This window comes from Tetrao urogallus, assembly GCF_951394365.1.
Source record: "Tetrao urogallus genome assembly, chromosome: 13".
In the NCBI taxonomy this organism is placed as follows: Eukaryota; Metazoa; Chordata; class Aves; order Galliformes; family Phasianidae; genus Tetrao; species Tetrao urogallus.
This window is the reverse complement of record NC_136826.1, coordinates 5,485,756-5,557,844: the sequence shown is the minus strand read 5'-3', so window position 1 is coordinate 5,557,844 and position 72,089 is coordinate 5,485,756. Positions and strand designations below refer to the sequence as shown.

General features: G+C 41.1%; 3 protein-coding genes across 3 annotated transcripts; 2 read left to right on the top strand and 1 right to left on the bottom strand.

Annotated features, from left to right (window-relative positions):
• Nucleotides 1-20,008: 20,008 nt before the first annotated feature.
• On the top strand, nucleotides 20,009-32,307 carry ACSL4 (acyl-CoA synthetase long chain family member 4; the record flags this gene model as incomplete). The annotated part of the gene is made up of 14 exons (XM_079541917.1): nucleotides 20,009-20,359; nucleotides 20,647-20,824; nucleotides 22,084-22,193; nucleotides 22,286-22,424; nucleotides 23,041-23,191; nucleotides 24,341-24,464; nucleotides 25,267-25,338; nucleotides 27,289-27,428; nucleotides 28,341-28,513; nucleotides 28,689-28,763; nucleotides 28,994-29,185; nucleotides 29,738-29,852; nucleotides 30,491-30,648; nucleotides 32,150-32,307. 14 exons carry the CDS (start codon nucleotides 20,009-20,011, stop codon nucleotides 32,305-32,307), a joined length of 2,136 nt encoding a protein of 711 aa, XP_079398043.1.
• A 4,797-nt stretch (nucleotides 32,308-37,104) lies between these two features.
• On the top strand, nucleotides 37,105-37,410 carry KCNE5 (potassium voltage-gated channel subfamily E regulatory subunit 5; the record flags this gene model as incomplete). The annotated part of the gene is made up of 1 exon (XM_079541816.1): nucleotides 37,105-37,410. The coding sequence occupies one exon, from the start codon at nucleotides 37,105-37,107 to the stop codon at nucleotides 37,408-37,410; it is 306 nt and encodes a 101-aa protein (XP_079397942.1).
• Nucleotides 37,411-44,359: 6,949 nt separating this feature from the next.
• NXT2 (nuclear transport factor 2 like export factor 2) lies at nucleotides 44,360-49,695 on the bottom strand (the record flags this gene model as incomplete). The annotated part of the gene is made up of 4 exons (XM_079542105.1): nucleotides 44,360-44,538; nucleotides 45,424-45,568; nucleotides 46,482-46,568; nucleotides 49,681-49,695. The coding sequence occupies 4 exons, from the start codon at nucleotides 49,693-49,695 to the stop codon at nucleotides 44,360-44,362; spliced, it is 426 nt and encodes a 141-aa protein (XP_079398231.1).
• Nucleotides 49,696-72,089: the final 22,394 nt, after the last annotated feature.

Genomic DNA, 72,089 nt, shown 5'->3' with positions numbered 1-72,089 from the left:
TGTTTGATGGTGTGGGAGCATCGGCTAAAGGACGGCGAGGGGGCGGCTGAGGGGTTCTGTGCTCTCACTGCTGAGCCCGGCCCGTAGGGTTTGCTCTGTAGGGTGGGGGTGTGCAGGAGCCTGGTGCGAGTTAGGAATTGTGTGAGGAACCTGACGGCTGCAAGCGGTGATCATCAGGCTGAAGATATTATCTCGTTATTACTTTGCTTTCTTTTTCCCTTTGGACTGTTGCAGCATAAAAAATGCAAGTGTGGCATGCTTTGTCAATTAATATTAAAGGCAAATTTGTATTTATAGCCTTGCCAATTCCCAGTGCGGAAGTTGACACACAAAGCTGCAAAGAGCAATAAGAAACACATGATTCTATGATATTTTAGGTTCTGTGCTTGAGATGTTAGGATTTGCCATCTCTCACTGACTGCAGTAATTATATGTGTGCGTTATTTTTCTGAGCTGACGTGTGAAAAATCCTAATTTCTAAACAAGCAGATCCCCACGCCGATATTTCCTCACAAACAAAAACCATCAGTAAGAGTTCCCTAGTTTTGGAAAAATATGACTTTTCTTTTCTTTCTGGTTTATCATCTGAAATTTGCCTTTAATACACCGCTACAAAAGCCTTAATTATTCCCACATCAAAGTTATTCTACTAACTATGCGTTTTTAACATCCTTCTCACTTCTTTGTATTTGACAGTTTCCCTTCACTGTGGTCTTCAACTATGCCATTATTTACATGTAAAATGGATGAGACAGGTTTCCTGCCCCCAGCCCCGGGGTGAATGCTGTGGTGAGGTTCCCGTGGCTGGGCACTGATGGTTTGCATCTCATGGAACCTTCCCTTCCGTTATCAGTAACGCTGTACGCAGGGAGCACTGTGTGAGCGAATGGCAGCGTTGCCCAGTGTCTGAGCAACCCAACACTGATCAGTTCTCAGTGTAATAAATTACCAGTGGTCCCCTTTCTAACAAGAAGGTTATGCTTCAGCCCTTTTGTATAACCCTGGAACTGAGGCCAATCATTAGATACAAATATGTTCCGAGTGATGTCAGGATACACACCTGGTAAAACAGATGCACCCTGCTGCACTACTTTGAATGAAGCTGATATGCAGGTGAAATATTTAAACAGTAGTATAAGCCGAATAAACACATGCAGTCTATTGAAGTTAATCATTAATACAAAGGTAGTTATTGTGACCAAACTGTACTCAGCTTGAACAGTAACTGAGTGCTTGTTGGTCTGAAAAATGTTTTTAATAAGAAATTATTTAAGCTAGAAAGACTTGGAGTTAATTATTAAGGGAAATATGCAATAAGTGTGTGCTCACTGTGCTTCAGGACATGGATGCCTTCAGGAGAAACGGAAGTTTTTGTCTCCCTAAATTTTGTTCCATCTGTTCATGTATTGGGTTGTTACTTAGATGGTACAATGTCCAGAGAACACCCTTTTAAAGGAAGACACACCATTGAATTTCCCTGTATCCTACAGCAGCTAAGGAATGACAACTGAGGCTGTCTTTGTTTCAGTTGCATCGCACCTCCTCTCCCTGCAACAGCCACTCTGTCACCTTTCCTTCTGGAAGGTCCTGGGGAAATGGGCAGGTCCTAAGGGGAAATTTAAAAGGGAGTGTTTCATAGCATCGTTAAGTTGGAAGGGACCTCAAACGGTCATCTGGTCCAACTCCCCTGAACAGAGACATCTGCAGATGTCTCTTTCTCTTGCTTTACTGCAGGCAGGAATTATTAATGCTTTGTTATTGTTTTTCCTTGTTTTTCCATTTGAGGGGAAAAGGAAGCTAGGGTTGTCCGTTGTCCGTAATTCACTGGCAGCAATAGCTGCATATTTCCTCAAAATCTTGAACTCTGTAGGCATGCATGTAAAAATGAAAGCTGAGCACAGCACTAATTACTTCTGTGGCCACTTGCTCACAGGCTAACTTGTGTCACACTGAAACTGATACATTTGAAGTGGCGTGACAGGTTTCTCCCTTTTGCTTCCTCAGAGCCATGCGGTCTGCATGAAGCCTGGGGAGCTGGAGCCCTTTCTCATAGGTTGCTTTCTGCATTCTGGGGGCTGACTCCCAGGTGGCTCTCAGACAGCCAGGACCTGCTGGAGCTGCGAGGAGCTTTCACAGGTTTTATGTGAAGCCAGACTAAAAGACACTTACAGAATAAGGCTTGCATTGTAAAGAGAAAAGCTGACTGGTTGCCAGGATTGCTTAGGAGATGTGGTTTCAGTTTTCTTTTTCACAATAGGTACTTAATGTGATCTGCATTGACCTGCTCAGCCAAGATCAACAAAAGTAATGGACAGAACCTAAATAAGCTACAGCAGATGTTCTTTCCCTTCTTCTTAGAGCTATCAGTTTCTACCTAATACTTCATTGCAATATTGATGGCAAGATATGGCTTTAATCATATGCCAGATGAGCATAAGGTGATTTATCTGGCCATGGGTGTGATGAAGAGGTTAGGAATGGGTGGGGGTGGCAATTCCTTGTGCTGTTGTTATTGCCCTACATAGGAAACCCTTCCACTCTGCAGGCTGCTGTGCTGCTTTGGACATTTGCTGCCATAGCTCTTAGCAGCTCTGGAGCCAAGACTGAAGTTGGTGCTGGCTTGAACCTGAGCTTCTGCAAAGGTTAAATTTGGTGAGGAATGCGTGAGAGAAGCGTGTTGGTACAATTTGCCAGGGTGTCATTTTACGTGCTAAGGTGACACTAAATGGTAGAAACCTCTGAGGGACAATGAGCCATTTTTAAGCATGGAAACTGGATTGCACAGTTGTTCTTTGGAAATAGAGGAGCTGTGTAAGGAAATGTGGTTGTGGGCATGGAGTTAAGGGGGAAAATGTTTTCAGGTAGCCAACATGTTGCCTGAATGCTGATTTACTTAGTGGACTATTCTTAAAGTTTGTGTGTGTGAGTTGCTTATGATGGGAGTGAGGGTGGACCTATCAATGCTGTGGCATCACAAAATCAGCATGTGTTACATTTGCTTTGCTTGTCAATTACTGGCTCTGTAAGGTGAAGGACATAAGAAACTCTTCCCTCCTTGCTTCAGACAGAGCTGAGGACTTGGACTTTGTGTTGAAATCAAGAAGTACTTTTCACCCCAGTGAAGTGTTTTGCAAGGAATTTTAGTACTGATGATAGATTTTAGTGCAATTAATATCAAATCATTGGATGTTGTGCAGCTGGGAGACCACTGGGCTTCCAAGGGGATATTTTTTTTATCTCCAAGGTGGTGGTACAGTGATCCACCAATGATTCACAGAATCACAGAATTGTAGGGGTTGGAAGGGACCTCCAGAGATCATCGAGTCCAACCCCCTGCCAAAGCAGGTTCCCTACAGCAGGTCACACAGGTAGGCATCCAGGCAGGTCTTGAACATCTCCAGAGAAGGAGACTCCACCACCTCCCTGGCAGCCTTACGGACTTCAGAGTGTCCAAGCCCAAACCCTTGATATTTGAGACTCTTAACACCTAAATACCAGCATGAGGGGGGATACTAGTGAACTGCCATGTCTTTCACTGTATTGAAAGAAATGTGATTATTGATTCCCTTCACTATGTTACTGTTTCATCACTTGAGCATCTTTTTCTAAAAGCACACTTGTAATCTGTCTGTTAGGCTGTAGCTTTACATTTCTTTACTTCTTATTATAAATTCATTTGCCTGTCAAAACCAGCTGTTAAGCATTAAAAACCAGAGCACGATACCTGCGTGTGCACCTGTTGTACTGTGTGTGATGCTCTAGTTTGTCTCATGGATTTTGCTCATTGATTTTGTCAGTGTGTGAGGAAAATGCCCTTACTTCCATTCACCGCTGATCAGGAATGCTTTTTAGCATAGATGTAGTACAGCAGTTAAATTATTAATGCATGTAGCAATGGAAAAATAATCTAGCCTGTGAAATTAGAAGCAAGTTGACATGACAAGGACAAGCTTAAAATAGAACATTACATTCTGATACTTGTGCTCTTAACACCTTTACTAAGGAAAGACTTCCAAGTTAATATTCTAATCGTTACGATGTTCTTTTTTAGCACTACTTCTTATAGGAAAGATAGCAATTGAATTCTACACTTCACAAGAATGCCTGTGTTCAGCAGATTTCTTCAACATGTATTCAGATTTATAACAAATAGCTGCTCATGACATTTTCAGACTTAGGCATTGTGTTTTGCTTCCAGAAGGAGCATGGACGACACATTAAAAAATAAGTTGTTAATGTCCAGCTAATGGTTGTATTTTACAGAATTTCTTCTTAGACATGTACCACAGGCATGATTTATTATTATGAGATACCTTCTGATACTGTGCAACCCATTTTCAAGAGAAAACAGTATTAATACAGCATTCTCTGTCCTTGTTCCACTTAGCCAGGTACCTTACCTAACTGTTCAGCATTCTAAATTTAAGTCTTCTTAATATATGTCTTTGATTCTAGGAGAAACAACAGTAGACTCACATAGAATGAAACAACGTTTTTCTTTTTTCTTTTTAAACCACTGTTGTGGTTTAAATATATATATATATATATATATATATATATATATATATATATATATATATATATATTTACATATATATATATATATATATATATTTACATATATATATATGTGTGTGTATATATATAATTATATATATAATAAGATGTATTCTGAACTGCAACTTAACTGAGTGTTTTTCTGTGTCTCTAACCAGTTTCAACTGCCCTTACTGGAATTAGATGTCTGGTTTACAAAACTGTTTTTCTGTGCTTTGTTGTGCAGCTTTAGATAAGTAATTTGAGTAGTAGTAGTCTCTTTAAATAGGATTCCTACCTGTATGTTCTTCCCTGGCAGTCCATAAGCACACCACGTGTGAGCAGTGAGGCTAGTTAGTGCAGCAGCAGGCCTGTACCTGGGGGCTGTGCCTGCAGGTGCTGCCATCTTCACAAAGCCTGTGGGACAGAATAAAACTCCATTAGCAACTGCAATAGCTTGTACTTGATAATAACTAGCATTGTAAATATGATAGGCAGTTTACTGTTATTCCGTTCTGCATTTTAAGAAGAATTCAAGACCTTCCAGTTACTTTTGGAAAGGTGGTTGGAAGTCGATCACCTTACCCAGGTAAGCTGGAGAAGTGATTGGTCAGTGAGCAGCATTTCTCCAAGGGAGACTATGAAATTCTTGAATTTGTTCTCAGAAGGCTGCTCAGGAACATTGTTGTGTTCAAGAGAACAGTTTTTCACCAATGAAATGCTGCTCACACCTGACAGCTGAGTGAAGCTGTTAATCCTGAACTCTGTGTGTGGCAGGGCACACTGTTCTCGTGCTGGTTGTACAGGTCTACCTGGAGTAGCTCTAGGCATATCTTGCTGTTCTTGAGGATCTTAACGGAGAATGAATGGCATGCCAAAATCTGAGGCAGGCACTTGAATTCTTAAAATAACAAGATACTTCAGTATAATGTGATTCTCCTGAACTACTTCCAGTGCTGGGGATAGATAATCTTAGGCATAGCAGCCTATGTGAAGAGGAGCCAAAGAAGCTACAGATCCTGTTAATCACTCCTTTAATGCTATTTTTCTGTTGAGCTAATTATTTACATTCTGATCAGAACAGAGCATCCTGGGGAACAAGTGATTTCTCAGTGATATCCCCTGTGGCACTGCTTCATTCACAGGCTCTTTGCTGCGCTTGTCAGCAGGGCTGTATTATTATACACCTTCTGCTCAGCTCCTGTGTCAGAAATGGAGAGCAGCACATCAAGTAATTGCATGAGTGCCCTGCCTGCTGACTGCCCCTTAAGCCTTCCTAAAGGCCTTGTTTGCACAGATTCTGCTCATGGAAGTAGAATATTAGCACAGAGAAGATCTGAATACATTGCAAGTATGAAATTAGGTATGCAGTTTCACAAAGAGAATTTCTTTGTTCAGTGCTGGTTGTTGTAATAAGCCGCTTTCTTTTCTATTTCCCAATTCAGTCTCTTGGAAAAGAATGTAGGAGAAACTGCAGGAAACAAATAAATGGTTTCTGCAGAGCACACGTGTGCCCTGAGGCACTTCTTTTGTGGCTGTCAGAAAATCTTTATGTATCACAGGAAGAACAACGCTGACACCTGTGTTTGGTTTTCTCTAGAAGTCTGCTCGGGCAAGCACATTTTTCTTACCCTCATTACGCCTCATTAGCACAAAAATTTTTACAGATAGAAACAGAATATTGATACACCCAATAGCTTTTCCTGTGATTATATTCCAGCTTGTCCTTTTCTTGTTGCGGAGCCCCAAACCTCTGCTGTGGACAGTGTTCTGTTGTGCAGGGCATTGTGTGCCTGCTCAGACCCATATCAGGCAATAGCATCAAGAGGGCATGCCTGTTGATTCCTGTCCTAGATGTTTTCTTACTTTAGCTACCATTGGAGTATATGACTTATGCTGCTTGGTTCAGCATAGCGTGATGAGCTTGAAACTAAAATCAGTCTCTTGTTGATCTTTTAAAGTGAAAGCTTATGAATGTGGGCATTCTTTCTGTAGCTTAAATTCTCAGTTCAGTAGTCAGCAGCTAATTCTGTACCAGACAACAACCAGGCTGGTTATCACACTGCAGCACCTTTTCTCTAACACAGTACTTCCATGAACACAGTAAGCCTGCAGGGGCTGTAGCTGGCGCTCCTGCCTCCTGCTGTGAGGGGCAGACAGAAAAAGTGGGTGAGAGCTGCTTGTTTCAGCAGTAGGTGTTCTATGCTTGTTTAACTTGCTTACAAAGCTACAGTGCAAAGGTGCAACTAATTCTGTGTCATCTGAACTAAACTGAGGTTGCCACTTCCTCCTTTGTACTCACGTCTGTCTGGCTGCATGAGGATCTGCTTCAGGTAACTGACCTGACTTTAGAGTCACACATGTGCCTGGCTGCTAAATGTGCTGCCCAAGGGAACGACCCCAGTGAGATCACACTAGATTTGGATTGAGCTGGCTGCCATGAACCCAAGCATGAAGACTCTGTCAGAGAACCAGCAATTCATTGCTCTGTTTTCACTTCTCTGTTAGAATCTCCATTATGCTGAAGTCATATTTTTGTGAATCCAGTTATGTAATTTGCCTCAACTGTGTATATATCAAAATACTCTGATCCCTTTTCTGTTCTTAGCATGACACTTTTTACATTCTGAAAACTTAACATGCTCAAGGAATCACAATATTACATAGGTCGAGTGTAGTTTACAATGTTTTCCACAGCTTTGAATGTTACATTAAAAGAGAGCTAAGCCAAATCTGCAGCTAGGGGTAATGTCAAATGGCAGCCAAGTGATGGAACAGTATGGGGGGAGTAAAAAGGAAAAAGAAGCAAGAGAGTCTGTCTGGTGCAAAAGACCACAGGCACCACCAGACATAGAAGCAGGAAATGAGGAGGGAGCAGTTTGTCTGTCCCTCGTAGCCCAGTGGTTATTTGGTACATTACTTTACATAAAGGCAGCTGCATGTACAACTGATTCCTGCTGTGTACTTGCACAGTGTGGTTCCCTATTGCATGTAGGATAGCTGTGTTTTTGTGCCGTTGTTAGCTAGATATGTGTTTAATTTTCATGGAATGGAATGGATGGAAATGGATTCTTTGTTTATTCCATAGGCATGCAAATAGTTTTGCATTTCTATGAGCTCTGCTATGTTTAAACAACGTGGTCAGAAGCACTTTGGTTATGAGTTGTATCTGTGTGGGGAACAAGAGGATGGTGAGGCTAAAGTTGCTGTTTGTAATAACAGCAGGATGGAAAGTGGGAGTTGGAATGGATACAAGATTATGCCTTGGAACACCACAAAGAGCATCCAGCTCGTATGAGTGCATTACTTGAATCCTAGGGCTGTCAGTACTCAGTCTGTTTGTGGATTAAACATTATCCTTGCTCTTCCAGTTGGTAACAGAGAAGCTGTATAGGCCTCTCAGTATTTCACTGAAGCTTGGTCTTTAGATCGTAGTTTTCTTACAAGCCTTCAAATAACAATAATTCATAGTTTCATAAAACTGAGCAGGAAAAACCAACGTACTAAACAGCCTGGGAATTTTAGTCTAACATAAATTAAGACTAAAAACTTGTTCTAGGAAGCAGCTGGTCTTGTTATGTGCATGCTCAAAAGTGCTTTGATGAATTATGACCACGTACACAGAAGGTTATCTGATACACAGAAACAAATGCAACATTATTTGCAGATCACGCTAAGCAATAAAAAAGACAATCAGATGGTGAGCAGTCTCAGTCTGTCTCCCCCCATTTGTCACTGTAAAAATATAGCAGTTACTCAGGTGTAGCCTACGTTCACTATAAAAATATATATATATCCTATTGTTTGAAGTTCAATTCTCATTTAACATGAACCGTAACTTCTGGAACATATGCATGGAAATGAGACCCACACAGCTTGTGTGTGCGCCGTGCTACTTTATATTTTAGGAGCACTCTTCGTTGTTTTAACATTTGTTTTGCTACATCTCTGAACTGGGATCGGTGCCCAGATATAAAGGGTGGCTGGGAAAGAGGGGGTGATTTTATTCTCTGAAAGCCCACAGTGGATAAGGGCTCTGTTGGCTGTTTCTCTGAGTGAATTCTTCTGGGAGACTATTCCTCGGGCAGATAAAACAGTTTAATAGATTTGTTACCTATTATCTCCTAGTTTCAGCTAAAAAGCTGATAAATGTTCCAGTAACATGGATAGCATTATCCAGATTTACCTTTAATAAGCTCATGAAAGGTAAACTTGGATCCTGGGCTACCAAAACTTTAACGCTGAGGCTATTAAAGGCAGTACAGTGTCACGATACTTTCAGTCAAAAGTAAATTTTGAAGTTTTTGTCAGGCCCAGTGCATGGCAGCGAGCTGCACTTCAAATAGCAGATGGCCCTCAGTACGTGTAACTTAGGTGAAAATGTAGCACTTCAGAATGATATCGTAATGAGTTCTCCGTGGCATCCTGTGATGTAAAGTACAAGATCGGTCTGTTCCATGTTTTCAAATAGCAGGTACTATTTTGCAATTGTATAAATGAGTGCCAACAAACAGCTGACAAGGCTTGCATTACCAACGCAGAAAAAATCTTGGCTCAAACACTCTGTTTAGATACATCCATAACCTCAGAGATGCCCAGAATTTTCACTGTTTCATACTTTTCTTTTTCAGATTTTCATGAATTTATCTGCCTGCTCATCTAGAAACATTGAACTGCAGTTGCATTAAAGGTAAAGACTGAATTGTTTTTTGTGTGCCAGTGAGCAGACTGATGGTAACAGGGGAACAGGCACTTAACTAACCAAAATCCTGAAACGCTGAGCTTTGTCCAAGTACTGATAAACTCAGAGCAGAGACTCTATTTTTGATGGAGAAAATTCTAACACAGTATTTCTTTCTGAGTATTTCTGCATTTGTTAGCACATAAAACTCTGGGGTTTTTTTGCTAGCAGTAAATTGCTTCTGTGATACACTGTGTCGTATTAAGGATTTTTCTCTCACTTTTTCAGAAGAAAAACATTCCTAAAAATAAGCTGAAAGAATTGTCAGTAGTGTCAGTTTCCTCCCCTTGCTTCTTCAAAAATTAAGCCTAAGACTGTATTACTGTCCCTTTAGCTTAGGGCTGTACAAATAGTTTCATACTTAGTTGCTGTTGTTACTCCTGTCCGATTCATTTTTAAAGCGATCCAGTTACCTAAATATCAAGTCATGCCATCAAGCCTTTTTTATTTTAGATTTGTGGTCTATTGCAAATAGCGACTCAGACCCTTTTTTACATCTACTGAGCCAGCAGAGCTTGAGCAAGGTCTTTCAGGAAGCTATGGAGCTGTGCTAGCACTTGGCTGTCCCAGGCTAACAAGTTATGCTGAGGGGTAGAATGTGCTAGTGCAGGTGAATGGTGTGATCCTATGGCCACGCACCTCCCTGGCAGCGCTGGCTTGCTCTGTTCTGTCTCTGCTTTGAGCACGTGGTGCTTGACCCAGTCCTGTAAGTATGTCCTCTGCTGAATCACAAAAGCTACTTGGATATTTGGGACTAAGAACTTCCAAAGCTGCCTGCCTCTGAAATTGTACATGTTGAACAGGCATGCTAATGTCCGTAAGATGTTGTTATGCCTTTTAAAAGATGGCCTGTGTGTGTGACCAAGTTTTTAATAAAATCAAGCAAAATACCAATAACACCAAAACCCCTCACAGTTTAAAACTGTCAGGGTCTTTTTTCCTTTTTAATTTTTATTGTTACACTTTCTAAGAACTGTGATAGTTTCTACCTTACTTTCCTTTCCTGTCTTGGTAAAAACTCTTGTGTTTGGAGCACTTCGGTTTTGTTGCTCTTCTGGTGGTTTCAGAGCGATTGAGCAAAACAGTGTTCAAAGCTGTTAAATCTAAAAACTTGAACCTGCATATTACTTTATAAGATAAAATATATTGAAATATGTTTGGTCATTAAGCAACTGTTACAATACAGTTAGTCGGTAAGACTGCCTTACTTGGTAGAAAATGCCACCACCAATGTTACACCCCCTGCTGACGTGTAAAACCCACAAATTCTTTGACTAAACTGGTGTATGTTCCATTTATTGTTTAAGTACAGCTCATCTCCAGACTACACCCCCAGATCTTCCATATGTAAGAATAAATTCTTGAGTTGCAAATAACTCTATTAGAAGAAATGTACCCTAATGATCTGCCTGTCACAAAGCACAGCATGGAAGTAGCAGAAAGCAAACTCAATAGCAAAACATTGAGAATAAAAGGAGTGAAAATTACTGTGTGAAGCTCTGTCTTAGCTAAATCTTTCTCTGTGAATTCTAGCAGTGGATGTAAAGGTGAAGGAAATGTAAATATGAATCTAGGTATGTCTGACTAGGAAGTGGGTTCACCATGTACCAATCAATACACTATGCTAAAATTTTGCTAAAATTAAGACCATGGTAAACTTCAATTCCTTAAACAGACAGAGGACATCACCAATTTTTTTCACTGAGAAATACTGTGCAAAACATTACAACATGCTTGCTCCCAAGGCTCTCAGACCATTTTCATTAGAAGCTTAACTAGTTGCACAACGAGAATAAAATGCAAAATAGAGATGGCTTATGCTTGAAACCTCAGGGGCTTCCATCTCAAAAGGCCATGGGTGGGAACACTTTTCTTAGATGCGTTTTTAAGTACACTCCCAGTCATCTGTGTATCAGAACATCTGCATGGAGAGAGTTTCTTCCATCTGCAAATAAACTACAGCCTGATTTCCTGAAGTAATACGGAATGCTATGTAGAACCTCTGTCTTAAACTGCACAACAGTTGCTGTTGGTGAGACATTCAGAAAGAATATAATCTGTCAGGGTAACGACAGTGAAAAGGAGAAGCTGTTGCAGTGTGTTGTTGTGTATGGGTTTCAGTGGAGTGTGGGAGGTTATTTCCCTGCAGTCCTTCACTAGAGCACTGAAGATGGGATTCTGATCTGTCCTTACGCTGCAAGTTTGGCTGCCAGACCGGACTTGAGTTCGCTTTGGCATTTTAATGTTTGAGTTGCTCCATTCACAAAAAGGTTATTAGAGAGCAATGCTGATCCATTTCAGGAAATGTATAAATGTAGGAAGTAGCTGTCAACAACCAGCTTGCCTCTGTTCACATTTCTAAGCTTTTGTCAAGCGAATGTATCAGCTGAATCATATTAAAAAAAAAAAAAAAAAAAAAGATTCAATATTCACTTTCTCCTAACTTCTGTTCTTACATAGAAATAGATTCCTATTCCTACTGTATTTTGTATTGGGAAATGCTGCTTTACTTGATATTTTTCTAGTGCATTACCACAGGAGCACATACAATTTCTTACAGGTCGTGCTGCCCACAGGTGTTAGCTAACATACCAAACGTGGGGCCACCAAGCAAGCATTAATAATTAATCTGTACTATCAATAATGATTTCTCTGTCGGAAGCAAGATAGTAGTTAGGAAGTACAAATGTAACTTGTGTTTGTGCAGTAACACCCCACCACACGTTCGTTGCTATTACAGAAACAAGAACACTACATCTGACTTTGAAGGCTGTAGAACACCATATATTACTTGAAAATACAGCGAAACTGAGTTCTTAACTTTTCCTTATTTAAAAAAAAACAGCTCTGAATGAATTCTCACTTTGTTATGGGTGTTCCCACCCTTAACAGAAGCAAAATCAGCCTGGCCCCTCAGTGCTGTGTGAGGGGACCTGGCGGTGTAGTTCCAGGAGCCACCTGAAGGAAGTCACCTGAGGGAGTGAGGCTGGTCCCTTCTGATGCCAAGTACAACAGCTTGACTTAACAGTGTGCCAGTTTTCTGATACCCATACTCCGTACAAAACAGTGGGAATGTCATTAAGTGCAGTGCGGAGTTTCATTTGTGCTTTTGCACTGTTTTACTTTTCCCTTTTCCAGCCCAAGCGTCTTTCTTTGGCCTGCAGTCAGCGTCTTCAATCACGTTTTCAAGTTAGAATCACCCTTGAACATGGGAGTTCTAAACAAACATGGTTATAAAAATTAGACTTTAATGTTTCCTTGTAGTTCCATATTTTACACAACTGCAGAAACAGCCTGTGATGCAGATCTATACAGAATAGTATGGATGTTCAGTGTTTTTGTACCTGCTTCATCAGCGACGCTGGGCAATTCAACAAGGCTGAAGAAAGCAGTTGATCTCCTAAAAAAAGAGGATGTCTTCCAAAAGTTTGACTTGCCTGTACTCAAAGGAGACATGAATTTCATTTGGTGAAGGAAGCAGGAAAACTTTTTATTTTTGTAATTTATGAAGCTGGTTTTAATAAGAATTATTAGATTACTTGAGTAGGGTTATAGAATTTCTCAAGGGCAGTGTTTGTGTTTTTGTCTGAAGGTTCTGGCAAGAAGCCGACAGACAATGTGGAAAATAGCCCTTTTTGTTTGTGATCAAACTGATCTGATCTTCTAGACCATGTAGTCCAACAATTTTTGGACAGTCTACCACTTCTATGTTGTTGCAAAGCAATTTAGTGCTGTAAACAAAACAACAACAAACCAAAGATAAATTGCACTAGTTGGGTCCTTGGGCCTTGTAAGTCACAGCCTTTCTATTGCAAAGTGATGGTGTAGCAAAGCACAGATTCAGGACTGGCTGCTCTGTGCATTCTCTTACATCAACTGTTTATAAAGCTTTAGGAGAACTTCCATTGCCACACTCCTCTGAAATTTGTCCTCGGTCATAATGCTTGCCTTTCTGTGTGTTTGTTTTCAGAAGCTGGGTGAAATGCTACCATTGCACAGCTCTGCGGCTGAAACACAGGAGTACGAGTAACATTTGCCATCATGCCTGAGTTTGGGTGTACATTCAGATGTTTAAATCAGGCTGAAATGCTTCTTTAGGAGTACAGAGTGTGTTCTTTCATTTTTGTTTTCAATTTTTGTACCCTTTAGACAGGGTATGTTTTGCAGATGTTAGAGGAGTTTTGAGGTAATATCAGTAATTTTTGAGTGTTTACTGTTTTCCATCCTCTTCTGAAATACCAATTGTTCAAGCCAGCAAGCCATACCACGTTCACTTCCCTTGGCAAGAATGCCAACAAAACCAAAGGTTGCCTTTCCATCTTTAACCACACACACACAAAAAAATTGCTTTAACTTCAGTTAAACTGAGTGCTGGCACACACAGTACAGCAGAATATAAAGTGGACTGACTCAAAGCCTCATATGCTGGAGGCTTGTGATGGATCAGGTTGCAGCATGACCAGTACAGGCTGAGAGCAGCTGGAAGCGCTGGAGTGAATGAGCCGAGGGATTTACAGTGCAGCTTCTGGGTAGAACTGAATGAGGCAGAAGGAACAGAGGTAGGCCTAGAGGAAATACTTTCCTAATTCAGTGTGTGCTCAGTGGACGGTTCTCAGTTGTGAAATCACGTCTCAACCTTTTATGTCCTCTGCCTTTGGGGCACACAAACAAGTCTTATCCTTTCATTAAATATTTGCTTGCTGTCCTGTAAAGATTAGGAGAGACAGTTTCACACCAGTCTGTGAGATAATTCGGAAATACAGGGTAAGCTCAGCTGGTCTGGCTTCTGCTACAGCAATGCTGGAAGTCCTGCTGATAGGTGTCTGCCAGCTGACTCTTACAGATTGATTTGAATTTTTTTGATTGATGTTCAGTGTATGGAGGTCCTGAGGCACTAAAACAATAATGATTTTTCTTCTTGACACTAAAAATAAATGTGAACTTTGCCTAGTTACTAAGTAAATCATTGCATTCACTGCTTGTTTCTTCTCCCAGGCAGCAGTAAGAGAAGCAAAACTTCCTAATACTACATTTATTCTTGCTATTTCAAATATGTATGTCGCTCTGAAAGTAATGCCTCCTATTTATTCCCATGGAAACTACAAGAGATACAAACAGCACAAAAACACCACTTGATAGAACAAATTCTCAGCTACAAAACTTTGTTTTCCAACATAGTCACCACCATTAGCTGAGCACCTTTGCCAGCAATGAACAAACACCTGCACGCCTTGCTCATCAAAGTCTGCACTAGCGGAGGTGCCTCTGTGCCACTGTGCTCACAGCCATTGTTTGGTCCCCATAAATGTCCTGCAAGTGCTGATGACTGGCAGCAGGTGCCATGTTTTCCATATGAAGGAATTCAGTTCCACCCTTTTGCTTCATCCTCACTTCCATGTCAGACACCATTCTGTCAGGCTGTCCCTGTGCCACCCTCTGTCACACAACAGAATGGGATGGGATATTGGCAGGAAGGCTCAGCCTCTGTGCTACCACCATCTGCCTCTGACACTGTGGGCCAACGTCACAAAATTGGAGGCGTTATTTTCAGAACAGGCCTTTTGGAATGTATATATTTAAACAGGGACTCCAAACTCGTGTCAGGATCCCCTCTGTCTGACTTCCCCCTCTCCCTGGTTGTTCAGACACAGGTGCTTATATTTGCACTGTACAGACAAAGCAAGAGCTCTTGAAAACTCTCAGACTTGGAGCTGCATTGCATTTACAAAGCACGGAAGTACGTCAGACACCTGCTGGCGTTGCTCTGGAGCCTTTCACTGCCCCCTGACGTACAAAATTATGTAAGAGGAAAATATGTAGAAATGTGACTGTGAAAGGGAACAAAATTTGGACCTTGTGTACTTTTTTCCACTGTGAAAAACTTGCAGTAATATTGGCAGTGTTTGCTTTTATAAATAAAAAAAAGCAACACCAATATGATGTAAACACTGAATCATTTCCCTTCGTTTTTCTTCCTTCAGCCCTTCTAAGTCCAAAAAAGTTGTAATTAGTCCAAAGATTCTGATGGCTCTTACTTGGAAATATTCTCTCCTCCTCGTGTGTGACATGGATATGTATGGAAAATCAAGAACTGTAGTGAGCTGAGTGTGCACTGCTTGTGTGCTGTGTTCAGCTTGCTGCTGTGTTCTGCCAATGCTGTATTTCTCAGGCTTTCTGTAGTTTCTTTTTTTTTTGTATAGGCTCTGAGTTCCAGTACTGGAATGAAGACTATGAGATATTGATTAAATTCCCTTCCAGAGATGGGTCGTAATTAATAACTGATGTATTTATTCAGCTCAGTTTGGTTGGTTGGTTGTTGTTTTTTTTTCAGTGTGTGTGTTATAAATGTAAGTTATAAATGCTCACTGTGCTTTCCAGACAGCTTACATCTGCCTGAATGCTACAGACATTCCAGCAACAGTTGTTATTTGTTCAAAGTGGATTGTTTTGGAAGGTTTTGGTACTCCCTGAAAGGAGTCAACCTATGCTAAGGCCAGAATCGTGTCTGCATTTGAAGTGGAGCTCAGTCATAGGAAAACTGGGATTTCCTCTGGTGTTTTTAAACTAAACAACTTCTTGTGGTGCAGATCCCAGTTCTCTGTGGGTTTGGTTGTAAATCAGAATCTGCCCTTTTCCTGTCAGCATTCTTACTAGAACACTTTCCTAACTTAATGAAAAAGCATTTAAGAAGTTACAGTGAATGTTCTAAGTGGATTGGTAGAAGTATGTTTTCTTCACATGGTGATATTATTTGGTTTGATCCCTCTCAAACTCTTTAACGTGAGAGGGAGAAAATAAATGCTGTTAGTCATGTACTTTCCGTGTTAAACCTTTACGGGGTTTGGGGTTTGGATAATTAAAGCTTTTCCTAATGAAGATAATAATTTGCTGCCTTACTGGAATTAATCTGCCTTGGATGAAGTTTCTAACCACAGGTACTTTAGGCTTTGAGTTGCACTCAGAAGCTGTTGTAGTGCAACTGCTGGAAAACCTGATTCTGTGCTGTTCATACATCTAAAGGGAGAGAAGATAAAGGCATTTCCCATCAAGGTCATGAACTTCTCTCTGTTCCTCCCCCCTTTTGTCCTCATTTGGTCTCATAATCTTCTATTACTTTTTTTTTTTTTTGTATATATTAAGAAAAAATACTTGCTACTTGTTCCTTTTATTTTCAGTTAAATGCATGAAAAAATATGGAAGGAGCAGTGTCCCATCTGTTCAGGAACCTGTCCTCTGATTTCAAACCTTGCTCCATGGCTCTGGCTGCAGGACAAGAACAGAGTTGCATGTTGTCTGTTCTCAATGCTGTTCTGCAGCATTTAATTGAAAATACCAATTACAACTAATGTGCATCTCTTTGGTCTGGCACAGAACTCAGCGTTGGTGCTTGTGTGAGCATTCACTCACTTGTTTCTTCATAGCAAACCTGAACTTCCCAAGTCTGTAAACACCCAGCATGTACTAATAGCAAGGAGGATGTGACCTCATGGATGATACGCATGCTGTAACATAACACTGTAAATGTTAAATGAACTCTGGTCTACAGAGATACCATCTCAAATTGGATAAAAGAAACTTACTCACTAAAGGAAAATCCTTTGGAAATGCTGAAAACACGGCTATCCAAAAGAGAAACTGTGTCTGCTTTTGATTTGGTTTGTTTTCTTTGACTTTCTTACTCATGCCTGACACACACTTACTGTTATTGCTTGGAATGTGATTTCCTACATCAAGATCTGGAAGTTCTGCAGTTTCCAAAGTAGATAGATTAGCTTCCAAACATTCTAGTTACACTGCACAATTAAGTGGAATAATAAATTTTGTATGTCAGTATAAAATGTTACGTATTCTAAATATCCTAGTATTCCAGAATAGCTTTACTTTAACACGCACTGCGCTTTCTTTGCTTTGGGAGCAAAGCTCACTGACAAGATAGCCATTAGGCTGTGGTGGCAGGCAGCATTTGGCACGCCTTGCGGGTATCTGTGATTGTGCATCAGTGTGGATGTTACATCCCTCTCTCCCTTTCTCTCAGAGACTAATGTAACTTTAAAAAAGACACTGAAGGCCAGTGTAATCTGAATAGCTGTGTTTGGCTTCTAACCATGTGGGTTTGGTGTCTAGCTACGTTTGTAATTTCAGTAGTTTTGTTCTGTTATGGATTGTATTTCAAATGTGATATTTACTGGGCTTGAGTATAAGTTGGTCTCAATTCATATGCTATTCTTCTTCAGGAGCATTAGGGCAGAGATTCTGAAACCAGCAGCAGAAAGAATGCTTTCCTCACATCTTTCTCTCTGCAGGGCAAAAAATACCCGCCCTAAAATATACTTCCTTTTTATTTTCTGTTTGAACATAGATCTAACTGACATCAAATAACACTTGGACCTTGCTGCCAGATACCTTGTAAGTATACGTATGTGCATATAGGTGTATATGCGTGCGTGTGCATGTATCTGTTTTTATAACAACAGCCTCAAAGGGAAAAGTAACGTTTTTCTTCTTTGCACTTAGCAAGTTTTTCCATTCGATTGCTGTTAAGAATTGCAACTGATTTATGTCAGAATAGAAGCATTTTAAATTACTACGGTGAGAACAGAGTAGCTAAGTTCTCAGTTTATAAACACTTCTAAAAGTATTTCAAACTATCTGAAATTTCAGGATGAAAGTAATGAACCTTTAATGTTTGCTTATGTGACCTTTAACGTAAGTGCCTGCAAGCATACAAAGTGTGTTTGTACATGCAATTAATGCGGATGTTAAGAGTGATTTCAGGGGGGTATCATCTCAGAACGCAACCTTCTTTCCCATTCAGACCCTTTAGTCATTATTTTATTATTTCAGGCAGATGTTCTGATGAGGTTTCTGTGTAAGTCTTAGCAGTATGGGTGGCCTTTGTTGTATGTCCAAGCTCAACTGCATCTTTCGGAGCACTGAATTAACTGGGATGAGAACATCAAACAAGATTTGTGATATAAACCACTGACCTTCATTTTAGAGAACTGGTGCTTGCAGGGGAAGTGGAGTGATCTTTCTTCTGAGGCTTGTTTGCTGAGCAGCTGGCGATGGAGTTAACTAAAGCAGAACAAGGACATAAGCTTTGAAAAGAATGTAGAACTTTCTTTTAAGAAAAGATTCTTTCTGAACAAGTCTGAACTTAGCTTACTACATGACACATTCAGTAGTCATTTCAGACTACAGGTTTAATTAAAAACGTAACAAGATGGTGATCGTGTTATTTGGAGTGTGCGAAGGTCTCTCAGTCTTACATTACATATTGTTGATATTGGCTACAGCACAGCTGCGAATGTTGGGAGTCTTATTAAAAACCAACAGCCTATTAATAGATCTCTGTTGTGCTGTCAGTAGCAGCTGTCTTGTTTAACCTGAAACGTTAATTGAAGCCTCCCTCACCTGGGGTGGCAGTCACGTTAAGAAAGATACACTTTGGGGTGTGCCTACATTCTTTCAATGCTTGATGGAGCCCTGAAAATTTCCCTAGTCCTGTATATTTTGTTTATCAGATGTCGTCCATCAAAGACTGAGCTTTCCTATAAGCTAGTCAGCATTGCTCCCTCGTGTCTGAGGTATTGTGGTTTTGTCAGGGCTCCTTTGCCTTTCACGTTCCCTGTTCTGTACATTCTTTGTGCTGTGTTTGCATGCCGTGTTTGCATGCTGTCCAGGTGAAGATAAGCAGCTGTGTCATTTGTGTGCCAGCACAACCAGTTACAGACAAGTGGGGTGGCCACCACTGTGGTTTGTGAGGTGGTGTTGTTCTTCTCCCTCTTTGGTCTTTATTTGGGCCCAGTTCTCCTTAATGAAGAAAGGTTTCTGCAAAATCTTGCTAAATTGTGCTTCATCTTCAAATAGATTCCATTTTCCATACCTGGAGTTCTAAAATGCATATACTGAAATAGGGTGTGATTATTACTATTATTTTTTTAATTTTTGGAGGGATGGTTAAATAAGTGCAGTCCCTTTTCAGAAGTCTGACATTCAGAGTCAAAAATTAATTGATAATACAGATGTTGGTGTGAAGTTAATAAAGCAATGTTGGGATATTGCACTGTTCTTACATTAGAACATGAAGGTTTTTGAGGACTCTGTATCAGAATACATTTTAATCTGAATGCAAGTTGATTTAACATCCTGAAAGGCGGTAAAGACACCTACTCTATCTTTCCACTGCAATACAAATATCTGGGGGGAAAACAGCTTGCCCTTTCCCATCGATACACAACTAGCATTACACAGGCAGTTTAAACGCAGTATTAAGATGTAAGAGAACAGACTTCATATTTACAGCGCTGAACTATTCCGACAGAGATGGGAGGGAAGTCTTTGAAAAGTAAATATTTGTGGATGGAACAAACAAGTATGGAAGAGTCAACCTCTTTAATCTCAGAGCAGATGCAACCACATGTATCAGTTAATTCAGTCTCCTTGCTCTTGATGCATTTGAGGTGAAATCTCAAAGGACTAGAACTAATGGACTGACTGTAATACTAATTTAATTCTCTTTTTTTTTTTCCTGCTCTCTGCTTGGCTCTGGTCTTCACCCACAGGTGTCCACTGCTGGCTCTCAAAGGTTACTAAAATTTTAGCAGCTGCCTTGAAAGCGAGCTACCTAAGCTTCACTTACTGTTCTTCTCCCTGCACCACACTGCACTGCTGCTTTTGCTCTTGCCTGCTCAGAACGCACTAAGAGATTTTCTTTTCCAAATACCCACAATGAAACTTAGGCTAGAAGTACGTGCCATTCTTTTGCTGCCTGTGTACGTGTTAATATCTGTATACAGTATGCTTGTATTTATTCCGTGGTATTTTCTTACCAACGCTAAGAAGAAAAAGGCCATGGCAAAGCGTTTAAAAGCTAAGCCCATCTCGGACAAACCTGGAAGCCCCTACCGTTCTGTCACTCACCTTGACTCACTAGCAAACATAAACATTCCTGGAGCAGACACGCTGGACAAACTGTTTGACCACGCGTTAGCAAAGTTTGGGAAGAAGGACTGTCTTGGGACCAGAGAAATACTGAGTGAAGAAAATGAAATGCAACCGAATGGAAAAGTTTTCAAAAAGGTACAGCTTACCATTTTGTACTTAGTTCTGATTTGGCTTTGAGCTCTTTTACATTCTGCCTCAACAGCAGAGGCAACATTAGAGATCTTCCTTAATCCTTTTTTGATTTAAAATGTGTGCTTTGTAGTAGTTAAAGAGTAATGCGCTAGGGGATGCACTAATTATTTTGCTACAAGAAAAATGGAAATGCTTGTTGTGTTGAGCACCAACTCACAAAAGCAGGGAAGAGCTGTACGAGTCGCCTGTCATTACAAGGGTGTTTTTTCTGTTATTGCCCCCTTCTCCAGTTAATCTTAGGAACCTACAGATGGCTGTCCTATGAAGAAGTGAATCAGAAAGTGAATCGCTTGGGGAGCGGGCTGATAGCCCTGGGGCTGACCCCAAAGAGCACCGTTGTTATATTCTGTGAGACCCGAGCAGAATGGATGATCGCAGCCCTGACCTGCTTTAAGTACAACTTTCCTCGTGAGTGCTGAACTTGTGTACTTTGAATATATTTTAGAAGTGATTTCCAGTACTGCTTCGGCTGTTAAGAATGTGTCAGTCCTGACGCTGATGGTACAAGAATTAATTAGACTTATTCTGTGTATCACCGGAGTTTTGAAGTTTCCAGTATATTCTGTACGTAGTAGAGATCACTACAGTTTACTTGCTCATACTTACGAGCCCAACCTTTGGGACTGTAGCAACATTTTAGATCTTAGTGTGACAGACAGGCAGAGTTACTGTTCAATTTTTTTAAGTACTGTGAGGACTCAGTAGTTGCATTTTTCCCGCAGACTTTGGGATGGCTGTAGCATTTTCTGTCTATACTCTGACTTCTGTATCTGAAACATGAAATGGTTATTGGAAGAATGATAACCAAAATGAGATGCTAGGCTGAGGGGGTGGGTATTTTGGTAACATTGCCAAACTGCTCAAGTTCGTTACCATTATGTATGTGCCTTTTTTTTTTTATTTAAGCAGTCAGTATATTTAATCTGACTTGTTACATACAGCCTTCTCAGCGAAATAGGGAAGGTTGCTAGAGAATCATGTAACATTCCTTTTTTATCCTTTCTACATGATCACAACTTCACAGGAATATTAAGTTCTTTAATAGTCTTTGGAAGCTCAAATTTGAGGTACCAGTCTGATACTAAAGGATTTTCCTCAGCAGAAAAGGTGGACTCCTCAGTGCCCGTGAGGCACTCGATAGCATTACTGTCACCTGTCGGGATTAAAAAATAATCCCTCACCACAAAAACAGTCTGATTTCTTAGTGTGATCTCTGCCCTGCCCCGGCAGTAATTGCATGGGAACAAGAAAGCAGCTGGCACAGAGGCTGAAAGCTGGCACTCAGCTGGAAGTGCACAGCAGGAACGGTGGCTGGTGCCCTGCAGTGCGAGTGTCAGCTCCCCTGCAACATCCTGATGCACAGCGCTCAGAGGAAGAACACATTCTCAGCTGCTTACTGTGCAACTGCTTCGTGTGTTTTCATTGAGTTTTAGCAGATCTTTTTGTTTTGATGATTTCTTCTTCCATATAACTGTCCTCGTTCCTGTGATCTCTTGTAGAATTCAATTCTGATTTGGGAAGATTAGAAGCTGCTTTGTTTCCTAATTAAAAAAAAATTCCCATTGAGCTCATTCCCTCCACAATGCATTGCAGTGTGCTAAAGCAAGAGCTTTTGCATTTGTTTTTGCTTTAACTTCTGTGTTCATTCCCTCTCTTCGATATAACAGTTGTTACCTTGTATGCTACGCTGGGTGAAGAGGCGGTAACCTATGGCCTCAATGAATGTGGAGCATCGTATCTGATCACCAGCGCAGAACTTCTCGAGAGCAAACTTAAGGTAACTTGGCTTCAGCTTCACCTGCTTTCAAGCAAACCTGCAGTAATTTTACAGCACAGTCGTTTGCTAACAATTTTCTTTCTGTTCTGTAGACTACACTGCCACAGATCTCCTGTCTCAAACATATAATTTATGTGGACAATAAGGCTATCAATAAATCTGAATACCCTGACAATGTTGAGATTCATAGTATGCAGACAGTGGAGGAGCTGGGAGCCAAACCAGAAAACGGTAAGTGAATCACTTCAGAGGATTGATCAAGCAGTATGAAACCAGGCCTGATCAAAGATGTTGGGTAGCAGAAAAAAGTAAATGTGCCAAGTCTCAAACACGAGGGAAGTGGCAGATGGCCAGTTCATCCTCTGCCCCTTTAAATGAATGGATAATTTCTTAGATCCCTATTTATTGTCCTGTACCTTTGTTCACATTTCAGGTATTTCGGGATAAAACTTAAAATTCAGTTTCTAAAATACAACCAGAATAAGACTCTGCCTTTATTTTGGGAAGTGAAGTAGAATTTGGTTCAGTGTTCTATTTTCTGCTTATCTTGCCTTTATTCACCTTATTTTCTCTATTTTTCCTAAGAGAAGAAAAGCACTTGAAGGTATTTTCGCTTGTTAACATGGAAACATCTTTTTATCTGAGCCAAGCTGAGACTGGAAAACAGCTTGGACAATTGGGATAACTATTACATAACCTTACTACAGTGGGCAGCCTGCAGCAACTGTAACATCTTCAAGGAAGGAGAAAATCCAACCTTGATCATCCTTTTTCCTTACCTCAGTGGTCTGCACCTAGCCAGGAAGTAGGTTTTGAACTAATGCAACTTTTCTCTTGCATTTTGTAGCAAGCATTCAGCCAAGCAGACCTGTCCCCACAGACCTGGCTCTGGTAATGTACACCAGTGGCTCTACTGGGAGACCTAAAGGAGTGATGATGCAGCACAAGAACTTGATAGCCGGAATGACAGGACAGTGTGAGAGAATTCCTGGGCTGGGGTAAGAAACACTTTGTTGCCAAGCGCTGGGGGATAAAACAGAACCTCTAGAAGTGTGTAAGTTTATGGAGAATCTGTTTCAGGCACCAGCTATTAGCAAGTTCCTTCATTTTATTGTGAGCCAACTAATCTTTGATTTATATGAAATACACATTGTGTTTGTGATCTCACCCTGTTCTTTGCAAAGTATGCCCTAGATGTTGTCCCACGTGCTTTTTCTGCTCTACGATTGCTTTTTTCCCTCACCTTTCTCTAGAGGTCTGGGATGGATTTTGCACTCTTCTATGCATTAGAAAAAGTCACCAGATGGAGAAATTACTCACCTAGTCAAATTTGGGAAAGTTTTTTGCTAGGTGTTTTCAGTCAGCTAGAATCACTTTAGGAAATACACCTAAATATGTACCTCTTTCATTCAACTAGAGAGACTCCTGCCGGATGGATAACACACGTACTGCTGAGTCTGCTCCAGTATTCTGCACTGAAATGAGCAGAGAAATAATGAATTATTTTGATGATAGTACAGCCATCTGCAAACTCCCTCACTAATACTCTAAGAAAATGTTTTGTGAATGTGGATGTGTCTTTGTCACTGCATTCACAAATGCAGCTACAATAACCTGCAATACACCTTTGTATGGTAGGATATAAGAGCCATTCTGACCTGACGTTGGAAGTTTCTGTATAGGTAGCAGCTCTAAGTTTACTCTTGAGAAATCTCTGCATTCCCTGATAGAATGCTCTGTTACATCAGTGATCAGCTCTCCACTAATCTGTTTGAGAAGGAGATGCTATGATGACTTAAGGATTTGAATCGTATTGGTGATAATGTAAAAACAGTGATTTCATCCTTAATTTGGCACCTGGGATGAAATCTCCCATAAGGAGAAGAAACCTGCAATGGAGCACTAAGGAAACTTGAGCTTCCTAGAAAACAAGGCAAATCCTGTAATTCATACTGGTTTCAGAGAGGTAAGATTTTTACTGATTCAGTTTATAAACTGATTTATAATCACACCCCTCTTGCATGCAGAGGAGAAAGTCTTTGTGACCTGAGTCTCCAGAAACACAGCTAAACACATCACAAAAAAGTGAGGCAGTATTTCAGTGCACTCGTGCATCACTGTTCATTAGATAATCTTTCCTTTACTAGGCCCAAGGATACTTACATTGGTTATTTGCCCCTGGCCCATGTATTGGAACTGACAGCAGAAATTTCTTGCATCACTTACGGCTGCAGGATTGGATATTCCTCTCCACTTACACTGTCAGATCAGGTGAGGGGCGGGCGGAAAGCAAAAGCAAATTTAAGCTTTCACAGTCTAAGTTCTTGATTAGCTGTTCTCTTCCTTTAAAGAAGTGCTGATACATGTGATACACTTAAATGAGATTTTTTTCAGAAAATGATGCAAATAAACATTCCTGGTGGAGCTACAGAAGCAGGTCATACTATATAAGATATTATTTAAGCTTTTGCTTTTACGATTCTTAGGAAATCTAAGAGAAAACCTAATAAATGTGTATAACGTTATCCTAGAGAAAATCAGGATGTGAACAGCTATTAAAACACCAACTGTACATAGAACCCCATAAAGTGATTTTAAGTTCTTAGTCTCGGTTTGAGTTCTTTAGTCCATTATTGCAGCTCTTCTGTTCAGCTTTTTGCCTTCTTGCAAATTAAGCTAGAGAAGAATGCTTCTGTGCATTTTGCTGGTAATTGAGAAATGGCATCAGATTTTAAAATAAACAAAGAACAACCCACCATTAATAACAAAAACATGCCACAAAATACTTCTGGAGGAATACAGAGGGATTGCAAGTACGAGAAAGAAAACAAAAAGTTACACAAGGTGGACTTGCTTTACACAGCTGGGCTTGCAAAATGTCTGATATTTTGGTTGAAGTTCTTTTTAATCACTACATTTTTCAATCACAGTGGAAATAGAAGTGTTTTAAGCAGGAAGCGTTATTTAGAGGGACGGGAAAATTACATGACAGCATATCTTCTCTTTTTCGGTCCTTTTCAGAAGAGCTGCTTGGTTTTCATCTTCATAAACTATCATTTTTTCTGTCTTACAGTCAAGTAAGATTAAGAAGGGAAGCAAAGGAGACTGCACTGTACTTAAGCCTACACTGATGGCAGCTGTGCCTGTAAGTATGCAGATATTTGAAGCAAAAACAGTGCTTTCTAAGTCACTCATGCTAGCAGGTGTATTTAAGAACTTTTCTGTGTTTGTATAAGAAATTGTTATTAATAGGCAAGAAAGCAAAACATAGAAACTCCAATTATCATTGCTTGAGTTCGAGAACTTATGCTGCAAATGAGCACAGGTACCACATGGTAAAATGTCTCCTGTTCTTGGAGTAAGTAGGGCAGCTTAGTCTCCTCTTGTAAGAAAAACTAATTGGGAGACCATAAATACTGTTTCTATAGCTTACGTTAGCTTTCTGGTGATCAGCTGCTCTATACCACAAGGTCATGGAAGACCAAAACAAAACAAACCCCACCTAAACGAAACAAAAAACGAAAATCAGACATATCTGCTGCTTTCTGCGGAAGAAAAACCTTCACATGCCCTGGAATTACATGACTGCGTTTACCTCTTTCATGATTCTATCCCATATGGCTCAGAAGACCAGAAGCATCAGCTTCTGCTACACTGATGGGTGTGATAGAAGGAGGAGGGTTTGGTTTCATCTAGTAATAGCAAGTTTTGATTGATCTGAGATTCTGTTGTTCTGCAGCCTCTTTTGTGAATAGCCAGGAGCTTTAAAATCAATTACTAACTTGAATTTTTTGTTTTTAAGATAGAAATAATGTACAGAGGTATTTTTCTTAGTAGTCCACTGAGTGATAACCAGTAACATACACCCCCCTTTTTTAAAATAGCTATTTAAACTATTTCTTAGGAAATACTCAACTCTTGACTGCTAGCAAAAGCAATGCTAATTTAAAGGCTGGGCATAATCCCCTTCTGGGAGCAATCTGCAAAAAGCACGTGCCAAAAAAAAACTTCCACACAGACACCTTCATACGAATTAGCTGCAGAATGGTCAAACAGTGACAATGCTGACCCTCACTTAAGGTTCCACAGACTCACTACCACAAAGAAATTAGAGTAAAAAAAGAAATTGAAACTACTGATCCATTTTCAGTTGCTAGCATAGAGGACCTGGAGCCCAACAATCAACAGCAAGGAGGAGAAACCTTCAGAACGCCCTGGGAAGAAAAATGCTTTGCTGCTTACCTACCATCCACCTCATAAATATTTCACTTGCTAAAAGTTTTATACTGTCATCAAAATATCATAACATCACTAGTGATGAAAGTTTATAAGGAATGTAACAGAGAGTAATTAATTACAGGCACAGATACATCTAAATATTTGATTCAGTTAGAATGTGCTCATAGTTCCTTCTGGCCTTTGTAATTCTGAATACCTTGTCACGCCACTGCAGGCTTTCCAAAAAGCTAAACCCAAATTCAAGGTTTTATAAATCAGTTTTTCATATTTTAGGTTCGGTGTTACTGATAATGTAAATAATAAAACCCAAGATTTGCAGCTGTGATTGATAGAGAAGACATCTTAAGAGCAAAGGGTATGAAGTATTTTAAAACCAGATGTGGTGCTCAGAAAGCTGTTTGCAGAAATGCAGGTGGTACTGTGGATTGCTGCAATACGTCTGGAGATCTAACGTGGTTCTCAGCTATTTGCCCTTGACTTACACATCTGCCTAAGTTTGCTAAGCTAAGCTACGTATTTGAGGGCTCTTCCTCTCTAGTGATGCTGTTGGCAACATAAGCAAATAGAGAAAAGTCAGGATAAGTCCCTCATTTTTCTGCTGCACTTTTGACACTTCATTTCACCCATTTCAAACAGCTCCAGGCTGCAATGATCTATAAATTGGCTAATTGATAACATATTAAAAGCATTAAAGTTAAGCATTGCCTAACCAATGATGCAGATATTTTCATCCATGCTGTGTTACTCATTTAAAAGGAAGAATAATAGTTGTTTTATTTTTTTTTAATTATCATTTTTAGCATGGAATTTTACTCTTCATGGTAATTTTCCTTGCTCTTTTTTTAACACTTTATAGGAAATAATGGACAGGATTTATAAAAATGTCATGAGTAAAGTTCAGGAGATGAACTATATTCAGAGAACTCTGTTCAAGATAGGCTATGACTACAAACTGGAACAAATCAAAAGAGGATACGATGCACCTCTGTGTAACATGTAAGTATGATTCATGGCCCAACTGCACTTTTTTCATTGTGATTTGTCAAAGCAGGCTAAAAGAATAATCATCTAAGCTATCCAACATCAGACAATTCTATTGCAGCACACAAACATGATCTAATGACTAAACTGAAATAAGCCAAGTTCTTGCAGGAAACGGAGGAGATATTTAATGGTAATCATTGAATCACAGACTGTGGGGAGGAACACCCAAGGATCACCGAGTCCAACCACTGGCTCCACACAGGACTCCCCAAACCCTACGTCTGAGGTCACTGTCCAAACACACCTCAAACTCCAGCAGCTTGGGGCTGTGCCCACCAACCTCTGGTGAAGAATCTTTTCCTAACACCCAGCCTGACCCTCACCCAAAATGCACCCGCTGCTCAAGGGGAGGCCGCAGCAGCGCGGAGCAGGGCAGGACAATCCCTTCCCTTGCCTGGCTGGCAGCACTGGACCTGGTTGCACCTCCAGGTATGGTTGGCCCTTCTGGCTGCCAGATCACACTGCTGGCTCAGATTTAACATGCTGCCAACAAGAGGCCCCCAGATCCTTTTGCGTGGGGCTGCTCTCCTGCCTAAGTATGACCGGTTTCCTGTAAGAGCGATTAGTTTAGGAGTGAGTGGTTTCCAGGACGAATGATTAATCTCCAGTAAGAATGACAAGATGACTAGTTAGTTTTCATTGGACTTCATTTTTGTTTATAGAATTGAAAACTTTATTTATGTAAGTTGTAGGAATTCTGCAGTCTCCAAACATTAGACAAGAAGCTTTCAATTATCCCTGCTCTCCGCTAAAATCTGTGAACGTTATTTTTGAGGTTTTGCAGATAGGAAGGATTGCCTCATTTCTTTTCATAAAAGTGAGCTGAGGGACTGATCCTTAACATACATTTTTCCCTCTTTCCAGACTGTTGTTTAAAAAAGTAAAGGCACTGCTAGGAGGGAACATCCGCATGATGCTTTCCGGAGGAGCCCCACTCTCACCCCAAACACAAAGATTCATGAATATCTGTTTTTGCTGTCCCGTGGGCCAAGGCTATGGACTAACAGAAACATGTGGAGCTGGAACAATTACAGAAGGTAGTTAAAATACTTCTGGGAGTATATTTTAAGAGTTTTTTAGAAGGTAAATTCAGAATAGCTGTATCTCTTAACTGCAGTAAAGTCACTTGAGATAAGCTGTTCTCAAAGATGTAGTTTGAGTTTATACTTCAAAATGAAAAAACTTTGTGTTTTTCCTTGTTCTTTCCCTAAGTTGCTGATTATAGCACTGGAAGAGTTGGAGCTCCTCTTATTTGCTGTGAAATCAGATTGAGAGACTGGCAAGAAGGTAAGAGCATCCGATGCTTTGATTTCAGAGCAAGTAACCAAGTAATCTAACCAGTGCTTAGCTGGTTTCCTTGCCTATCTGCTTAGCTAGGTTGTAGTATATGAAGTAATTGTTCATCTTTGATAGCAGTCATTAGTTTGTGCATGAACTTTAAGCTGAAGTATCAAAACATTTTCTTATCAGCAGAATGTATAATTTGAAAATAATTGTATGGGGATTTTTTTTTTCAGGGGGCTATACTAACAGAGACAAGCCTAATCCTAGAGGGGAAATTGTAATTGGTGGACCTAATGTCTCAATGGGATATTTTAAAAATGAAGAGAAAACAGCAGAAGATTTCACCACTGATGAGAATGGTCAGAGATGGTTTTGTACCGGAGATATAGGAGAATTCCATCCAGATGGGTGTCTGCAGATCATAGGTTGGCCTCACTTCTTGCTATCTCAAACTACCGTAAGATCTTGCCTAGCCATAACTGTAAGGATGTGGTTAGTCCTGTTGACTTTGACAGGGCCAATCTACCTAAGATTACCTGCTTGCAAAATCCTAGCACTTTGCACAAGAAGACTTTTCCAGAAGTCTTCACAGCTATGAGAAAATTTTGGAAGCGATGCCATTCCCTGCTACATTATCACTATTTAATTCATGTGTGCTAATGAATAAACGTAACATCATTTTTTGGTATTTTATATAAAACTTAAAAATCAGAGTCTCCATCGCGTTCATATAGGTTGCATGACAAGAAACGTGACGTCATGTAAACTTCCTGGCAGAAGCCTTTATAAAGTCACAAGCATACGTACATGCTGTTAGCATCTTTATAACTTGGTAAAATGCTTTACTCATTTTTATTCACTTTTACCTGGCATACCTCTAGATACATTTAGATTGGCTTTGCAAATGAGTCTGTGGAAACGTAGAAGTTTAAATGGAGCAAGCACATGGTTTTTTTTCTTCTTCCCCCCCACTCCAGATCGTAAAAAAGACTTGGTAAAGCTACAAGCTGGGGAATACGTGTCTCTGGGCAAAGTAGAGGCAGCACTGAAGAACTGTTCATTGATTGATAATATCTGTGCTTATGCCAAAAGGTAAGAGTAGTATTAACTTTGTGTAAACCGAAATACAAGCTGTGACGCTTCTATACTGACATAGTGTGGTTTTCATTGAACAAAAGCCCCCACCAGAGCATGAGCTGTAAGTAGCATCTCTAAAGTAACACACATAGGCTCCAAGATTCCCTGAAACTGAAAAAAGTAACTTATGCTTTTCTGTTGGCATTTCCTCTATTGTAGTTCAGTCTAGTTTTGTCCCACCCCCACCCTCAACAGGTATAATTTAGCACGTGCTTTGGCTTTCTGTCAGAATACGAAGGAAAATTCATCTAGACGTTCTGCACCAGAACTAAATCTCTGAGTTTTGGAAGTAGCCAAATAGCCCAGGTGTCTCCTCCCCCCCTGCTTACACACGCAATGTGAAGGGAAGCTGCAGAGAACTAGTGAAACATATAGTTGGAAAGCTAGATTATGCTGTTGTTTCTTAGATCCTGAGCTTTGATAAGTCATCAGTTGTGAAAACCTTCAGTAAAAAAGGGATTTTGTATGCAGGATTAACTGCATTTCAAGAAGCACTGTGGATCTGTGTATCTATAATCAAGCAAGCATTTTATCCTTGAAATTGAAGCTTCAACTGTTTTTTTTCCCTTCCTTCTCTTGCTATCCTGTGGTAGTGACCAGTCTTATGTGATCAGTTTTGTGGTTCCCAATCAGAAGAAGCTGACGGCATTAGCTGAGCAGAAAGGTATAAGTGGAACCTGGGTTGAGATTTGTAACAATCCTACAATGGAAGCTGAAATCCTACGAGAAATTAAGGAGGTGGCAAACAAGAGTAAGTAAAACGCCAATCTCACAGCACTTACTAAGGCAAAAGTTTTCAGTTATCCCCACTGACTGCTTTCCTTTTTCCTGTTACCTCAGTCTACCAAAACTTAGGGGAGTTTTAACAGAAAGACCGTGTCAAATTCATACCTCTTATTCCACGAATAGACATACTTTTTGGTCATCTTAACTACTTCCTCTTTATGTTATTTAAAAAAAAAAAAAAAAAAAAAAAAGCTTTTTTTTTTTCCAATTAACTTGTAAAGAAAGGCTGCATGTTTAACGCAGTGAACTTCCCTTCCAAACCTTTTGGATCGTAACAAGACATTTGCGGCATGAAAATTAGTTAAGCAAGACATTTCAAAGCTTTTTTCCATGCAGTGTTGTGTATTAGTGCTTAGAACAACTATGACCCTTATGTTTACAACAGCTTAATCCTACTGTCCTTGCTACAGAGATAAAAATGATCCAAAACCTCATCCGTTCTTTATGGGGACAAAAAACCCCCAAGCTAACTGGGGTCAAGAACCTCTCTAAAGTGCTATGCACCTCATACATGGAAACAATAAAACAGTGTAAGCATACACTAAGCACAAGCCTCTCAAACTTGGAGAATTTGCCTTTTGAAACCAAGAAATTTAGAATGAAAGGCAGTATTAAATCTTCCCTAAAAATAAATGAATTTTTTTTTAGGGATGTGACTGAAGTATGAACGCTTTAATCCACATGATTCCATCATGAACTAAGTAAATAACATAAAGCATTGTTATACAAAGTCACTGTCATACATTTTTTACTTTCTAGATGATAGTCTCCCATGTAGATACAAACGCTTTGAAAGGTTTTTTCGAAAATCACCTTAAGGAGGCAGTTTTGTTTTTTAGCAGTACATACCGCACCTTTCCCAGGAGCAGACGTGTAACTGAACATGAGGAATCAGGACGGTCCAATAGCAGCTTGAAGCTGGACACGAAGGAGCTCGTGGGCTCAGATGTCCCAGCTGTCCTACACTTGCTGCCACCTAGAGGCTGTGCTGCCACAAGTTGTGCCAGAAGCTCACAGAGAAGTCTCAGTGGGTGCTGTTATAGGTCTGCACGCAGGGCCTGACAGCAAGGCCCGTGCAGTAGTGCACACGTGCAGGAGTTCCTGCCCTGTTCCTGGCGTAGGGGAGGCTCTGGGGCAATTATCCATCTCCCCCCTCACTCACCCCATAGCCTTGTAACAGCAGTCTTGCATCTTCATGGTACAAACTTACTTCTTTCAAGCTTTAGATTTTATACTCTCACATTCAATACAAGGTATAAATACAGTATCTTACTAGAATATTTGCATGCTGTAGTATTGACACTGAGCTGTGGTACACAATTAAACTTGTGTACCGTCTTTTGGGTTACTTCATCAAGTAGGTCACCATATTATACACACTAGAGTACTTGCCTTAGATGTGTAGTTAGCATGAATGTTTCATTTAACAGTGTTACTCACGCTTTCGTTTCTTGCTGTCCCTGCAGTGAAATTAGAGAGGTTTGAAATACCCATCAAAGTGCGGTTAAGCCCTGAACCGTGGACTCCAGAGACTGGGTTAGTAACAGATGCTTTCAAGTTGAAAAGGAAAGAACTGAAAAATCATTACCTCAACGACATCGAAAGAATGTACGGAGGCAAATAGGCTGAACTGACTAGACAGTTGTGCAGAGGGTTCTTTATCATGCCTTGACTTTGGATGTCCTTGTATACTGTAGGTATCGCATGTGTTCAGAAAATACACCAAATTGATGAATGTTTCTTATCTCTAAAGAGAGCAACAGGGAAGATCTTAAACTCTAAATTCCTACTTAACAGCAGAAAATATTGATGTGTTTTGGAGTTTCATGCGATTGTTTCCAGTTTTAAGACAGACATAATTATATGAAGCAGTATGGCCAGGTAATTTCATTATTCTTTCTCTAGCATGTTCAGACTACTTGCAGTTTCTCTAATTCATTGTGAAGCCTGGCATGTAGGGAGAAAATGGGTACTTCAACTTCAACCTTCCCCATTTAAAAATAAAAAAGACTCTAGTCAAGAACTTGCTAGACATCACTAATAATGGACTGCTTAAAAATGGATGGATTCTTCTGCACATCAGTTATCTTCAATATTTACAGTGCCTATAAGAGAATATAAAATACACTTACCTTAAATACAGGTGAACTGAAAATCTTTCTAAAGAAAAGTTATTTGAAAACAACACTCAAGAGCATTGAGTCAACTATCTCAAGTTCTACTCACCAAACACTTTTGTACTTGCCACCACGTTTTAACTCCAGCAGAGCTTTCCACTGGGACATAGCTTGAAAGAAAACAAAGACTTGCCTTGCTGCAGGAGGTACTGATGAAAATGATCAGCTGAATGCAGAATGCAAAATCTGCATTCTGGCTGGCAGACAACAGCAAAATTGATGGGCAGTTGTCTCTGAACAGATTTGAAACTCAAAGGAGAATTTGTTCTTTTTCTTTTGGAGGTGGCATGGGGTTTTTATTTTAAAGGCACTGATCCTCTAGGCCTTTGCATACATGTGAGTAACGGTACAAGTTACTTCCATGTGGTTTACAGGATCAGGGTCTGAGTATCTGTAGTTACCTTATGGAAAGGGATTTCTGTTCACCTTTTAAAATACAGCATCCAAAACAAAGCCAACCAGAAACCAATAGCAGTTTTTCTGTGTCTTGTTTTACTTAGACGAAGTACGCTGTGGCTGGGAAAACCTTTAAGGAACTTAAAAAAAGGGACAAATCACTATATAGAAATCCTTATTAAAAAGTGTTCTTACATTAACTGGAAATTGTAGGTGTGCTGAAATGGGAGGTTATAATTTAATAACCGTTTATCATTTTGTGTGCAGCATCCAGTACTGTGTTTCCTTTGACTTGCAGTAACTGAGCTCCCACGTCCCCGCTAGCTCTTCACACTTGAACCACAAACGCTGTAAAGAAGTGGAGACTCTTGATACTGTTCTACTTTGCACTTTTCTTAATCCTGTGTGTTGCGTTCATTTTGTACAGGTGTGGCTCAGCTGCTATATATTACAAATTCATTTTAAGTATTTATAGATTTCTTCTATTCCTAACGTGTTGTGTATATGATGGCTAAAAAGGAAAATTATTTGTTATTGTCACTGTACAGAAAGTAAAAGGTTTTGTGTGATGCTTCTCTTTAGCATACTGGCACATGTGTGGGTTCATGAAGGCAGGAATTACTTTCCCTTCCACTTGCAGCTTTCCAAGTGACTCAGTTCTGGAGCTATGTTAGCAGCCTCCCATGTTTCAAACCAGTCACTGTTGCATAACCTTTAGGCAGCCTGTTAGCATCACAGAAGTTAGATGTGTAAGAAAGTTACTCGCACTTGAGTCTGTCAGCAAGTTGTAAGATTTTCTTTTTTAAACCATGAATGTATTTATATGAAATGTATTTTATCTCGATTCCTGCTATCTTCTGTGTCTCGGCTGACTGAGAGTTGCTATTTTCAATGTATATATACACACACCACGCTGACATTTCAAGAACAGAATACAGTTGAAATGGTTAACCAAGTTTGTGTTTCTGGAGTGTTTTGCATGTTGTTTCCAGTTAATGGTCAGCACCTCCCATTCTCTTTGCAATGGAGCATACCCTAACAACAGGGCTTAGCAGAAGTAGCAGCTCAGAAGAACGTACCCGAGGGTAAAAAAGAACCCTGATGTAGCATGTGCTGCAAAAGGATTTGTTCAATCAGCTTCTCATGTATTTTTGGAGAAGGGGGAAAAAGTGAGGGAGGGATTACACTAGGCTTCCTTCAGTTGTAGCATGGAAGTGATTTGCAAATACAGTGCTTGCATTTTGGTAAGAGCTTCTACTAATTCTCAAATCCTTTTGTGACAGAGCTTGTAGAAAAGTAAGGAATGTAGCAAACGTGATTAGCCTCAGCTACACCTAAGGTCACCTCAGAGGGCCAAAGGAGCTGTCTCCAGGGGACAGGAAGGAGAAACAAAGTAAGCTTACATCAAGGGTCATTTAGGAGTCAAAGCAAAGAACATTTTGAAAATAAACCCAGAGCTTTAAATTAATTCCTTATTAAATACTGAACTAGTTGCTCAGAATCACCACCACTTAAAGTCTCTACAGCATCAGAGTCAAAGGTTTAAATGAACACCTTTCAAGGATGGCTTTAACACAGGACCTCAGGTAAGAGCTGGGGGAGAGATTTGCTTCCTGTACAAGTGCAGCAGGTGCCCTTAATTGGTTTAGCATAAACAGGGAAAGTGATGGCCATTCCCTTAAGAGCAGGTTAAGTGGTGTTTAACCAGCCCAGGCAAGCCAACACACAGAGCCCCAGTTCCCATCAAAGGCTTCCTGAGCTGCATGCACGGCACAGGACACATTCTGAGACCACGGGTCATCAGTTCTGGCAGAACCAAACCAACACATTGCTCTAATGATGGATTAGTCATGTTCTGCAACTACAGGCAATCAAAAAATAAATTCTGGTCACGCATTTATGTATTTAAGGATCCCGCCTATTAGTTAAGTGCTATTTACATGAGAAAATGTGTTTAAATTTTAGCCCATGAAATGGAAACTCAAGAAACTAAAAGAGACAACAAAAATGATACAAACAACAACATTCCAGTGCTGCTTTTGCATAAAATGCCACAAAGGTGGTTTACAAAATGCAATCCATAAAGCTCTCAGCCACTATTAACATGGAATGCTAAAGGCTGGGCTCAGGTATTTGACACCACTGTGAAGATACCTGAATTAATGAACAGAACACTTTCCCAGTTAACTCAGAGCTGCTGCACAGTAGGTCATTGGTTGGTTTGTTTGTATTTAACACGATGGGGTCACACTGGCCATGGCAAGCATGTTTGTTGTTGGACCATCATCATCACTTCACTTGATTTGAAAGAGTGCTGGCAGCAGAGGGCTGCTTCATCTCTGTACTGCTTTTTTGCTGGGAGCTGCAGCACGTAGAACCTTGCTGCACCTGTACTGGGGAAGAGAGATGTCTGGAAGAAAAATTAGATCTGATCTATGGTGGACACTGATGAAAACAAGTGTTCTAATGAAGCCCGCAGCAAATTACCCCAGGTAATTTGTCAAATTTGCATTTACTTTGAGATGTTAGCCTTGACATGAGGCCAATGCCCATTAAAGTAAACAAAGTGAGCTCTGGAGCATGCTGATCCTCAGAGCCCTCACACTTTTAAAGAAAAGAAGCAAATACTTCAACAACAGAGCAGCACAAAATGAAAACTGTTGAATTTTCCATTTCTTCTCCAATTTTGAACTACTGCTACCAGTGAGCTGCTGAGCCTACATAAGAACTAAGCCCAGCATCTGCAATGAGCCTCACACCACAAGGACACCTCACAGCAGAGCCCCAGGAGGTGTTGCTGGATTGTGTTTGTTTGAGATGTGGTATCTAACCTACCTCTTCCTGTTGGCCATGGATCAGTTCGTTACTGATGGCTCCCCCCCCACAGAGTGGGCACGAAAAATAGGAATAGTTCTCCTCAGCTGCCTACTCTACTTTACTTTTTGTTCTTGGAGTCAAAACAAACCCAATCATTTGCTCCTGCAGTTCTAAATGGTTCTGCACAATGAAATTGAGCGTCTTCTTTCTACTTGCAACAGAAATGACTGCCTGTGGCACACCTCCCTTTGGTCCTGATGAAGCACAATGCCTGCACATCCCTAACCAAGCATAGCTCTGAAGGGACGTGGTTTTGTAAAAGGGCTCTGCAGAGAAAATCAAAACGGGGCACCTACACACACAGCAGGAAAACACAGCTGACCATATATATGGAGATATATATATTTATATATGGACAGGCTGTGCCCCTGTAACACGACTGCCACAGCCACCTGTGAGCACAGCAGCCACTGAGCTCAGACAGCAACAGGATGGGCCAGCTGAGAACAGGGACACGTGAGGAATTCATATAGAATTCAAAATCCACAGCCATGGGCACAGTGCTCTGAGGAGAAAAAAGTGAAGGGCCTGCTTGTGTCACATCCTCAGTCCCTCTCCACCACACAGGTAGGGAGCAGCCCAACACCAGCCCACCAATATTCAACGCTCAAGTCCTTCAGGTCAAGCAACAGCCTCTGCAGTTAATTACTGTTTGAATTACTCCAATTCTGCCGTATCTGAGCTGCTCTCCTTCCGGCTGAATCTTTCAAATGGATGACGTTTTCCTTTCTAGAGTAAGGATACGCATTTGACTGAGCTGTGAGGCTGTGGCACGGGCCCCCCCAAACACGCTCCCAGCACCACGCTCTGCTCTGCGTGGCAGCGCTGCAGGGAGGACTTACAGCAGGAGCGCACAGCAGGAGGCAGAGCCCCGCGGCTTTGGGCGGAGCCTCAGCCCTCCCGCACGCACCGTTTCTGACCCAGCTCCGGGCGGATCGGCGCGTCGCCGCCAGAGCTCGGCGCAGCCCGCAATGAACTGCAGCGAGGCGCGGCGGCTGCAGGCGCTGCTGGGCGCAGTGCTGCGGGAGCTGCGCCGCGGAACCAACGCCAGCGCGGCGGCCGCCGAGCCCGGGGGCGACGCCTCGCTGTACATCCTGCTCATCATGATCTTCTACGGCTGCCTGGCCGGGGGGCTCATCCTGGCCTACACGCGCTCGCGGAAGCTGGAGTCCAAGCACGACCCCTACCACCTCTACATCGAGCGCGACTGGGGCCGCGGCGGCCCGGGCCAGGCGGCCGAGGAGGGCGGACCGGCCGAAGAGGAGCGGCCGCTGTGAGCCCGGGACGGCAGGTTGGCGGTCCTGCCGCCCTGTAACCGGGGGCTGGCCGGTACCGCTTTCCGCAATAAAAGCCTGCGCTGCCGTGCGTCCGGAGAGCATCACTTATCCCTACAGCTGCAGACATCCCTCAAAATCGGCGCGTGGGCCGTTCTCTCACCGCACCGCCGTCACGCTAGCTGCCGCTTTCTGACAGCAAAGCTACAGTTCTAAAGCCCTTCCTCAACTTGGCAGCCGCAACGTTGCGGGGAATAGCCGTACATCAGCTGCACGAGGTGACGAGGGGTTTTGTTTTTACAAAAACCCTGAAATTACAGGAGCTTCACATCATGAACCACTGCACCAGGACCACAGCAACGGGGCCTCAGTCACATCAGAGCTTCCGCGAGGAATTCCTTCAACGCAATCAGAATTAAGCTGACTACAACCAACGTTCTCCCATCACAAAGAGCGAATTACTACACATCCAAACCCTTTTCAGTCCTGTCCCAGTGAAGCGTCCACCAGCAGGACCGCGGCCTCCACGAGGCATTACAGACCAACAGCACAGAAAGTACTGCAGACCTGCAGAGCTCACCTCAGCTGGGCAAGGATAGGGAAGAGGCTGTCACCATTTCCCAAGTACGAGACTTGCACACACTGACTTGGCACAGCCCATCCTATGTCTGCCCCCGGCCCTGCGCCACGTGGCAGCAGCTCATCACACTGAGCAGCCGGCAGGAATCAGCAATTCATCTTTGCAACTCATTCTCAGTTGATCCATTACCTGGGAATTTTCAAAAGAAACACACAGAGCTGCAATCAGGCATTCAGCTCAAGTACTTTCATAAGCCCTCTGTTACCAGAGAAAAACACCCCTCATCCACCATCACACCCAATTCATTGCTTTTTGCCGGTACGTGAACAGCTGCTTTCGAGGAGGAAGCACAGGAGTCAAACTTCATCAGAAATCTGACAAACACGAGAGCCACTGCCACAGCACTGAGCTGACACGCTGCTCTCACAAAAACAAGGTCACACATCTCATTTGTTTTTATGGTTCTGTTGCTTTTAAAAAATACATTTCAATTAAAACATTAAAAGTTAAAATAAGTTTTGTTACTTATGTACATTGAGTACAGTATATATTTCACATGGGCTGCTCTGAAAGTAACACCCCCTGTTTATGATACTGGTCCTCAACAGGGGCAGCAGCGGTGGGATGGCAGCAGAGGCTGAACCTTCCCAGCAGTATCTCATTACCTGCTGCTGCCGTGAGGCAGATGGCAGCAGAGGGGCAGTCTGACACGGTGGTGTCTGACATGAGGTGGGATGAAGCGAAGGGGTGGAATTGAATTCCTCCATGAATGTCAGCTGCCATTCATTACTGCTCTCTGCATGTTTCCAGAGACCACGCAGCGGTGTGAGCACAGTGAGGAGTGGGATTTTGACGAGCATGCAGGCTCTTGTTCATTGCTGGTGAAAACACAGCTGATGAAAAACAGTGCTTTGTAGCTGAGAATTTGCTCTGTCGAGTAGTTATGTGCTCTTTGCATCTGTTGTTGCATCTGTGGAAATAATGAGGTGGCACTACTTTCAGAGACCTACATACACGTGGCCCAAAGCAATTCCTCTTCACTCAGTGTGGCCCAGGCAACCCAAGAGGTTGGACATCCATGTGTTAACGCTTCAACACATTCGCATTTAAATGTGCTCTCAGTATGTTTTATTTAGTATCAGTCACTATTTTCCACTGCTCCATTCTACAGATTACCACACAATAGCTCTGGTGGTCCCCTGCATCAGCACCCAACCAACACCACCACCGACATATCTTCACAACACAACTCACCCCCCAAATAACACATGATACACCACACTTAGATCCTGTCTAAAAAAAGGGCAGCCCTTGTGAAAACATTTCAAATAAGGCACAAAATCTCCTGCCAAGTAAGTAACAAAGCACCCCATTCTAATTATCTGCAGTTCTACTGGTACGTTTCAACACCTGAAAGAATTACCTGGTCTCGGTCAACTGTAGCACTTTGCAACTTTCATTAGTCCATCTATTCTGCCTTATAGTTATGGTTCAACCAGACATCTAAATAAGATAACACGTTATCTGCCAGTTGGAAACCTTAAAGAACAGTGATGCTTCCTGTATTTCCTATGGCTTTGAACAACAAGTCATTTTTTGGGAGCTGATTCCGGCCCTGCGGAAGCCACCACACACCACCACTGCAGAGTGCAATGCTCTCTTAAAGCACTAAAAGTTATTTTTTTTTCCCCCTCCCCACTGAGCATATTTGAATTAAAATAATGCCTGGCCACACCATAGCTGGTGCTGCTGCTGCTGTCAATTTTACAGTCTCCAGGAACACCTTGGAAGCGCTTGGGGGAAGACACAGCTTTATTTCTGTTCAGGATACAAGGTGGGTAATCACAACTCAAACACCTCAAGCCTTCACAGCCAGCTCTCACTTCACAGCCCCAGATCCTTCCCTGCTGCACAGGTCGCCAGCCACTCTGTCCCAAACCAGCAGCACTGCATGGGGCTGTTGTGGCCAACGCACAGGACCCAGCACCGGGTCTCACTGAACCTCGTACAATTGGCCTCAGCCAATCCACACCCCACTGCAGTCTTTCCACTCTCAAGCAGTTCAACACTTCCTGCCAACTTGGTGTCATTCACAAACTTACTGGAGGTGCACTGAATCTCCTCATCCAGATCATTCATAAGGTTCTAAATTCAGTAAGTTTCTAAATTCACTTCTGCACACAAGCAAAAATAACTGGTGTTTTATCTCTAGCCATGATTTATTTTTCCCCAGCATTCCTCACTCTTTATGCTACATCAGCTATCAGAGCTCTTCTCAGAATAATTACTAAGAAGTGATTATTTGCAGTCTCACTAAAATCCATACCTTCAAACACAGCAAGAACATTACAATATAGTTAGCATTACTTGCTTCTAGAACAACACCTGTTTCTGCAGACTCTGACCCTGCACTGCCATCCTCTTCATTACCAGCAACCAAAAGCCATCCACACTAAGTGATCATCAGTCATTCAACATCAACAACCAAATAAATAGAATGAAGCATGTGAATTACCACATGAAACACTCCTTATTCAAGTGCCTTGTTTCTTCTTAGCACAGAAAGAGCAGAGGCTCAACAACGTGTTACCAGATTGTAAATACTTTTATATTTACAATCCAAGATTCTGGAAAAAAAATTGTTTGGCTTCATCCAAATATTTCATTCATTCAAATGTTTGTTGGACAGCAGTAAAACAACAGTAAATTTCTATAGGAGGAGGTAAGGATAGTAAGGACAGGCAACAGCAATTTCAGATCGCCCAAGGGTAGCATCCCAGCCCAGTAACAGAGGAGGAATCACTTACCCCTTCCTGAGAATCAGGGCTTGCCCAGCGCTCCAAAGGCAGCATCTCCAAGCACAGATGCTTCCCTTGTGGCTGCCAGCCCTTAAATGAGGTCAGAGAGGGGCAGACCCTGGGCCCACCCCTTCTGGTCACACTGGTGAATTGCTTCCACCTGTGTTCCCAGGGCTGGCTACACCCCTGCGCCAGGCGCTCAGTCACTGGTTCAGGCCAGTGATCTCCATACAGTGGGAAACATCAATCTGAGAGTGATGTTCTGGCCAGCTCAACAGCATTTACTGCTTCACAGTGCTCTTGGCATTTGCTAGAGGATTACTTATTACTCCAAGTAACTTTTCTGACACATCGCCTGTTCTGCAGTGTCCCAGCACCAGCTGCAACAATCAGAACACATAACTCACAGCTAGAACACAAGCAGTAAAGATAAAGAAGCCACAAATTATTTCCTGAACTTTAATATCTTAAGAACAAGCTACGAAAATGTCTTAAGGAAAAAAAAGGGGCTTTCTCTTTTTAAAATGGAATCTTACAAGAAGTCTTTTAACAACTCTGAAAACTTACAAAATATACCCAAGTGCTGATAAAACAGCATTTCTTTTATAATGTGCTTTTTCTCAGTCATGGTAATGAAATGCAAGCATATCAAAAGTGTCATTTGCATCACAAGAACAAACCGCTTTTCTCCATCCCGAGGAACAGTACAAGTATGTTAGGTCAATTTAACTGCAGTACGGTCGAATAACAAAGCAACATTAAGAACAATGACTTACAAAGACAATACAGGGAAAGCACACAACACAGAACGTCTATCAAGACTTCAGCTGCCACAGCTTAGTATGTGGAAGTGCTCAGCTCTTCACCTGGCTTTGTTTCACTATCTGGTTGTACATTACTGACTTGGGATCAAGCAAAACTTAATAGTTTGCTTATCAAGCAAAACATATTTGTTCCTGGTTACAGTTCAGAGCATAAATATGTTCACTTCTCGGATGTCTGGCGTAAACTTCAGACATTACAGCACAGTCAACAAGAAGGAACATTAAACCAGCACTGACTGATTTGGTACGTAATGGAATAAAAAGCAGTTCTATGTTTTCTTCTGTTAACTTCACCGCAGGAGTGATAACAAGCTGCAGCATCCCTAACTTATCCAGCTACTTGGAAAGAGGCTTTCTGTCTGTAAATAGACAGCACACAGCTAGTACTTTCCCCTAGACTAAAGCAGCTGATCTCTAATAAGCTTCCCTCCCAATATCCCCATATGCACACCAAGTCCAATTCCAACTATACATCTTACTAAATAAGAGTATAAACCACGTCTGTGCATCTAGACAGGCAGTAAGCCTCCTACATATCACGTCTGGCAGGTCTTTTTTTTTTTTTAAATATTATTTGCAGATGCCAGATTTAAAGGCAGTGTATATTTAAATAGCATGAAAGTAATCAATAGGAACAAAACGATCAAAACGTTGTCTCAGATATCAAAATCTCCCACTCTGCATAGAAAAGAGCTTCAAAATCAGTATACAAATCAGAATTTGGATCCAAACATCCAGTAAGTATTTACTCCCAGAACAAGCTTATTAGGTGCAAGTATATGTGTGTGTCCTGGCAAATGTGCTCAGAGTTTGAAGGTAAATGTTACAGGTGCACCCATCGCTACATTTCAAGAGACAAAACCCGTTTGGTGCGTGTAAGCAGGCTGTAACACTGCTGATGGAACGAAGAACAAACAAGGAAAGCACAGCACACCAGTCACAGTTCTACAGTGCTGTGTGAGAAACAGGCAAACTGAGGGTTCTCTTCTCAAATTCACAGAAGAAATGCAAATATATAAACCCCGTATATTCTGTTAAGAACAAACTGAATAAAGCAACCCTTTCTTCACTACACACAGACATAACAATGCATTTACAGTATTTACAATTTTCAAGAATTCTGGATTTTTTACATTGCTTGCAGAAACCAAGTATTCCTCAGGTTGAAAACAAACAGTTACACAGTAGCTTCAGAAACCACTCAGTATAGCAGCAGTTTCTGAAGCAAGTCAGGTTACCAATTCCAACGTACATCCCATGATGTAAAGAGCACCTTTACATTATATAAAGCCACCCATTTCACCTAAGTACCCCGTTATCTGTAGGATAATATCACACCAACCACAGGTGTTTTATACACGCTAGAAACTGCTCATTTTCACAGTTTTCCAATTTAGGTAATAGAACCAAGTGAGCTGCAGTCCTAATGGCTGCTGCTGTCACTGCAATAGTATTAACAATTTCCCCTCGTGTATTTTCATTAGCAAGCAAGTGTATTATCACATGTAAAACTATATGAAAACATCCATATTCAGATGTACTTTATAAGTTCCCAAGTTAAGATGGGCAATCTTCTAGCCTGCACCCATGAAAACTGTTTATGAAAGCTGCTGCTTAAAGCAAGAAAAAAATACAATAGAATGAATATGGAAAATGTTAAAGAAACATGAAAAGTGTAATAAAAATCTGCAGACAAGGAAGGTAGTACTTGTGTTCAGACCTTCTTTTTCTAAGTTAAAAGTAATCAAGGAACCCGTTCTGAATAACAGCACCGAAGAGAAAAATTGAAGACTTCACAGTAACACACACCTTTAGTGTCTTTTTTTATTATTATTACAATATTTTCTGAAAAAATAACAGGGATTCAAAAATTGCAGACTTTAGATGGGAAGAATATTCTGTCCTTCACAGTGACAGAACTGACAGAGCAGACAGAAATGATGTTACTGACCTATTTCTTACACTACAAGACTTCAAAACAAAAACTGCGGCTGAAGTCCTTCACATGTATTTGACAAGAGTTGTTGGCACTGAAGTTCTGAGTTATTCAGTATTCGCTAAATATGAACTAATATAAATTAACAATCACCGAATTCTGAGATGCTTAAGTCAAAAGAAAACCTGACAAGATACAGTCCTTCCATCTCAGTGAAGGTAACGCTAGGTTTCCAACAGACTATTTGAGAGATTATACACTCACAGGCTGTATTTGCAACTTTCACAAAGAGCAGAAATCACTGCCAGTCCTCACAAGCCTCTTACAACCAGGAGCAGGTAGCTCTGAGAATTCTATGTACACGCCGCGGGCATCTTCTTCAAAAGAGCTAAGATGCTACTGTAAAAACAGGCCTGTTCAAACTGAAGCAGTTACACGTTTGGTCAGAACTATACAATAAGAGAATTTTGTGTTCAAAGTTTCTGCGTTACATACAAAAAGTCTGTAAGTGGCAGCACAGCTGCACGTAAGGCATTTTAGGAATGATTCCAACACAGCTCATTACCTTCAGCATTTCCTTAGGTTCGACTCCTTCGGCATTTCATTACCTTCAACTAACATGAGCAACCCGTTACATTTTCAGATCGTTTATTATTAAAGCCAACGGCCACTGGGATTGAGCCTGAGACATCCGCAGACCTTCCATAACGACAGATGCAACACGAAGACTGAGCGCAGCCCGCAGTCAGAGCGGCCAGCTGAACAGCCAGCTTCATGCCGTGCAATGAGAGGTCGCTTCCCGCACCGCTCCTCGCTAGTTGGCCCAGTCCTGAAAGCGGAAACAGTCACTCGCGATCTTCCACACCGTGCTGTTGGATGTGGCCTGTGCTGTCAGCAAGAAGTTCTGGTTGAAGTAGCGCTGCTTGTTGCCATCAAATTTTACTGTCCCACAAGTCACCACGAGGACTGTTGTCTGGCTTTGAGTAGCTTGCTCTTCACATGAAGAAAAAACAAAGAAAACAACCCAAACAAAGACTAACAGGTGAAAGAAGTAGGAAACGTGCATTTTATTCAATTCTGTTACACTAGTTACAGGCTAGCAGTTGGTTACACGTCCACGAGAAATACAGCTTTCTTACATCACTTCCATGTAGACAACGGTGTATTCACTTGCCAACAGCACTTTTCACTGGGTTTTACATTTCCATCTAATGTTGTTCATTTGAGACCACTATAAACATCCTCCCCATCTTTTTAGAAAAAGCTCTCTTTGTTTGATACGTGTATGTATCCAGCAAGTTGCATACACGTTCTCCTCTCCCTCCTCTATTAGCTTGTATCCTTTCACAGCAAAGGAAAGCAAGCATGCTTGACCACGGGCTTTTGCCTTATACTGCAGAAATATTCCTCAGAAGTCATTTACTAACTTCTCAATTGTGTAAGCATTTCTTTAGCAATTGCTAATTAGAAATCGAATGAACTTAGCATCTATTCAAGATGTAAAGAAGTCAGAGCACATACAGATTAATAATCTGTCTCACATATTATTGCATGGCAGCAGCAGAGGCTACAGCAGAGGTCTCTCGACTCGCACACCGTCAAGGACAACATCATCTGTTAAGCTCAACCTTTCCAATACATGAGAACACAACACATCTGAACACAATCTTAACAAAAAAAGAACATTTTCCCAGACATGAGGTACAGTGTGGAGTTGCTGCACCTCCTGGTTTTGTGCTTTATTTATGCACAGCTTTACCTTCCAACCCTCAATATTTTCACTAATAAACAGTCCCTAGAGAAATATTGAGCACTGTTACGTTGTATTTCTATATCAATACTTATAAAATGACTAAATAAATAGTAATAGAAGCTTACCATGAACAGGCTGGCAGTCCAACACATTAACCTGGAATTCACTGGATGGCAACATTTCAAAAAACTCATTCAGTGCCTCTTGTCCAGAGACTGCGTTTCCATTCCAAATTAATGTTGCTTTGTCCAAATACAGCCTGGTCAGAGCCTGAGAGATCACAAACAGACTTATTTGGGGACAGAGGGTAAGCACATACAGTGCACAACATCTCAACACTGGAGTTGAAAGAATGTTTTGTATTACCAATTACTTCTGCTCCCTGAGGAAATAAAATGCCTTCCTCAATTATTAAGTTCTAAAAAATAGTGCTCCTGAACAAAAATTGAAATAGAAGCACGTTTTGCTTTATGACTAGTAAAGTGACTTGTACCTCTAAATTTCAATACTGATGGCATTTCCTAGTGATGTAACTGAGCTGCCTGCTAACGAAAGGAAAGCACTACCTGTGCAGAATTAGCTCACCACCGATTTTGTGCACACAAATGCAATACCAGTAGTCAAAAAGTATGATTTCAGGTAAAAAGAAACAAGACTGGGAGCAGTGGAACCATGCAAGAGGACAATTATGTGCAGCAGAGCAGAACCTTCCCAGTATTTCATAAGCTGCAGCTTATGGGCCATTACCTCTCAAGGAAGCTGTTGCTACATCTGTGCCTATCCTGCCTGAGCACAATATGACTATGCAGTAACATGCAGCTGCTGATACTTTCACGTTCACCTACATTTTTTAAATTACAACTATAATACATTGTACCTCAGAGGTCAGCTAACAAATCCTGCACCTCTAACATGTATCTGGATTTGAACTGAACTACTATGCTGAAGAACAGTGAGGTAATTGCTAACAGGGCCCCTTTCTGAACGGTGCTGTGCAGTAACACAAAGCAATCCTTTACAGGGCAGCCTAGGAGGCCAAGCTGAGACCTCTGCTCCAATGCAATTCACAGGAACCAACTTCAAGTGTAAGTACTTGAAGACTTACTTTCAAGTGTAATGGTAGCTAGAAAAGCACATGAAACTATCCAAAACAGTTCAAGGTATTGGTAAAACATGTACATACCCTTCTTCTTTTATCCATAGTCTCATAATAAATGTTGACAAATTCTTCTGCAGCTCTGCAGGCTTGATCCACATAGGTTTTGAAATCCTGGAGGTAAAAAAAAAAAAAAAAAGGACAAAAAGCTTAAGTATTTTTTCGTTTCATATTTAATTACAATATACTATATTATTATTTATATTCTGTGCAAACTAGCCATCTAAGCAGTAGCTCTCACTAGTGAGCAGCCAAAATCACTGTATTCTCCACTCTCACTGAAAGATGACGTCAAGCAATGCTGAAACTGATTGCAAACTGCTTTTCTACTTCCTGGAAGTATCTCATTAGCTTCCAGCAAGCCTTAGGACTCATCTCTGAATGCTGGTTTATTTATTGTATTGAAATTGAAAATGGTTGCATTGGAAAATGGGCTCCAGCTGGTTGAAGCGTTGTGAACGCACAAGCATTCAGTGAAAAGAGCTGCTGCTTTCTGTGATGGATGTTCTGAGTTAAAGGAACGCAATGTATCCAACACGTTGCTGAAAATGAACTCCATCACACCACCACACTTGATTTTTTTAAACCAAATTCATAGGGGTATTTTAAAGTATCTCTATAGAAAGAGAGATATATGCAAAAAGTAATAATAGTTCTACTATAGCAGGGAAAGTGAGTGCCCACTGGCATGCTGAACATTCTACTACTATTAATCACTCCAATTCTGCATCCACAAGAACTAAGCACCTCTCACATCTTTTTTAAATCATTTGACGTCACAATACTGAACTGGGATCTCATTTGGTAATTTACTCAGTTTGTTTACTGAACAGCAATATCTCAATTTCCTGCCTACAGACCTGTGAGGACTACTCCAAAAGCAAAGCCTCCTATTTTGTGATGTTGGTTCACCGTGTCAGAGGCAGATGGTGGTGGTACAGCAGCAGAGCTGAACCTTCCCACCAATATCCCATTACATTTTGTGCCATGTGACAGATGGCAGCAGAAGGGCAGCCTGACATGGTGACTGACATGGAAGTGAGGATGAAGCAAAGAAGTGGAACTGAATTCCTCTGTGTGGAAGACATGGCACCTACTGCCACTCATCAACGCTTGCTGAATGTTTTTGGAGACCAATCAGTGGGTGTGAACACAGTGGGGGGGGGCAGTGCATTGCAGCAGTGGTGGCAGTGACAGCTCAGCATGCAGGTTCTTGTTTATCACTAGTGAAAAAGCACAGCTAATGGTGGTGACTGTAGTGGAAAACAGTGTTTTGTAGTTGAAAACTTGTTAGAATGGCGAGGATGGACTCTTTTCAGTGGTGAATGGAGACAGGACAAGGGGAAACGGCTGGAAACTGCAGCACAGGAAATTCCACACAAACGTGCACAAGAACTTCTTTACAGTGAGGTGACGGAGCACTGGAACAGGCTGCCAGGGAGGTGGTGGAGTCTCCTTCTCTGGAGATGTTCAAGACCTGCCTGGATGCCAACCTGTGCGACCTGGTGTGGGGAACCTGCTTTGGCAGGGGGTTGGACTCGATGATCTCTGGAGGTCCCTTCCAACCCCTACAATTCTGTGATTCTGTGATTCAATCACACAGCGCTATTGTGCTCCTTGTATATGTTGTAGTTCCCATGAAAACACATAGGAGGCAATACTTACAGAGCAAGCTACTTGTAATCTTTAATTTCGCATCGTAATGATGTTTTGTTTAAAGTGTTATAATTTCTCATTCTTCTATTTCAACATTACATTCTCAACATTTATAATCCCATCAGTACATCACAACTCCGTTATTTTTCTTGGTCGTCTTTAATGAATACATGCCAAAACTACCACCAGTTCCTACATTACCCCAAGAAACACTTTTACTTGGAAAAATTTCCATGCTACAAAATACTCACCAGCATATCAAATAACCTCTGCTTACTCTATAGGGACAAACTGTCTCGCATTACTACTTTTTTAAATTCCCTGTGGATGGACATGACACTGTTCTTCTCCATCTCCTCCAACAGTTTCTGTACCCAGAGGCCAATTCTCGAGCCAAAGGCACTGTATTCCTGCAAGTGCCAACAGAAACTGTGACACCATGAGATAAGGAGTGTCAGAGCACCGACTGGTGAGCAGTAATCATAACCTGACTGGTTAGTTATTTGGGGCAGATGGCTGTTATTACTCCATCAGCATGCATTTGTACACACACTTTCTAACCAGGAGCCAAACATGCTGCCAGTTAGTCACTGCACAGACAGAACAGGTGTGATGGAGACCAACAGAGAAACACCAGGGTAAAACAAAGAGCAGTTAGGGAACCTGTAATGTATAATCATAGAATCCCTAGAGTTGGTAGGGACCTCTGAGGGCCATGTGGTCCAAATTCCTGAAATGAACAGGGACAACAGAGCTAGATCAGGGCCTTATCCAGCCTCGCCTTGAAAGTCTCCGGGGATTTTATAGGGATTTAAGTCAAACAGAAAATAAGCTGCATAAGTTTTAATACTCAGAACAAGTTCTTTTTAATGGTAACCCTGTACACATATTTAGAAACCTCCTCAGACATCTGATCTGGCCTCTCACTCAAAGGTCAGCTCTGAGGTCTGATCTAGCTTCCAAGACAGGCCTGACTACTCAGAGTCCTAGCTCTAATCACATTTTGAACATCTGTAAGGATGGAGATTTCAGTTTCTCACTGCTGCCATTCCAACACCCAACCAGCTCACAGGGAAATCTTTCTTCTCGGCATTTAACAAGAACGTGGTACTCAAATTACTACTTTTTTGGAAGACTCTGATGACAATTCCCAAACGTTAGTTTTCCCTTTAATACTCCACCACCTACTCAGGGCCCGAAGCCCTTCAGCCACACACAGGGGAGGGGGAGGAGCCGGCCTCTGGCCGACGGCAGTCAGAGCCGCTCGGGCAACGCGAGCAGCTAAGGAGCAGAGACCGCCCGCTGTCCCTCTCTCCCCTCCGCCGCCGCCCGCCCCACGCGGGCATCCCCTCATCTCCAGAAGCGCTGCGCCCGGGCCCGGGACAGAGAAGGCCAGGCGGAACCGCGCTCCGCTCCGGGCCGCCTCCGTGCGAGGCCGCAGCTCCCCGCCTCACAACCGTAGCCCTGACCGGCGGCTCCTCCCGCTCCACCGCGAGGACCCTGCAGCAGTAACCGAGCCCGAGCCCCAGCCCAGGCTGTCCCCGGCGCGGCGGGCGGCGCGAGGACTTACCACAGAGGCGGCCATGAGGCGGCAGCAGGCGCTCCAGGCCCCTCCCGGCGCGAGGCGGGCGGCGGAAGTGCGCTGCGATCAACGGCCGCCACTTCCGGCCGCGCTCAGCCAAGAGCGCTTCCGGCCCGCCGCTCGCTGCTTTCGGGGCCACCGGTTCGAGACCGCGGCGGTCACGGCCGTCTGACTTGTGAAGAACTGAATGTGGTTCAAGTGTAGAGCGGCATAGGGCATGGCTCCGTTGTGGTTAATTTAATGATCTTTTCTCTGCTGCCCCTTATTGCGGCTGGAGGGCTGCGGACGTAAAACCGGGTCGCTGTCTCTGTTTTTCCCACCTGTTTCAGATCTGCTCTCGCTCCCCCTCGCGCACCCCTCGGGGACTGCTGGGGAGCGGACGGGGAATTTGGGTCAGGGCATCTGAGGCCGTGCCCTTTGGTAGATTGAGTCACGTCCAGCAGCGTCAGCTGCGTGCTCATTTGTCATTGCTGTGTAGGAGTTGTAAAGCTGAGAAACAACGTGACCCACTGGATTAACATCTGCTCCCTGAAGATTGCTTAACAGAAAAGTTCAGACGCCTTCCCGTTTGAAATCTCCAGTCTGTTGCCGTGTCACTACATTACCACATTCCTTCTTTGCTTTAAATTAATAGAAGTGCTTCATAATAATAAAAAGAAGTATCATCAATTTCCAAATAGAAAAGCAAGGTGTTGGAATGATACGGGATTTGTTCCAGATCACAAAGGGAGACAGCTGCAGAACCAAAAACTGTAATCCTAATCTTTTATCTTCACCACATAAATATCCTTGCTACACTGGATTACTAACAATTACCCCTATCTGTTATCTTCATTCTCTATTTCCTGTTTATTTTCTTCATACGGGTGCCAATGCGTCTGAAAAGTACGATGCTGTGTTCCTTTTCTGTGGATTCAATTGGTAGGAAATGACCACTATAAATCCCAATGGAGCACAGGAATTACATTTGTGTTATTACAGAGACTGTGAATTGCCTGCGCTGAACAACAGAGCTGTGACAAATGCTCGTTTGCATTACCCCCTCATTTACTCATATGCACCTGTGGAGCCTGGAACAGGCTTAGCAAAGCCTTTCTGCTGGCAGACTATGTGCAGTTTTCCATCTTTCAAACACATTGAGAAAAAGATTTTTTAATCTCTTTTTTTATCAGTGTCTTCTCCAGTAAAGTAAGTAACACTTTAGGAATAAAGCCAGAAATAGTAAGAACTGAAGTAGCTAATTCGTTCAAACAACCTTTCTGTCAGGTCAGGATTTCTGTCTACAGATACACTTTTTTTTTTTTTCATTCACAAATACTTTATGATCACTTTATGATCAGAATCCTACTTTTCCAGCAGGATTCACTGCAGACTTTCCTCTGTAAGGTAGGGAGGTGAATAATTCAGAGATTCCCCATGCTGCTGCCTGCCTGCCTGCCTTAGCACCAGTCATTACTCAGTGAAGTGTCAAATGATAGATGCATATGGGTGTGAAACTCATTCTCAGCTTCTTCTAAAGATGACACAAAATTCCAGATATTGCTTTAGAGCAACGACTTCATGTTGGGACCATCTAATTGGGGAAAGCAGGAAGAAAATTCTTTCCCTCATAGCAAGTTGTATGTGAGACATTACTGTGAGAGCAGCACACAGTGGCCAAAATGTATTTAGTTCTACACAGAGACCAAGAAACAGAAATCCACCACTACAATATTTAAAAAATAAAGGCAGTAGCAAGAAATGTAAAATGCTTGCATGCAGTACGTAACTCCTCAAAGACACATTAGAAATATGAGATAGTCAGAACAAATGAATATCACTTAAAGAAATACTTCTGGAAAGATCAAAAGAGTCCAGGATACTTAATAACAAGGCAACAATAGAAAGTTAGAAGCACAAAGACATCCTCCAAAAAAATGAAAATGTTTTCAAATGAACAGGGGAGAAAAATATACTTTGGCTATGAGATTTAACAAGAAAGCAAGGCAAATCAAAATAGTTCTGAGAAACATTTTACTAAGGCAGAAACACTATGAATGTAATCCTTTTTCATACACATCAAAAGCAAGAAGTTCTGCCAAAAATCTGCAAGGCCAACGAGCAAGCAGTGTGCATCAAAAGAAGACAAGGCTGTAAGAAAATTAAACAAACTCTTCATGTCTTTGATCAACATGAAGAAGTTTATAAAGTATCTTATATTACAACCTTTCTTAAAAGGGAAAGAAATGGAGGATATGTCACACAGAATCACAGAATCGTAAGGGTTGGAAGGGACCTCCAGAGATCATCGAGTCCAACCCCCTGCCAAAGCAGGTTCCCTACACCAGGTCGCACAGGTCGGCATCCAGGCAGGTCTTGAACATCTCCAGAGAAGGAGACTCCCCCACCTCCCTGGGCAGCCTGTTCCAGTGCTCCATCACCTCACCTAAAGAAGTTCTTGTGCACATTTGTGTGGAACTTCCTATGCGGCAGTTTCCGGCCGTTTCCCCTTGTCCTGTCTCACACACTGTTGTAAACAGTCTGGCCTCGCCATTCTGCCCCCCACACCTTAGATATTTATAGACCTGGATCAGGTCCCCTCTCAGTCTTCTCTTCCCAAGGCTGAACAGACCCAGTTCACTCAGCCTTTCCTCATAGCAGAGATGCTCCAGGCCCTTCACCATCTTGGTGGCCCTCCGCTGGACTCTTTCCAAGAGATCCCTGTCTTTTTGTACTGGGGAGCCCAGAACTGGACGCAGCGCTCCAGATGAGGCCTCACCAGGGCAGAGTAGAGGGGGAGGATCACCTCCCTCGACCTGCTGGACACGCTCTTTTTAATGCACCCCAGAATGCCATTGGCCCTCTTGGCCACAAGGTCATGAAGTGAAATGTCAGTACAAAAGGTTTTAGAAGAAATCCATAAAACAAATAGCAACTAATCGTCAAGTTGTGTGCCAGTTTTTGTGCATACTAACAATGATGGCACGTAATTTGTAAGTTACAATAGGCTCTGTCCTCAAGGAATAGAAAGTGGCAAATGTGGGGCTGGTTTTCTGTGAAGAGCTCCAAAATGGATCCTCAGAACAATGGACCAGTAAATCTGATGTTTGCCCTACAAAAATTGGTAGAAATTATAACAAAGAAGGTAGATACTTGATTAAACATGACATATTATAGCAGACTCAACATGGTTATTTAGGGAAAAGTTATGCTTCACAAATCTATTCGTTCTTCAAAATACCTAAGAATCACGTGGAGGCAGAGTCTTGCTAGTAAGCAGTTCTTCTTCTATGTGATTTCCTTGAACTCTGAGATTTTGCTAATCCACGGTTCTAGAATTATCGTACTTGGAAGCAGATAAATAGTTTTAATATGAAATTTTTATTTTTCAAGTTCAACTACCAATCCAAGTTATGCCAGCAGAATAGTACTCACCTGTTTTATTCAACACAGGTTTGTAGTTTTTGCTGAAGTTTTTGATGATTAACCAAAATTAGACTGCTAGAACACTCAGCTAAATCTGTCTTCCTGAAAATACAATTTCCTTACTTAGAAAGTATCATTTGCAAAGGAAACAAAACACTGCATCTACCCCCTTCAGGTACTTTTCCTGAGCAAGCCTTCAATTTGGGTGTTTATGCCTTCCACTAGTATGGGCAGGCATAATTTCCATTTTCTGTCTATACTGTATATTGTCCAAATATTCCCTAAATAGGCATCTGAATTTAGTTCAAGTAATAACCAAGCATAATTCATAACTTCTCTTCAAAAGCCCAGTTATATTCCTAAGAGTTTCTCAGCCTTTATCTCCACTCCTGTACCTCCAGCCAACCCAACCACACACCCCAACCTTTTCTGTTCTGGAAAGAATGCGTAAGGTACAAATGCCAGAATGATTCACCAGCAATGATGCTGAAGTGCTATGCGGAGATCAAGCATTTACAGCAAGATGATTCACCAAAATGTATCTGAAGATGATTTGTGGAATATGCAACTGTACTTACCATATGGAAGGGAGTTAGTTTAGGTCTTACAGACCAAATCAGCAGTAAAGGTTTAACTGTCAAAGTAGCTGGGATCAGCTATTACAACTGTGAGATGAATTAGACATATGGGGTATTTTTCATTCTGTAATCAATAATACTAACAATTACAAGTTTTTGTTGGAAAGCTTCCCAAATAGCTCCTAGTGAGAACAATGGATTAAAACTACTCACAAGTAAATGGCGAATGGGATGACGTGCATATAGCACAAATACCTGTGTGGAGATACGAAGCAGCTTTAAGAGGTGACTGCTTTGTAACTTCAGTCAAATTTACTCAAAATATCGTAATTAATAACAACTAAAAATGTATTAAGCTTACAACAACGTATTCAGCCATCTGTGTTCTACCAGTTGTTGATTTTTTTTTTCTCATCAGTTGATACTCTGTTAATTAAAAGTGTTAGCAAAGTTCTGGACGATTTCAGAATCATTGAAAAAAATAATTTTTATTGTAAGTTATTTTGATACGAGGTGAGTAATGACCACAGAATGAATGCAGAACTCATTTTTTTTCCATAATATCCTCCCATGAGGACATTATGCATTGGCACCTATGCAAAAATGAAGCCAGACTGCATAGTGCAAGGCTACTTTGCAAACCAAACTTGTACCATGATACAGAAAATGATGAGTTTTCTGCAGTGACTTCAGTAACATGCTAAGATGAGGTCAATAGGTCCTAATTACCCCCAGAAAGATGAACAGTCCTTAGTTTTGTAAAAACTCTGAAGTTAGTGTGTTTGTATTTTTCATGGTTTATAATTCATTTGCCTTTAAGACTACATAATGAACACTGACAAAATTTGAAATAGCATATCCTCTATTAAAAAAGGACAAGCAAACTGCAATGCTTTTTAATTTCTTGATTTAAAGAATGTATGTAATATTACTCAAATCATAAACACACTTGAACTCAGCATGTTCAAAATGTTACTGCAACAAATGCATGCTGAAGGGCAAATTCAGGAGGAAGCAGAAGGCAGCGTTCTTGCAAATTACAATAACTATTCTACTGAAATTAAAAAAACAGAGACCAAGCAGTGATCCATGACCAATGTCAGCGATTAAAATTAAACTGGTAGGTTCACTTTCTCATTTGGAGTGGTTTATCAACCTTCCTTGATGAATGCCACACACAGCATCCTTGTTAACAAAGTCCAATTACAGCTCAAAGATTTAGCAGGTACAGCGATGTTTACCAGAAGGATTCCCTCAAGGTCAGTGATTCACACAGCACTTCAGCTTCAAGTTGGTCAAGCAATATGTTTAAAAGCTCTCATGCAACACAAAGGCATGCTGTTCTCTATGACCTTGAATCTTTCTGAGCAGTGACTGATGCTTCTGAAACATGGTACTCAAAACTTTTGTTGAAGTTATCAAATGCATAAGTAATGGTAGCCATGTGTAGATAAGTTCAAGGAATTACCTCTTAAAACAAGAGAAGCAACTGACACTAGCCAAATCCAGACAGACTGTGCTTGATGTGATGCCTACAAAGTTGGATCACAACTCATTGTTTTGCCTGAGCAAGAACTGAATGAGAACTCAACAACTGGATCCACTGATTTCAGTGGGGAGCTGATCTCAGGTGCTCAGCACATTCACCCTTTGACCTATGTGCTGGATAAAAAACTGAAGCTGGATTTTGGATTTATTACACCACAGCAAACTTAAGAAGCTCTGGTTTGGCCAGTTCACTCTCAACAAAAAAGAAATATTATTTATCTGGATAAACACAGGCAGAACTTGTGTTTGTCCCAGGAGGACTCTGAACTATGCACTGCTCCACCTCAAATTCCTGTCATACCAGAACTGGTAGAATGTAATTATACTTATCCCAGTAAACAACCCTCTAGTTTTTTAAAGAAAAACAGGTCTTGCAATATATAGAACTGACAACCATTGGGCAGACCCACTGGGATACAGAGAGAGATCAATTACAAATTACTATTTGAACGCAATCCATGTCAGAGCACTCCCAAGGGGGATAAATAATCAGAACAGGTCAGTTCAGTGTGTCTCCATGGTCGACAGAAGAAATTTTAAAATCCTATCCATTTCATTACGTAATGAAATGGTACATGAGCTCTTATGAAAATCCAGCCACATGTAAGTAAAAGCTGGGTAAACCTATCCGTATTGCAATGGACTCCACAGTAGCTCAAGGTAGCAAGCTGATAACTAAAATCTGTGTAGGTACACATAGGTGCATTTGTTAGACAGAAGGGGCCCATAGCCTTACCTTTCAGACTTGTCAGGTAGTTCTCTTTGCACTTGTCCTTATATCTCAAAATTTCAGACTGAAATTCTGACAATGGCTTCAGCAGTATATTGTATCACTTTGCAGTGTAGCACCAGCTCACAGTTGTGTCCTGTATACACAAAACAACATTGCAGATATCTGTTACCAACACATGTGAATCATATAATGCACTGTACCATACACATCAGCTGACAAGAGGATTTTACATGCATCACTTGCAACACACAGCCTTAGTTTATTTTAACTTGGGTGCAGCAGAACCAGTACAATCCATGATCATTTCTCATCAGGGTTGCAAGTACTGCAGCTGCAATAGGTTGGCTGGTCCTTTTTCATGTCTCACCTAGTATTCCTCAGTTTTTAATAAAGCCTGGGAAGAAGAGAACCTCTCTTTCTCCCTTCACATTAATTGCCCTTCAGTAGCCTGACCATGTTTTGGGGAAAAACTCCATACCTAAAATATTGGGAATTGTGCACTTTTGCAGCACTGGTATAATAAGCCCAGTTCTAGACCTCACTCTACAAGACATTTATTAGGCTCAAAGATGAAAGAAGAGCACATCAATTCAGAATTCAGTTAGCACTCTGTTTTCCAGACTTACAGAAAACTAGAAGGAAAAATATTAGCTACAACACAACTTTTTAACCTGTTCTAAATTGCACTATGTGTCTGTCAGGATCTGAGAGAAAGACACTGTCCAGCTTTTTTTTTTTTTTTTTTTTGAGGAAAGGCTGAGTGAACTGGGTCTGTTCAGCCTTGGGAAGAGAAGACTGAGAGGGGACCTGATCCAGGTCTATAAATATCTAAGGTGTGGGGGGCAGAATGGCGAGGCCAGACTGTTTTCAGTGGTGAGTGGAGACAGGACAAGGGGAAACGGCTGGAAACTGCAGCAGAGGAAGTTCCGCACAAATGTGCACAAGAACTTCTTTACAGTGAGGTGACGGAGCACTGGAACAGGCTGCCCAGGGAGGTGGGGGAGTCTCCTTCTCTGGAGATGTTCAAGACCTGCCTGGATGCCGACCTGTGCGACCTGGTGTAGGGAACCTGCTTTGGCAGGGGGTTGGACTCGATGATCTCTGGAGGTCCCTTCCAACCCCTACAGTTCTGTGATTCTGTGATTCCCTTCCTCTGTCCCTGATGGAGTATCTGATATTTATTCCTTTTATGTGTGTTTATAAATCCTAAACAGCCTGAGTACTATTACATGTCACAAAAAATTTACTCGTAAATCACACTATTCCCAGTTTGTTCCATGTTACTTCACTTGTGGAAAATCTGGTTCTATAGGTAGGCAAATTCATATGAAACTCTGACTCTGTTTAACAGGAAAGTTAAGAAATCCTTAAGAAAATCTTTAAGAAAAGATTGAAATTCTTCAACTAGAAATAGAATCATAGAATCAATCACTCAACAAAACAAACAAACAGATCCTGCTTATATATTATTTCTACATTCCACATATGATTTCTTAAATCCAAACACATGTTTTTTGGAGCCAGTGAAATTCTTGGAGGCAACAGGAGGCTTTTAACATTAGAATGAACCTAAGGAAAGAGCGAATGCAAGCATTGGGTTTAGGTCATCTCAATAGATGTGCACTTTGCTGTCATGTTTTTGTGGCTTTAGCTAAGTTTGTCTCTGCTTTTAATTTATTTTCCTTCTGAGGTTCACAGGAAAGTTATAAAGGCTGTATAAATAGAAATAATCAGAATTGTTTCTGATAAACACTTCCATGCATTTATATTTCTTTTCTGTAGGGTGAGGGTATAATCCAAATACAAGTAAATCCATATTAAATGTGACACCCTTCTACGTGTTTTACTGCTAGTATCTGAGTTTCCACTAGTAAAGGCTGAAAATACCAAGCCTGTGCAATCTGGATCTGGGGCTGTTGTGCAATTCAGCTTTGCAAAGCCTTCCAAAGTTCCACCTTCTTCTAAGTAATTCTGCTGTGTTTTTCAAAAGGCTGAGAAGTGAACTATTACCTGTTTTCATGACCTAAAGGATTCCTTAGGTCATGACACCCATAAAACAAAAGCTACAAATATACTAACTAAATGGACAGTAGGCTATGGAATAAATGTAAAGCACAGAATTGTTTTGTGTTTGCTTCACTCTTGGATCTCTTCTGGCAAAGGCTGCCTATTTTAAGAAGTTCCCACAGGTCCAATAGCAGGCAGGCATAACAAGAGTTGGAAAATCAGTTTCTTTTCCACTGATACTTTCAATAAAATCAGCTTTATTATTATTATTATTTAAAGTTAGAAAGACAAGAAAGTGTTTGTGAACAAATTTTAATCTGTCTGAGGCAAAACCCAGTTTTCCATTGTATTTTTGGTGTTTCATTGTTTCCATTCCTTGCAAAAATTTTTCCTCTTTGAGAAGCAAAGAGCCTTTTTCCGAGAATAGATCAGGTCAGCTTGTAGCATATTCTGACCTAAATTTACAACTGGCTTAGACTTAAATGCTGGGCATCCTTAGGTAGGCCACTACGTAATATTTCTCCAGGCCTGTGACCATTTAAGGAATCATTTTGCAGTAAAGAGTCATCTACTTCCATCTGGAAGTAAACCGATTTACCACTTGATTTTATTTTATTTTTCATGGAGAGTTTGAACAGTGGCTCTGTGGCCAGCTGACCTGGCACAACAGCTCTGCAGTTAAGGCAGTGGAGTTGGAATTTGGAAAGAATGAAGAATGAAGTCCACTGTTCTCACTTTGGGAATGTGGATAGCAAAGACTGCTTATGAAAGGTACCTCACCTGAAAAATCTGGCCAGTACTTTCCAACAGAAGGAAAGTGTAATTTTATGTAGACTGATTAAGTTCTCAACATGAGTATAAACAAGTAAATTATTCTAGGGATATATAATGGAATTGTTTTATCCTTTATATGGATTATAACACATAGATTGGAAAACAGTCAAATTTCATTGGCAAAGCCAGCACATCTATTTTTATCTATTGAGTTACTTGTCACTTGTAAATCATGGAGGAAAAGATGTTGTATTGGACTTTGCAACCTGCTTCTCTTATCCTAACCGTCTGGTAACTCACATTCTATAAGCTTCATCTGTATTTTCCCTTTGCATCTTAATGAAATTAACAAACTAAATCAGTTGAGTATATTAATTCTATACAAAGGATTCACTTTTTTTTTTTTTTTCTTTTAAAGTTCCTGGAGAAGGAGAAGAAATCCTTACTGACACAGATTTGTCCTCATCTTGTCTATTTCTGTGGCCTTTTGCATGGGCAGAGTGAGGCCAGAGAAATGCACAAATGCCAGGAACCACCTAATGAACCACAACAGAGCAATCACAGCTGCAAGAAAGAACCCAAGAGACAAGATACAGCACGAGCATTATCACCCCCCAAAATTGACTCGTGTACCTTGTGCTTCACAAATAAATGTTTGTATTTGAAGAGAGATGATTGAAAAGCAACCTGCTGACAGTGGAACATTTGGTCTTGAGATAAAAGGACACTGACTACAGAAAGAAGAAACAGAAATAATTTTTCATTTCTTCTTCTGTTTTCAGTACTCAGATAATATTGATCGTTCTTGACAGATACACATCTCAGCAGATGGTGGGAAACAGTTATTATTCCACAGAAATGGTCCATTATTTTACAGTGTGTAATTAACATCTTACAGTGTGCTTCCTGGGAAGGGGCTGTTCCAAAGAAAGCTTTAACACGTTGTCTCTTCCAGAATGCTTTACAAATAAATGCAAGACTGTGAGGAATATTCAGTGAGAGTAACTGATAAAATGTTTCCTCTTTTTTCACATAGGTATTTGAGAAGGTGAAGCATTAGGAATATTTTCTTTCTTTTTAATGAGGCAACACCAGTTGTTTGATAGATAAGCACACTGCTCAGTGTTGAATGAAACCTACACTAGGTTTTGAATTTGTACTAAAATCCAGAACCAAAAGAAACTATTTTGACCTGTGTGCCCTGACGTCATGTGCAATGCATGGCAGTGCTGTAAATGCAGGGTTTCCTAACAGTAGAGTACCAGGACTGTGCTACGCTGTGTTCCCTAAAACTGCCATAGTCCAGAGGGAAACTGCAAAAACAACGGCAAAACTCCCACTGGCTCCAACAGAAACTGGATCTTGCTTAAATATCAAATGGGAAATAAATTTCCTTCAAAATGCAACTTAAATCACTACCTGAGTTACACAGTTTCATTGCTCGAACTGCAGTTTCAGCAGATATTTTGGCTAAATGTCAAATAATTCCATCAGCTCTTCGAAGGCAAATATAAGACAGTATCTGAAACAGTTTCCCCAAGCACCATTCAATTAACCTACTTGGCCAGAAGGTGATGCAAAAATCAATATTGTGTAATAGATGCTTGTGTTTCAGATGAAACCAATCAATAGGAATCAGAGCAATTTCAAATTAATGACCAATATACACAAAGTAAAAATATCAGGCAATTTAGGTACCAATGTGCTGTAACTTAAAATAGCTCTATCATTTGGTGTGGGATATTCCCCTAGTTACTACTGTATTAAACTCATCATGACTTTTCTAACAGAAAAAATAAATAATTACTGTCATATTAGGAGAACTCACAAAACAGGTGTGAGATCCCCCGGTTGGTCCTGCAACAGCTGTTAATGGGAAGTGTGCATTTGGTTTGCTCTGTGTATATCAGTTTGAATAGACCTGAACATTTGGGATTTTTCTGTTTGTTTTTCACAAGCAGTTTCTCTCTCTCTATTCCTTCTAGCCATGAACATACACATTCAGACAGAAACAACAGGGCACTCAGCCCAGAGCCCAAAGGATAAATGTGGGTATCAGAGGGACTGTTGCTCCATATCTGCAAGTGATTCAGGGAGACCTTAAGCATGTCCATGAAACATATACAAATAAACAGAGCTGACTGAACAGTATGAAAAGTTTCTACCCACATGCCTGTTAACAGAAGGCTTGTCAGTAATAAAGAGGAACAAAATGAGCTGATTCCAACTTGTGCTTTATACTAGACATATATCCTCCAATAAAGCTTACTGAAGTAAGACACAGGGCATGCAGAAGGACTTCCAGTGCCAGTTCCCAGTTCCACGAAATCAGTGGCACGCTTCTGGCCAGCTGCTTACATCCCTTTGGCTGCAATAACAATTTGCTTTCCAGCAGTGAGGTGTACCAGTAACTTTTTTCTACACTAGATAGATAAGATAAGGGTAGAAGAGAAATGTTTTTTCCAAACGGATAAGTCTAGAATAGTAAATAAGGGATTCTCTGCATGTAAGTTTTCCATTTTTGTAGGACAATGTGAAGGTAATCCACTCGCTACACCTCTTTTGAAACTGTCAGCGTAGCCATGGGATACCACAGAAATACTGGAGCTGCCAGATGCCAGTGTTACACTAAGCTTTCTACTCATCTGTGCTACCCAGTGATCAAATGGCAAGCCTGACATCTTTGAGAGTGAGGACTTGCATGGAGGATCCCATCTACTCTTCTTTTTTTCCAAATATTCTTAGCTCTCTGCCAGACCAGAGGTAAAACATAAGATCTGACTGTATGCCTCCCTGCCTCCAGTTGTTTCAAGGGATATCCACTAAAACAGCAACGCTTGTCCCAAAAAAAAAGTAAGAAGCCCTTAAGAGGCAAAGCTTCCTTTTTACCTCTGTTCTCTCCCAGGTCCTGCTTATTGATGGAAACTCAAAGCTAGGTCAACACATACACATAACCTCCCAGCCCAATGTATTACCTTTGATATACACATATGACCTAATCTATTTTTCTATTGACAAGCTGTGACCTTTGGAATGGATCTCTTTTAACACAAAGTATGTGAATCTTCCCACAATATTTTTACTATGTTTATCAAGTATTTGATAGAATTCATTTGCGTTCCCACTAGAGTTATTAATAATAAATTCTGTAATGATTCACCAAAGACCACAAAATCCAATTATCAGTTCCCATGATTGTGCTAGCTTGACAATGAGGTATTTTCTTAAAAAAACAAAGGTATGTATGGGGGAAAGTCAAATTATGAGTGATTTATAGCAACATTTCTCATTTTATCACCAAATTGCAGAGAAAAGTAAGCATTCGGAAAAAACAAATCTTAAGACATTTATTACATTTTTTGCACTCCTTCAGAATTTGTACCAAAGGGAGGGAAGTTTGTAAAGTATCTTTAAAAATATTATTCTTCTAAGGTACCACTCTCTTGAGAATAGGTTTAAGGATGGACGTGAGGACAAGACCAGTCAGAATCCACCCTGAGGATTTCCTAGGTGACCTTTGTATTTATCTATCGAGATTATTCTGCAGGGATACTGAGAGAGATTCTTTCCTCATAGGCACTAAAACAGATCAGTTAATAGGATGATTCAGAAACTGGTAAAAGGTTACAGAGTCTTACACTGATAAACTTCCAGACAAATCCATCCAACTTATTGAGGGACCTCAGTGGCATTTATTATTGATCCTAATTTAGTTCTCAGAGAGTAAACAATTTCATCAGTAGTGGTTCAGCCCTTGCTCCACCTGGCACAGTATCCCAGTCAGGAAAACAAGGAGACAAGGTTAGTGACTTGTAATTAAAAAGCTTTCTCTGCTCCTGTACAACTGTACAACAGAAATATAGAAGACAAAGTACAGGGAAAGAGAACATCTCCTATAGTCACATTTTAAAAAAATCAAAATGAACATACTCACAGAATTATTACAGGCCATGTCTCTAAATTCTCTATTCGCAATCACTGTAAAACCTCTCCCTCCTATTTAAATTCCAACACTTTAACATACAAATGTGCAAAAAAAAAAAAAAAAAGGTTTCCTTAGGACAGAGAAGCTGGTAGAAGAGCCATCAAAACAGCCAAGAATAAACCAACGTGCCAACCCCACGTTGATTTATTCCAGAGCAATGCACCTGGACCCTCCAGCTGTCACACATATTCCATCTGGAGCAGCAGCTGTTTGCTCAATAGCTGTCATATTAACTGACACAAACAATTGGTTGTTAAATTTGTCATCAGTGAAAAATGGGAAATGTTACATTTTGTTCCTGTCCTTGGGTTTTGGTCATTTTTTCTTACATAGCACGAATCCTGAATGGCAGTTGGCGCAGCTGAGTATTCATAACCATAGTCAAACTTACAGATCCCGCAGCATCTCCAAAAAGGTCAGGTTCAAGGTACTTCACTGGTTGCTATGGATACTACGTAAGGAGGAGTGGAAAGCAAAGTTTAACTCATCAGATTATGTAGCAAAGAAGATGGAAGGATCCGGTCAGATTCCCAAGAGGCCGAGAACATGAAAGTAACAAATACATTTTATACAAGTTATGGCGGTGAAGAGAGACAGAAATTTTGGATCATGGAAAGTATGGAAGATGTTACACCAGCGGGGGCTGGGGAGTGACCTAAGAGAGTCACAGCTGCGGGGAAAGAACAAACATGTTTATTGGAAATGCTATTAGGGAACATTTTGCACAAAGCGGTGGAATTTGAATGCTGGATGACTGAAGTTACTGCAGGGTTGAGCAATGGGGAGGACTGCGGTGTTATTGCCTGCGAAGAAGATGGTCAACAGGAAATGAAGCAACATCGCGTGATAGGAGAGTGCTTAGAAACAGAGAGGTAGATTTGAAAAACTTCAGAGCGTGGGCAAACTTTGAAGGTGAAGGCTGATGAAATCACCATACAAACGTGTGCAACAAGAAAATGTGGAAATTAAAGAGTCGTGTAACATCTCCAAAGAAAGGAGAGAACAGAGGTGTACCTATCAAAATAGATGTTTTATGAACTGTAAGAGATAAGTACCTGGAGCACATGTAATAAAAAAGGTAGATAAGTAGATCTAGGCGCATCCTGAAAAAATTGCTTTTGAAATACATTCCAATGGGAAATAATAGAATCAGTAAAGCACATAATGGATGGGAAATCTAGTTAGCAGAGGTAGTACCTGCCAGACAATTATCCACCTAATTACTTCTTTGCATCTACTGTATGTGGCAAAGGAGAATTTGGAATGAATGAAACTACTCAGTGTGTGAACTTACACTGCTCAAACAAACAGAACAGCAACAGCCACCAAAATTCTCTCCCAAAACCCTTTCCTCTAACACCATGCACTATCAGAAGCACAAGTGCTTTATGAAACTCTGGGCAGAGTGCTCAGCTATACAAACAGAACTGCCTTCCCACTGAAAACGACCTGCTTTCCTCTCAGCTGTAGGCACCCACAGTTTGCTGATGCTTCACAGCATTTCAGATTTGCTCACCTTTTTGGACTAAGCCAAAGGTTAAAAAATAAGAGATAGACCATTTGTGTGGGTTTTTTAATGTGTTTTTTTTTTTTTTTTTTTTTTTTTTTTTAAGGATTCTTTTTGGATTAACAGTGTGGACTTACAAAATAAGTTGCCCAAAATATTATCCTTCCCAAAATGGGATCTGATTAAACATAACTAAGCTCAAAAAATCTTTAGAGAACCTGTGATGCGAAGGAACAAAGCCAAAAATAAAGCAAGCACAGATACTGATGTCATTAAAAAAAAAAAAAGCCTTCTATGGAACTTAGGTTGACTGATGCCAATGTTTACATTCACCGAATATAGAGAATACAGAGGAGCAAGGAAACCCTGACGTCTTCAGCTGACAGCACTGTTCCTCTTGTCGCCGACAGGCGGCCCTTTAGCTGCAGCCGAGCAGCCGCTGCACAGCGGGCACCGCAGAGATGGCAGCGCAGCGCCTTTCCGCACTCCAGCAATGATTTATAGGGTCAGGCATGGGCTACGCATTCTTAGACTACCAAGCAGTATATGGTTTGTGACTGAGGTCAAACAGCGGGGTAACATTTAGTCATCACATGTCAGAGTAAAGTCTAAAGGACAAAATTTGGTGCAATATATTTACTTTCTATCACTGGAGAAGGAATTTTAGTTTGAAAGAGGAAGGAGCAAAGAAGCAGAAGGTGTACTTGGAAACATGTGGTACCAGAGCTATATGCCCATATTTAGCTGTGCATACTAGTCTGGCTTTCAGTTGTCTGCACATTCCTTTTTCATGTACCAGCCGCCCCAGTACTGAAACAAGATGCTGGAGTGTAGGTGTTGGGAATGTATTTCCACAGAACTTCCAGAACTTACAGCACGTTTATTCCGCTCAGATATTTTGCAGAGTTAAAGCTTTGAAGATGTGATGGATAAGAGTTTAAGAAGCTTAGAGCCCTGAGACAAAGCTTGAAAGCTGTTCTTAAAAGCAGGGTTTATTCCTGGTGACCACCATAGCAAAGTGCTTGGGCTTCTCAGCGCCACCTGCACAGTCTGCACAACTACCAATAGGACCCTACAGTAAAAACAAGTACTTTCATTCCAAGCATGGCACTTTGTAACTGAAAAAGCAAAAGAGTCAGCAAGCTCAGGGAGCTTGATATGAAAAGATAAGAAAACAAAAGAAAACAACATAAATTTGAAAGTAACATGGTAATAAATGTTCTCCATGCATTGGACAGTACCTCAGAGTATCTCAGAATATACAATCAAAGCAATAGTATAGGAAGGTAGCCAAAAGTGAAAGCAGTACCCAAAAAGTTAATTTTTATATTCACAAGATATTTGGAATAATTCTGTAGAATTGGAATGAGTGCTTCCGAGTTCTCTCTCAGTTTAAGCAGAAAGACAAATAGGTAAAATGACAGTACACATCTTGTACAGGAAAAGACAAAATACACATACATTCACAATGATCATTTAAAGCAGGTTCTGGAGTATGCAATAGATGAGTACGGAGAGGGAATTTTGGCAGTGTTCACAGCAGATGCCCTGGGCACTGAGGGCTGTTGAGAACTAAATTTAAATTTTGTCTTTGGTCTTCTTTAAAGTCTTCTATACGCATTGAGGACATGCTTTCATTCCTCTTATCACAGAGGGTTCCGCAAGAAAAATGTCTTCCCAGCACCTTAACTTCAGTGACCACACCAGTGTTCTGCCAGAATGAATAGCACAGCCATTGGCTCTGAGAGCAGCGCTCCCTGGTGCATTCAGCAGTATTCTATATTCAACTACCACCGTTAGGCATTAGTGTCAGCTGCTTCCTGGCTGGTCTCATTTGAGAAAGGAGACAGGAACGTGCACCAGGGACATGTTCTAATTTTTATTTTTAGAGAGATCTTCACGACCTTGAACAACCATCAAGAAAAAGAAGAACCCAGTGTTGTAAACAAGCTGAACTAGAAATTCTAAGGTAATTGCATCACTCAGGCAATAGAGGCAAGGAACTGCAAAGGCTCTGTGAGGTAAAATGCTTGGTGCTTCCCACTTCCATTTCTGTGCTGGCAGAGTACCTCTCCTGCAGCCACTCACTGGCCTCACTCTGTGACACACCTCAGTGCCACCGCTTTACCAACATCTTCCACTCCTGAGACCCCACATAAGTAGATCTGTAATGTTACAGAATCCCAAAGCAAACAGATGAGAAATTCTGACTTCTCTCAAATCCCAGTGTAGTCTTGAACTATAGTGGTAACTTGCTGATTTAGAGATCCTAGAAAGAACGATGCTTTGTTAATCCCTTCAGGTAATTCTAAACTTTCTTACAGCATCATACTGGGTTACAGCCTTTAAGTGCTTAAGTGTAAAAAGGCAATATGCTTAAAAAGCCTGACATGGAGTACATCAGCCTCAGATAAATTCCTGTGAATGTTACCCATAATATACACAAAGTCAACTGAATACACCAGCACACGAGTGTGGGTGTTTTATGGACACAAAGAGTAAAGTAAAATAACATGATTAAGGATTTTAGGCTTAGAGTGGGTGCATGTGATGCCTACTTCTCTGAGAATACAAAATTATGGACAAAAAGTAATTTATTCACAAAACCAGCACTGCTGCTTTCCTGGATAATGCCGTAACATGTGGGCATAACAGTCAAAGCCCGAACTGCATGACATGAGCAATATGTTCTGCTGGCTGCCCCCTTCCCTCTACCCATTGTCTAAAAAAGGAGGAATCTGATAAAAACAGGTGGACTACTTGTGGTAATGGGATGATGACATTTCAAATAACTTTACTTAGATTTTCAACCCATTTATTCCACAAGTTGCTTAGAAGTCACTATACTACTTTTTTAATGTGTTTTACACTACACTCACAGGCAGGCTATATCTTGGATAGGCTATTTTGGAAAAACTGTAGCTGAGAAAAGAAACTGTGCAATAAGATAAGCCCTTGAATAATAACAGATTTGCTGTGCTTTGAATTGAAGGCTGAATCTGCTGATTGCATTCCCAGGCTGGCCTGACCTCTCTGCAATGTCAGACATCTGTTATTGCAGGGGCTCTGGAATCTCACAGGTTTACTTGCCACAACACACTTGCCACGATGAAGCACACAGCTATTCCAAATACACAGACATGTATCTCTTGTTTGCACTGGAGGACACGCAGTCCCTCAAAACTCATGCAATAAGGCTGCATCCTAGCAGAGGAGAGGATGTGTCTGCCCTGAAAGAAGCCATGGACAGCATGAGAAAGTTTCAATTTGCAGCCCTAAAATGTCCTTTTGTATCTGTAAGACCAAACATGGAAGTTTAAACAGACAAAACAACCTGGACACTGAAAGAGAGAAAACATTCTGTGCTGCTACATTATTGTAAATCTTGAAATCAAAGTAATTACTCCCTGAACTGGAAATCATCTTCTGGAGTACAGTCTATTTTGATTTATTCCCTCATGATGATTAAAGTTAGTAGTCTCTGTACAAGAAGTCTCATGATGAAGTTGGAAGATGACAGAGCGCTAACAGTGAGGACCAACTTGTTGTCTGTGTCTGCAACAGCAATTTGCCTGTCATATCGTTGCTTCTACTTCTCAGTATTTCAATTATTGAGACACTTATGGAAAGGAAAAGCAGATCTCTCTGCAGATGAGAGCAATACAAGGAAACAGCATTTTTCATGCTGCTCCAGGAAGGAACCCTCCCAGCAGTTGCCCAGCACAACGGCTGTGCTACAAGCTTCTCCGCTTTGCAAAGACTGCTTAGCAGTTCAGTTTAAAAACTGAAGTGTGATCTGCTTCTGCTTCTTGCTCTTTATCTTGATAATTTGTCAGGACAGCGTTTTATGTCCTTCTGTTTTATGTCTTTCTGTGGATTCTTTTCACTTCCTTTACTTAACTTCGCAGCTCCTTTAGGGCTTTGTCTTCCCAGCTTGCCTTCTTATGGAAATTTCACAACATCTTCCTCTCTTCTTTGCAGGACCCTCTCAGCTCAGCTTCATTCGCTTGTAAAATATTCTGTAGTTCATTTACACGGAAAAGAAAATGCTGTGGGGAGACCTAATTAGGTACTTGCAATATTTAAAGGGAGGCTTTAAAAAGGAGGCAAATCAACCTTTTACATGAGTAGATAGCAATAGGACAAGGGGGAATGGTTTTAAACTAAAGGAGGGAAGATTTAGATTAGATGTCAGGAGGAACGTTTTCACTTAGAGAGTGGTGAGGTGCTGAAACAGGTTGTCCAGAGTGGCTGTGGATGCCCTGCACCTGGAGGTGTGCAAGGCCAGGTTGGATGGGGCACTGGGCAATCTGATCTAGTGGCTGGCAACCCCAGCCGCAGCAGGGGGGTGGGACTTGATCTTTGTGGTCCCTTCCAATCCATGCCATTCTATGATTTCTTCCTTCTTTCCAACATGTATTTGCTTGTATCTTAGACACAGTTATCCAAATGTGCCCCTTAGGAGCCAAATGATCTGTGGGTTTTTGTTCATACCTTTTTAGCTATAGGAATTCTCAGCAGCAGATGGCTGAATGACAGCCACTGTTGGGTTTGATCATACTGAAATGCCACGTGAATAATGAAAATGGCCATTCCTGAAGATCCACCTTGCCAGATGTGTCTACATGATGATAAAACAAGGAACACATTCAGAAGGAAGAAAACTGCAAATATGACAATTAGAGAAGGTAAAAGGTGATGCATGAGTGCATGCATGGATGGCCAGTAAGAGCTAGAGCTGCATTGCCCACTGTTGGGATACACAGAAAGCAAGAAATGAAGTAGCACCAGGAGAAGGAGCAGCAACAAAAACATGATCTCAGTGATATCAGCAAAATGAAGCTCCTACACTCCATCCCTCCTCAGTGATCACCATATGGACTCTGGCTGCTGACAGCACCTGTGTGGGGCAGAGCTTTTGCTATGGAGGCCCAGGCAGTAAAGACAGCAATACTTTTCTGGATGCTTTTAAAATTTGGGCCAGTGTTAACTACTGTTTACAGATATGGTCACACTAAGTCAGACAGCACCTAAAACCAAACAACCTTCCACACTTACCCTCAGCAGACGCAAGGAAATAGGCAACAACTGTTTCAGCATAGTCATTCAATTACTATGAAAACCAGTCACAAATTCTACAGCGAGGAAAAATTACTGGGAGGAGGGCATGACATTGTCATACTGCAGAGCAGAACACTAGGAGGGAGGATATCTTATTGCAGTGCAAAATGGTGAGGTAATGGTAACTTTATTTTATAAACTGCATACACATCAATGACAACTTTAAGCTTAATGTACTGGAATGTCTTGAAATAACAGAAGTAGTATTAATCTGACCAGATAATAGGCACAGAACATCGTTAATGACAATGCCAGCAATAAAACCAAGAGGAATTTTGTAGGCTTACATTGACCTGGGTTGCAGACCAACATTCCTCGTCTGTGTGTCAAACAGTTATTTATTTTTCCTTCCCTCAGAAGGTCAGTATAGGAAAACGTAACAGATGAATCTATCATGTGCTACTGTAGCAACAAAGGCTGATGAATATCAGGTCCACATTGCCTGTACATTCTGCGAGAAAGTAAGTCAGAAGTTACTGAGTATACTTATAAAAGTAGTGCATGTATGAATGAAAATAGTATCGGTGTCCTGAGAACTGCCGCTGTGCTCGCAAAGAGCTCAGCTGTTGTGCTTCCCAACAGTACCACCCAGAAAAGTGGTGCGACTGGGGAAAACAGAGGTGTGGCTAGAACCACATCCAGTGCAAAATGATGATGTTGACCATTACATGGTTTATTATTTTGCTCCTTAATAAACTTTGGTTTTGCATGGTGAGTGCACATTCACCATTATAATATAGAGTTCTGCTAAAAGATGTATGTACTGTTTAGCAGCTCCTTTCCTGTCAACTATTTCTCTTTGAGGCTGTAAAAGATCGTGGCAGGGGGCAGACCTGCCAAACCCAGAAGCATTACTAAATAAATGACCAGTACCTCGAGCAGGGCTGTTACTGAAGTTACTTAAGTTCATTAACTGATGTCATGTTACTAATAATGCTGCCACTGATTTCTGCTGGAGCCTGTGGGGAGTAGAGCCATCCTACAATCTCCAGTGTCTGTTATCTGACCATGTGCTGGCTCAGCTGTTAGAAAACTACATTCATTCAGGATGTATTTTAATCTCACTTTATATGTTGCATTGAGCTACACATTAGTTTTTGCTCAGCTTTTGGCTTGCACTCCTTTCAAGGCATTTGCTCCTCCCTCCCTACAGTCAGCCTTGCCAGAGTCCTCCCAACACCTCCCAGCTGCCTTCAGCTGTGCTCAGGAGGCACTAGCACTTCACTTTTGTTACATTACTGTGTCTCAATATCCTACTGCTAAAAAGGCTTCATTATTTTTTAATATGTGTTATTTATCTTGAACTTTACAAGGGTTTGATTGTACAAAATAGTGAAAACTTTCAATTCCCATTAGCTTTATATGGAAGATAAAGATGTCCTCATCCTTCTCCTTTCTTTTCTGCTTTGCTTTTCTTTCTCTCAGACTCCTGAGTTTCCGTAATTTCCCCAAACGCGTCCACTATGTTTTACCTATTGAAATGTTTGCTGTAAAGTCCTATTTGCTCCACCTCTCTCAAATAACGTCTCAGATCTCATTCACAAACATAAGTGCTTTTGCATACTATAATGTCGTTCAAGCAGTACTTCCATTCAAGCAGAAGGAAAGCTACAACTCTGCTCTTCTGAGATTCTCCTTTGAGTCCATGTACCAATTAAGGAAGTTATGCTTCTAAATGAACATTCACACAGGCCAAAGAAGAACCAGTGCTGTCCATTGTATAGGGAAATAATTTGGCTGAAGAGGAAAGCAATGAACAATTCATGCTGGGAGAGCCCCTGACACCTCCTTCTAACAAGCACAGTAGTTGTGTTTTCTTTATGATACAACCCTGCACTTTAGTTAAATCACATGTATCGTGGTACTCATCCTCTTGTTAAATGACCAAATTAAAGCCAGTGTAAAACTCAACCATTAGTAACAACTGAAATGTTATCTATTCAACACTGGTTTGGTCTATGTTTTCTATCTTTCAGAGCGCTCTCATAAGCAATAGTTTAAGGATGAAGGGAAAGCTGAAAGAGGGACTGTATCAAAAATAGGGATCCTCTCATTCATTACTAAGAATCCAGTCAGTTGTTACTGACACTGGAAGAATATTTACATGCTTAGTGGAGTGTCTTCTGTGCTTATTACTATTGATATTTCCATTCTCTCTGGATTGGAAAAAATTGCCATTGAAGCAAAGTCAAAATTTGGAAATTCAGCCTTCTATTGATTTGTAGTCTATAAAAATAAAAGGTAAAGAGCAAAGAACAGAGCAAATAAAGGTTGATAATAGCACATTTTAGGTACATGCTAAATCCAACACTTTCAAGGCATAATAAATTATTTTCTACAATGTTTCAATGAAGAAATTAATTCTACAATTAAGAATCATCTTAACCTTCTTAATTTGTTTAAAATGAACTGTGATGATTTTCATCTGCTGTGTAAATCTCTTTCTAGCAGGAAAATAACTGTGAAGAATAATGCTCAGCATTTTTCAGAGTGATTGTCATGTCATGGCTCAGGAGAATAACAGTACTGTGCAATCTCTAGGTGTGATGCTTCCCAGCCTTGTATTTCCTTACTGACATTTGCAGATAAACGCATGATCAGAATTCTCCCCTCTCTAAATCCAACTGAAAGTTCCAGTGAGTAAACCCACATAGGTATCATCTGGAGAAAAAGTGCAAACCAGATCAGTGGCATGGTGGGAGAAGACCAAACAACAATAATAAAAGAGGCTGTGTATTT